Below are 72089 nucleotides of genomic sequence, written 5' to 3' on the forward strand. Positions count from 1 at the left end.
CAGGGGTTTTTTATTATATTTTGTTTTTTACTGTGCAGGGATAAATAACGGAATGGATGCAATGGAAGTGTGAAGATATGAAACAAGGTGATGTATGGTGATGGACATAAACAGGGGTGGTTGCAGGCTTAATAAGTAGATTCCAACCTTCGGATTCCCTCCCATGATCAATTTTTCCTGTCTGGAGTTTCTACAGGATCTTCCTGTAGAAGGTTAATCTTAGCCTTAATGCGATCAAATCCTAAGAAAGGGGAGTGATCATGGAGGAGGTGTGTGTGAGGGATGTTTGTAGTCTGGTGTCGACCTCTGTCCTTGTTTTTTCGCGGGCGCCCCCCCCCCCCCCCCCCCCCCAAAATGTCTTCCCTGCAACCTGCAATTATTCAACAAAAATTAGGCCTATTTCTTCTTTTTTTTTGTGAGACAGCTGGGGTGCCTCCAGGAGTTTTTCACCCTCACTGTCTACCCCGGGCGCCTCTAAGAGGTTTTCAGCCAAGGATATTTTTATTCTTTTATTTTTTCTTCTTCTTTTTTTCTCTTCCTTCTTTTTTTTTTATCACGGTGTGGGTGGAGTAGAGACAAGGCCCTGCTCCACTACCAGCACTGACTTATCCAGAGTTTCAATGAACTCCTGCTTGGAAAGGGGCTTCTTGTACATTTTCAATCGGTACCCGTTGACAAGCATGGGGGTGGCTTCTTCATCAATGGTCCTAATAAGGGCTGAACCATTGTCGTTGCATTTCTCCACTGCATATGGTCCCAACCACCTTTTCCTTATCTTCCCCTTGAAATCCTTGTATCTTGAGTCATATAATAGCGCCCAATCTCCTGGCTGAAATTGCTTTTCGTTAAGGTGTCGGTCATTCCATATCTTTCTCTGGAGTTGAACTACTTCTGAGTGGAGGAGGGCCTGCATTCTCTGTTCATCTAATCCGTTCAGTTGTAGAAACCTTTCCTGTTGCGCATGGCTGAGATCCAGGTCCAGTTGAGCTGCCAACCTTAATGTGTTGTACTTGAACTCTATGGATAGTAGAGCCTTCTTCCCGTAGACTAGCTCATAAGGTGTGAAAGCTGTTGTGGTTTTCCAAGTGGTGTTGTAGGCCCAGGTGGCCTCAACCAAGCGGTCTGCCCAATCCTTTCTGCTGCTGCTTACCACCTTAGTCAAAATTTCTTCTAGAGCCCTATTAGTGACTTCCACCTGCCCATTTGCTTGCGGATGATAAGGGGTGGAAGTTCTGTGCTTGATCTTGTGATGAGCGAGCAGATCTTCAATCAGGTTAGAGGTGAACTGACTTCCTTGATCTGTGAGTAATTCTCTTGGGTAGCCAAATTTGTAGAAGATATTTTCCCTTAAAAACTAAGCCACTTTTTCTTCTGTCACTGCCTTGATTGCATTTGTTTCTGCCCACTTTGTCAGGTAGTCTATACACACAATGATGTAAGACTTTTTCTTTGAAGGAGGGTTGAGACGACCCACAAAATCTATGCCCCACTTCTCAAATGGCTCGAAAGTCACTTGAGGTTGGAGGGGAATTTCATCCCTCAAAGTCGATTTCCCCATCCTTTGACATCGGTCACATTGGCTGATGTATCTTCTGACATCTTGATGAAGAGTAGGCCAATAGTAGCCTACCTGTAGAATTTTGAAGGCAGTCCTTTTTGCTGTGACGTGGCCTCCACAGGGTCCATCGTGACAGGTTAGGAGAATGTCAAAAACTTCCTCCTCCCTAACACAATGCCTCAGGATCTGATCTAGACTGAGTTTGAACAAGTTGCCCCCAATCTAAGTAAAGGGGGTGCTTTTCCTCACAATTCTGCTCTCTTCTTTCGAGGATAGGTGTGGAGGGAACTGTGATGAGACCAAGTAGTTCGCTATATCAGCAAACCATGGAGAGAGTACTAAAATAACAAATAGGTTTTCATCTGGCATCTGGTCATCCACCGTCCCTTCTTCATCTGTATGCAAATCTAATCTAGACAAAAAATCAGCAATGACATTTTCCTTTCCTGGCTTGTCAACAATGGTTAAGTCAATTCGCATCAGGTTTATTCATCAAGTACCTTATCGTAGCATGATCAGTGTGTAAAAATGTTTGATAACCAGTGATGTAGTGTCTGAACTTATTTAGGGAATGGACTATAGCTAGGAGCTCTTTCTCGGTCACTGTATAGTTTAACTCTGCCTTGGAAAGGTTTTTGCTAACAAAGTATATGGCATATGGTAGCTTCTCTTCAATTTGTCCTAAGGCTACCCCTATGGCTTTGTTTGAGGCATCCGCGTGGATGTGGAAAGGTAGGGCCCAGTTTGGACCTCTTAGGATTGGGGCAGTTACCAGTTTATCTTTTAACTCATCTAGAGCCTCTTAGCAGTTGTCAGTCCATTTAAATTCAACATCTTTCCCCAAAAGACCAAACAATGGCGAGGCTAGCTTACTAAAGTCTTTGATGAATCTTCTATAGTATCCTGCTAAGCCTAGAAAACTCCGAACATCTCTTACCTTCTGAGGAGGTGGAACCTTTTGGATAATAGCAATTTTGTTAGGATCCACCTGTAATCCTTGCTGAGAGATTGTATGGCCTAGCATGGTCCCTTCAGTCATCAGGAATTCACATTTTTCAGGACTGAGGGACAGGTTCATCTCAATACACTTGGTTAAAACTTTTCCTAGGTTAGTCAATGCTTCTTGGAAGCTGGACCCATAAGGAGTAAAGTCATCCATGTAGATTTCTACCGAATCATGAACCATCTCAGCATATATGCTCAGTACTGCTCTCTGGAAAGTGGCGGGAGCGTTGCATAACCCAAAGGGAAGGACGGTAGGCAAAGGTTCCCCATGGACAAGTGAAGGTGGTCTTATCTTGGTCTTCCAGGCTAATTTGGATCTAATTATACCCGTTGAACCCATATAGGAAAGAAAAGAACTTATTCCCTGCCAGCCCATCTAGCACTTGATCTATGAAAGGCAAAGGGAAATGCTCCTTCTTGGTGGCTTTGTTAAGTTCTCGATAATCTACACAGATTCTCCACTTCCCATTTTTCTTGGGCACAAGCACCAGAGGAGAAACCCATTCGTTGTCCGAGATGGGGTAGATGAATCCTGCGTCCAACAACTTTTGCAATTCTTCTTTAACGATGTCCTTAAGGGCTGGATTCATTCTCCTCTGAGGCTGCCTGACTGGTTTACAATCCTCTTTAATGTAAATGTGATGGGTACAGACTGATGGATGGACTCCTTTCATTTCCTTATAGCTCCAAGTGAAAACCTCCAAATGGTGGTTCAATAAGCTACATAGCTCCTTCTCCTGTGAGGGAGATAAGGATGAGCTGGTCTTCATGGTTCTTTCAGGGCCAAATTCCACATTCTTAACTCTGGGAGAGGTCGGATCAGCCATACAGAGGTCCACTAAAGTGCAGGATTGGGTACTTTCCACCAACTTCTCTAATGGTAGCACACCGAGAGGTGGATTTTGAATCAACTTCTCAATTAGGTCGTCCTCGGTTTGAGGACCTCCCGGGTGGCTTCCATTGTGCACACTGGTGCAGAGTAGACTTCATCCTCATCTTCCTCCTCCAACTAGAGAGGTAAGTCATGTTCTAACAGAGGTTGGGCAGGAGGGTATAGGACTAGCTGTTTGGACATAGGCCCATTCTTGGTGGTCATGCTCCCAGCTCCACAACTGATGTAAGCATCCGTAGTAGCTAACCAAGGCCTTCCCAAAATGAGGGGGTATCCAGTGAGTTTTGCCTTTGGCTGAAGGACCAAAAAGTCTGCAGGGTACTCCCAAGAATCAATAGAGACTAGGACATCCTCCACAATCCCTTCGGGAGTCACGGTGGAGCGGTCTGCTAATTGTAGTACTGTCGAGGTCTTTCTTAAGGAACTCCAGAGGTTGAGTTTGAGCATAGTGTCCCTGGTCATCACATTGATGGCAGCCCCTAGATCGATCAGGGTGTGGGGGATTATGGTGCCATTGATGTGGACATCTACTACTGGACTCCTAGGATCCAAATATTTTGGACAGATTATTTGCCCTATCATCAGATCGGACAGTTGTCCTATGACATTGATAGTCGAGGCATATCTCTTGCACCTGCTTGGGTGCCTGAAACACTTCTCCTTTATCAATTTGTTGTAGATTGGTACATCTTTTATGGCATGGAGAAGTGGAATTTTCACACACAACTGTTTAAGTTCTCCCAGAATTTCAGTCTCCTCTGGGTTTGGTTGCGTGGCTACCGTTAGTCTCTCAGGAAATGGTGGAATGGCTTTGGGTTCACTTTCCTGTTTCCATTCCTCATCCTCCAGGGGAGGAGGGTGGCGATCTAGAAGGACCTTTCCAGATCGTAGGTTGATTTCCTAAATCTCCACAGCATAGGTAGGGCATGTTGTCTCTCCAGTGTATACCTGTTGGGCCTGTCTATTGTTGGGGTTCAGGTTTGGTTGAGAAGGCATCTAGAGTTGTCTTGGAGGAGTAGGAGGTAATGATTATGGTTGAGCAGGAGGTGGAGGAAAAATAGCGGGAGGAGAGTTGTATTAGGGCCTCTACGCCAATTCAGGTGCATTCCACTGAAGTTGTGGCTGAACATGAGAGTGAAACGAATGAGAAGTAGGTCGAGTATGGTATTGAGATGGATAAGACCAAGGAGGAGGTGCGGACCAGGAAGGATGAGCAGGGGGGGGGCCCAAGAAGGCATGTGAGCGGATTGGTTGGGGTGGTAATAAGTTTGGGATGTTCCTTGCATCCCCTACTGGTAATGTCTGGATCCATGCAGCCCCCTTTGGTTAAGGAAGTAGAGTGGATCAGTGGCCCCTTCAGTCCCTTGGTACATGGATTTAAGTCCACGTAAGGTTGGGCACTGGCTTGTGGGGTGGTCTTCCTCACAAACGAAACATACCTCCACTGAGTGCAATGGACACTCATTCTTAGGATGCTCCCTTGTACACTTGGGACAAAAGATGGCCAAAGCCTTCTCAGCTTCCTCCTTCTTCTGTTAGATTCGGAAGGTATCCAGTTGCATGGAAATGGTCTATCTCATCTCACTTTTGAGGTCTTCCATCTGATTTGCAAACTCATGCTTGGAGAAGGTGGCACTAGCTGAAAGTGGATTCCCCCTACCTCTTTTCCGGGTTGCCCTAGAGTGGTTTCTAAACACAGTCTTTATGTCCTCATAAGGTAGTTGGTAGATGTCTCCTCCAGCTAGCAGATGGAGGGTATCTAGAAGGTCTTCAGGGACTCCTCGGAGCAGGACCAACTTCAAAGATTCGGGGTCCAGTGTGCACCTGGCCCTTTTATAACTAAGTTGGAACCTTTCTTCATAGTCTTCTAAAGACTCATCACTTCCCATGGTCATCCGAAAGATCTCTCCCTTCGTTTCCTTTGACCTACAGTAGTCTCGGTATTTGTTCTTAAAGGCTTACTGCATCTGAGCCCAAGTTGTGATATTGTTTCTAGGTAACCCCATGAACCAACGTAGTGCCACATCCTTGAGGGTAGAGGGAAAGAGTGTTAACTTTTGCTCGTCTTCTGCATAGTCATAAGTTTGACAAAGGACAACAAAATCAAACAAGAAGGTATCAAGGTCTTCAGTGGTCAATCCATGGAAACGAGGTAAAGCTAAGGGACTTATGTTTTTCATTTTCATGTCCCCGTTGGTCTTTCGAATGGGAAAGGCACCTTCTATTCTTTCCTCATCTTCTCTACTGTTTCTGTTTTCAGCCATGGTCTCAAGAGGAATGTTTTCTTGCTCTTCTTCTGTTATAGGATCTTCGTATACCTCTGGAGGTTCACCTATAGGTTCTTCTGGATCACTTCCACCAAAGAAGAGAGAAGTGTGACTCAGCGATGTGGTGGGGGTGTTGGGTAAGAATTTCCCTGTATTGTCTCTGTTCCTACGAGGCATGAAATGGAATATTTTTGGTGGAGTTTTGGCGTTTTTTTCAGCTTGTACCTGCAAAACTGAAAGCGGTTGAACTGCAACTAACTAAAATCTATCTTGATGAAATGAAAATGCAGAATTGAAATGAAAGTAGGAAAGGACTAATCTATTTTGTTGAAATGAAATTGCAGGAAAGAAATGCTAGGCTACGCTTGCAAAATTGAAATTGCGGAATTGAAATGCTAATCTATGCTTGCAAAATTGAAATGCTAATTTATGAAGGCAGGAAATATCTAATCTATGCTTGCTGAAATGAAATGAAAGCAAGAAATGTCTAATCTACTTTTTCGGAAATGAAATTGCAGAAAGGAAATGAAACAACTATTCTACTCTTGCTGAAATAACTACTTAGCAGAAGATTGAAGCAGAAAGTAGAAGAAAAGCAGCAATCGCAAATACTCTGATGCTTCCCCAGCAATAGTGCCAAAGAGATGGTGGGCTCCAGTATTGCAGCAATAATGATGCAACTCCTGGGGCACCCTTCTTTACTTTTATCAACCCGATAGTTTGTAACAAACTTGGAAGCGATGGTGCTATATGCACAAGTGCTAGCTCTTGCCGCAGCTATCACTGGATCAGCTGGCACAAGTCCACTATGAGCTTAAGCCAACTTCTATGAGCTCTGAGAAGAAGATTTTAATGCTGATGGATGAAATCTAACTCAAAGGAAGCTAGTCTACTTGCAGAAAGAAGCTGAAAGTGAAAAAGGAATGCAAACCCTAGCAAACCCTAGTTCTACAGACTAACTCTACCGGTGCATGGAAAAAGATGAAAACAACAGAACTAGATGCCATTGACTTCTATAAATGTAGAATTCTTGTGACTAAGCTACTCTTGCAGTGAAATCTGAAAAGGAATGTCTTTTTGTATTTTTGAGTAATCTTGTAGAATTATTATGCATGTGCTTAACTGTTTTGGCTGTGCAGAGGTTGATTGATGGAAGGAAATGGTGAGGGCACTTGCAGGAGGTTGGGAAGGTGAGAAGAGGGCCTAAGGGGTCCTTAACACCCTTACAGAGAGTTTCACAATGATTGGATCTCGAAAAATTGCTCTCGTGATCTTCTACAGGAAGTCTGCAGGGGTTCTACAGGATGTTCCGAAAGGAGATTTTGGAGAGTTGATGGTGGAAGAAAGGTGGAGAAGTGGAAATGGAGGTTGGATGAGGGTGTGAAGAGGTTTAGAACCAGGCAGGTGAAGCTGAGAAGTGATAAGGATGGTTGGATTTGTTCAAGGAGGGGTAGAGAAATGTTGCACAAAAATATGGAAATTAGGTCAAAGTGAGAAAGTGTGGCAACAAACAGCAAGAATCTGAGTTAGAGGGTGGAACAGGTTGCGCTGATGGAGGAAGGGTAAGCAGGGAGTTTTCTTAGGTGTTCTGCACACTACTTCTTGAAACTGACCAAACAAAGATCATGCAAACCAAGTATCTAGCTATTCTAACCTAATTTGACCTAGGAACTAGCAACCATGATGAACAGAAATCCCTTGGTAGAAAATCATGTGAAATAACTTATGAAAACCAAGCAAGAATGAATTTAAGCATGTAATCACATCTGGTATCAACTTTTACAAATGAGAAACTAACACTAGCAATTGCATGAAGAAGCAAGAACAATGTTTTTGTGGCAGCAAGGACACTGTGGTCTCAGCTCATGGTCCCGAGGAGGGAGAGGTGAGATCCAAGGTTGCTTGATGGCCTTTTTCGAAGATCTTTTCTGCTATCAACCTATCACATCACTCTGAAACATGAAAGCTTTTTCAATCATCAAAACTGACCTAGATAACCAAGCAAGATTTTAATCTACTAACAGAAACTATTTTATGAAGACAATAAAGAAAAACATATAACAGTACATGGAGGAGGTCCTGGCACTTGGGTTGGGCCCAACCCCAAGAGCTACAGGTTCCTAAAAGAATCTCAGAACTGATGCAACATAAAACTGGTTTCCATTACTCAAAAAACAACCATGTCCAAAATGTGTTACAGCAGAAGCTCCAAAATGGGCTCAGAAATAAAGCAGCACTATAGTGCAAAATACAAATGTTCAAAAAGTAACCTACGAAGGCTGGAAGCCTTCCTACTTATGCACTACGAGGACCTCCAGTAGTCCTCCTTAATTCAAGGGACTTGGCTGCTCAAAACTGCAGTACTCAACCACTCCATAAAAGCTGCTCGGCTTCCTTTCGAAATCGACTTTAGTGGGTTGCTGAACTCCGAGTTGATGGTGGAGAACTCAAGGAAGGGGTCATTTAGTGTAGGAGACACCCTTCCTACAAATCCTCATCCTTGTCCCCTCGTATTTGGCTGTCAAATGGTCCATAAATGCTTGACCTTGGTCCAAAAGTTATCCAAAAATCTGCAGCAAACACGTATTAGCCTTCATGGTCAGATGACTATTTTGATTCATTCAATTAACATAAACATACTTCAAAAGCATACATAAACTATGAAGAATGGTGGATAAATGGAGAAAAATAGGCAAAATGAGCCCAATAAGTTGCCCATTTTTGGGGCTCATCATGTATCATCCAAGAATTGTTCATTTGTGTAATGTAAAGGAAATTTTCCTCTCGAAGAGGCTGATTTTGAAGTCATTGTTCTATCTTTTCTTCTATTTTGTAAGCTGGTTACATAACAATTGGTATGAGAGCTTTGGATTCTAGGGTTTCACTGCTTCAAACATGTCATCGTGGCATTTTCGCTGTAACTTTTTTCTACGATGGTGCAGAAGCTAAAACTAAAATCCATTTGATCTAAAATATTGATGACCCTCTGGTATGAATTTAGGATCTTGTGTCGCTATATTTTCAGAGATACGATCCAAGGAAGTTAGGATTTTTATAGGCTCCCGAATTATATCTCAAACAAGTGACCTGGGGAAAATCGTCATAACTCTCTCTCTCTCTGAGCATCAGATTGAAATTTCGTAGAATAGGTATAGAAAGAGGACGGACTGTAGTTTTCTGTGTATCGGTTTCAGGTCTAAAGGTCAAAACAGTGACACATGGAAATTCATACAAGTTCACTCTATTGAACTAGTATATAATCAGAACATCATGGGAGATTTGGAATAAATCTTTCTTGGTGAATCCAATCTTGACCATACTTGCAGGGTTTGAACGAGGACTTAGAGGGCTACCATAGGACAAAATTTCAGATCTTGGAGATCCAAATTTACAGAGATATAACAGATTCAATATCGAGCTCCTACAAGGCCAAAAAATGTGTGGTCTTTTTAAAATTTGCATAAGTTTGGTTTGAAAAATTAGTTTGAAGGAATTCAAAGGAAAACATAAAGCATATTGATAATTTTGATTCCCCAAAGAAATAAAATGGAAACACCCAGAAAGCAACCTGTAAGCTCTAGCATGACTCATGAAAAAGAGGAAGAAACACAACATGATATATCAAAATTACGAGACCAAGTGCAACAAATTTCATTCTCACAAAAAGTAACAGAAGCTAAGACGGATGGTTTAAAGAAAGGCGTGGTTTAAAGAATGACGTGGAAGCTAAGATGAATGACGTGGAAACTAAGATGGATGGCGTGGAAGCTAATATTGATGGTTTAGAAGTAAATATTGAATATTTGAAGAAAGACATGGAAGGTTTCAAAGGAGGTTTGGCAAAGTTGCTGCAAGAAATTCTTCCTAATGGAAAACATGTAATAGAGAAAAATCATGATGAGAACAAAAGAAATGTTAGTCATGATTTCTTAGACTCTAACGTTGGATTGAATACCCACTATGTTCAAAAGATCGATATGAGGAAGTTTGATGGCAAGGATCCCGTAACATGGATACTATAGATGGAGCAATATTTTGATCTCCATAATGTGCAAAACACACAAAAAGTATGCATTTCCACTTTATATTTGGAACCCAATCAATTTGTATGACATCGATGGCTTCTCTCTTGTAAATAAATTGTCACTTGGGCAATTTTTAGGAAAGAAATGATATCACATTATGAGGATACAAAAAGAAACATCGTTTTTAGCCAATTGGTAAATCTCAAACAAAAAGGTTCAATGGTGGAGCACATTGAGGACTTCCAAAATAAGAATATAAGGGTAAAAGATATTCCAGAGGAGCATAGGATTGATGTGTTCATAGGGACATTAAAGGAAAACATCCAACATGAGGTTTTCCTTTGGGAACCTGATTCATTGGAGAAGGGATTGAGGTTGGCAAGAAAAATTGAAAGAAAATGTATGGCAACAAGGAATCCTACAAACCACAACTATAAAAATGGAAGTTTTGTTTCCCCTAGCCTTCCACAACCTACAAAGTTGACACCACGGAAATTGGAATAAAAAATAGCAAAAGGGCTTTGTTACAGTTGTGATAGAAAATACACTAAAGGTCATAAGTGTGCTGAGAAGAAATTTTTTTACATAGATTTTGAAGAGGAAGAAGAAAAGGAACAAGAAACATCAAAAGAAGAGGATACACACGAGGAACAAAGACTAGAGAAAGAAGAAATGAATCTGACCATATCATGTAATGCATTGGCCAGAATAACCACTCCTCAAACTATCAAGATAGAAGGACATATCAAGAAGAAAAAGGTAATAGTGTTGATTGACTCGGGCAATATCCATAATTTTATTCATTGTAAGATAGCGAAGGAATTAAATTGCTTCCAATATCCAGCACCAGAGTGTCAAGGGATGGTTGAAAATGGAAGAACCATAAATTTCTCTGGAAAGTGCCATAAGATTAAGCTATCCAATGGGTGGTGTTGATGTTGTAGTAGGAGTCCAATGGCTACAATATTTGGGTATGATAGCTTTTAATTTTAAAGAACTTTTCTTGAATTTTTTCAGAAGGAAAGGAGTTCGACTTAAAGGGTATTGCAGGGAAACTGGGAAAGATAATCAAATCTAATGGCATGACAAAGCTTCTAAGGAAAGAACAGTGTGGCATAATTGCACATTTATGTTCATTAGAGGTTCCCACATCCAAATCATCTATTTCACCAGATCTCCAAAAAGTCTTGGACAATCATTCCAAGGTATTTGAGACTCCCAAAGGACTCCCACCTATTCATGATCATGATCATGCTATTCATTTGAGTCTAGGAAGTGTTCCTTCAAACATCAGGCCTTACAGATATCCCTATGCCCAAAAGAGTGAAATTGAATGTATGGTTGCAAAAATGCTAGAGGCTGGTATAATTCAACCTAGTCAAGGTTCTTTCTCTGCTCCAGTAGTATTGGTGCACAAGAAGGATGGATCATGGCACATGTGTCCAGATTATAGGGAGCTCAACAAGATCACTATTAAAGATAAATTTCCCATTCCTGTCATTGATGAATTATTGGATGAATTGCATGGAGAAATTTACTTCACCAAGTTGGACCTTCATTTAGGATATCATCAAATCAAAATGAAGATTGAAGACATTCTGAAAACATCATTTAGAACTCATGAGGGTCATTATGAATTTTTGGTCATGCCTTTTGGACTTACCAATGCACCTTCTACATTTCAAGGTTTGATGAATTCCATTTTCAAACCCTTCCTTAGAAAATTTAGTATTTTTTGATGATATACTAATATGCAACAAGTCTTGGAAGGATCATGGTCAACATGTTGATAGAGTGCTCAAACTATTGGAGGAGAAACAATTATATGAAAAAACCTCCAAATGTTTCTTTGGAGTATAAGAGGTGGAATATTTGGGTCATATTGTATCTCATGAAGGTGTTAAGGTAAACCCTAGGAATGGAAAATCCCGACATCCATAAATCATGTGCGAGGATTTCTTGGGTTGACAGGTTATTATCGCAAGTTTGTTAAGAATTATGGGAGAATAACAACACCTCTGACAACATTACTGAAGAAAAATGCATTTTCTTGGACTCCAAAAGCAACAAAATCCTTTGAACGTCTTAGAGAGGCAATGTGCCAAGCAGCGGTCTTAGCTAAGCCAGACTTCACAAAAACCTTTATTGTGGAATTTTATGCCTCAGGAAATGGAATTGGTGTTGTTTTAATGTAAGAAGAAAGACCCATTACTTTCGAAATTCATCCAATAAAAGGAAAGTATTTACACAAAGTTATTTATGACAAGGAAATGTTGGGGATGCTCCAGAGAAAATATTTACAGCCAGTCAAATTCTGTGGAGTCATTTTGAAATGATGGTTTTTATTGGTTCATATTAGAAATGAGTTTCGTTGTTTGTGAAAGTTTGAAAATGTGACTACAAGTAGTTTGGGCATTTTATTTTGGGGCTATGATTTACTTTACTTTCACTAGGGTTTCGCTAGGATTATTTGTTTTGTAGGTGGATGTTGGAGAAGTTCTGAATTTCTAGTATAGATTCTACATAAAGAAAATTCCTTAGCTTAAGATTCTCAGGCTTTTATTTCTTAAAGGGTTTTTTGCTGGGCATCAAAGCTCTTTAAGACCCAAATTTTCTTAGACTCAGTTGTGATCTTTGTAGCTCGCATTTGTGTGTGGCTCAAACCTTGTATATCTAATACTATTATAACATCCTCACATTTTATTTTCTCGCACCCTACATTTCTGTGGTAAAATGTGAGAAAAGAGATCAAATTTGGAGCCAAAATTAGAGTGAAAATAGTGAGAAGACTAGGGTTCGAGTCTCTTCCATGAGGGTTGAAAATATGAGCCAACTTGGATCTATGAAGCAAAAAACCTTGGAAGCTCATATCTACACTCATTTCAGGGTCTATAAAGAATTGGAAATTAAGCTTCATGCTTGTGACATATCCTCTAACTTGAGGATATATCCCATGTTTGATTGATACATAATTGTATGATGTACCATCCAAATTCACTGAGAATTATTTTTCAGTAATTTCAAAGAAACCCTAACCATAAGAAAATATGTTTCATCCACAATAATGACAATGGTGTATGATCTTGTAATTTGAAAACCACAATGATGCATGTAACCTTACTACTTTTAACCCTCAATATCATTCACCTTTTGGAAGAAAAAGGAGAAAATTTATGGTATATTCAGACCTTCAATATGAAAAAAATCAAGCCTTGAACACAAGGAAACTTCCACCTACAAGACCATGGACTTTTGTAAATAGATTGACCTTGCTCTGAGATCTATGCTAAAGATCCCTTTGGACTGATCTTTTTGAGATCAAATAATGAACGCTTACTACAAATATTCCTATGGACAACACAAATATCTCTATGACATGCAAAACCTAAAAATAGATTCATTAGTGAAGCCTTGAAGTGGAAACATGATATTTGGGTTACATATTTGAGTAAGGAGTGTCTCATTTTCTGGATCTTGAAGTTTGGAATTACATTAATCCTATAAATTTAATTGAAGTTTTGATTGATCTTGGTGAGATTAAATAATGAACACTTACTACAACTATTCCTATGGACAACACGATATCTCTAGGACATGGAAAACCTAAAAATAGTGAGTCATTGTTGAAGCCTTGAAGTGGCAACATGATATTTGGGTTACATATTTGAGTAAGAAAGGAGTGTCTCATTTTCTGGATCTTGAAGTTTGGAATTACATTAATCCTATAAATTTAATTAATTAGTTCCTATAGCAGTATTGTTCATTAAGGAAGTCTAGAGTATTGTAGCCCCAGTAGCATTATGAGGAAGTCTGTATTATTACAGCAAGGTCTTCCTAACATGAATTAATGATATATTATTGCAACGCTCAATATCATCGCCTGTGATTCCATAACCATGGAGTAAATGATTTGACTTATGACAGCATAATCTACTATAACCAAATATGATTTAAGCAAGGAATGATGGCAATGATTACAGTACAGAGATTCAACAGAGAGCTATGTTGCAGTAGCAGAACTTCAGTTGTAACAACTAGAGTTTAAGAAGTCATATTTGTTGTAGTCTTTCTCTTGAGGTTCATAGGTTCTATATCATTCTTGGATCATTGTCTAGTCTTTGGCAGCAAGACTCATCATGTAGCTATAAGAGATTTGGTGTTGGGAATCATTAATATTATTTGTAGTATTAAGAAAGTGACGAGAATGACAATAGGGTTTCGAAAATATTCTATGGAAAAATAACCTTTAGAAAAGATATAAACCTTGCACGAAGCAGTGACCTTGACCTTGATAGTAACAATGATGTGACATGACAACAATCTACATAACTTGGTTGTATTTGCAGCAATCTTATCAATCATAACAGCGGGAGGAGTGACGAATGGCAATAGTGTTGTTGACATTAACATGTTGGAGCAAATGTTATAGTGGTGACAGAAGTATACTTGGTGCAATATTTGATGTGGAATTGGAGGAATAGAAGAAATGGAATTGGTGCAACAATAAAAAAAAAATGAAGTAGTAGATAGTAGAAGAAACAACAAAAACATCAATGGTTGTAGTAGTAGAGAAACAAAATTAGTAGTGGGAGTGACTTGAGTTTAACACATTATAACTGGGCCATTATTCCTAGTACAGGAGCCTAACCTTTAAGGAGTATTTTCCTCCTTCCATACTTTTATAAAAACTGCATGGCAGTACTGTACTACATTCTAGAATTGTCTAGTAAATTGTTGTATGTATATCATACATAAATGAGTTTTTATTAAGCCAATCTTTTGTGTACTTGTGATGATGATTGATGTTTTGTTTATGATTTAAATTCTTTGAGTAATTTGAATTAGCCAATTAATTAAAAAGAGATAAATATTGACTATCCTTCCTCTCAGTATTTCCAACAATTGGTATCAAGGCAGGTCCTTCTTAAAGGCTTAACTGCTTGAAGGGAGATCCACAACATTGAGAGAAGTTTGCAAGATGACTACTGATTTGAAATATGATTTTGATTCCCTCAAGGGATAGCTTCGAGTAATGAAATTGGACAGGTATAGAACCATGAGAATGTACAACAAAATTTACAGAGAACATCAATACCTGAAGGCTGAAAAGAAGAGTATGGAATATATGCTAGTGGTGACGTTTTCTTAAGAGATAACATAAAATATAAAATAATAAGATAAGGAAAGTTTAATTTCAATTTCATGGGTGGAAGGATTAGAACACGCCCTATTGTCTTGCACATCCCAAAATTGGCTACAAATTTGATTTTTTAAGGAAGATGGTGATGGAGATGTATAATAATGTTTGAAAATGATGGCTACAAGATGGTTCAAGGAGAAAAATTAGTGTTAAGGAGATTTATGATTGGAAATCAATATAATAGTTTGGGAAGAATTGCTCGTGATGGGTGGAATTGTTATATTGTTCCTAACAGTGGAGAAAAAGAAGGAATAACTCCTACAACCTCTTGGGAAAACACTACGTTGTGGAATCAAAGCCTAGGACATCTCGAAGAGAAAGACCATTGACCACTACACAGTAATAGTATGGTATAAATTATGTCTAATTGCTCTTCATAGTTTGATTTCTGTGAACTTTGTTTATATGGGAAGTAAAACTGGGTAAGATTCTTGTCTGGTTCTACAAGGTCAAAGGGAATATTAGAGTTAGTGCATAATTATGTGTTTGGATCTATGTTGGTCACATCATTGGATAAATCTATGTATTATGTCTCATTTATAGATGAATTCTCTAAGAATACATAGATTTATTTCCCCAGGAAAAAATATGAAGTCTTTGAAAAATTCAATGAATTTAAGGCTCTTATGGAAAATAAAAATGTTGAGGACAGATAATGGTGGATACTTTTGTACAAATTATTTCAAATAATTATGCTAGAAATGAAATATATAAAGGAAGAATACTACTCCATACGCGGCTTTGAAAAATGGAGTTAGAAATGATGAATAGGATGTTGATGGAGAAAGTAAGGAGTGTAGGTGGTGATAGGTTATGACAAATATTTTAGGTAGAGGCAATCGATATTAAAACTTACATGGTAAATAGATCACCCTCGTCAATGTTGGATGACAAGACTCCACATGAGGTATGGACTAGTAAGAAACCCTCTCTTAAATTTCTTACGGTATTATGTTGTGATGTTTATGTATGCATTCTAAAGGAGAATATGAGTAAGTTGGATAAGAAATCATAAAAGTGTATCTTTATTAAATATAAATATGGTATGAAAGCTTATGAGAATTGGAATATGAAATCCAAGGTTGTATATTGTAGAGATGCGGTATTCATAAAAATCAAAGATGTTGTCAAAGTGGAAGTCCTACAAAAGGAAAAAGAACCAAACGATATAGAACTTGAATTGCAAGATGATGAACCAAACTCTATAGAAGAACAAGAATCAAAAGAAGAAAATCCACATTCTTTGGTATTGAGGAGATTGGATTAGGAATGAAAGAATCCAAAAAGTTATACTCCACTTGATTTCCATTTTACTTTTGCATTGTTTAGTATTAGTGATGATCCTAGAACTATTAGGGAAGTATTATATTTAGAGTATGGAAAACAATAGAAAAGGATCATGCTTGAAGAAATTGCATCCTTGAAAAAGAATGAGGCTTGGGATCTGCTGTAGTTTTCGATTGGAAGAAATCCCAATGGCAACAAATGAATATTTAAGAAGGAGTTGAACATGGAAGGAAGAGTGGAGAAATGTAAGGCTCGTTTAGTAGCAGAATATTATTCATAGATAGAGGGAATCAAATTTGGTGATTTTTTTTTCTCCTCTTGCCAAGTTGAATTCCACTATATTTCTTTTATTTGTTTCTACTACTTTTGCTTTTGAGGTAAAACATGTGGATGTGAATACAATATTCATACCTGTCGATCTAGAATAAGAAATATACATGAAGCGGTCAGAAGATTTTACTACTAAAGGAAATAAATATCCAATATCCAATATGAAAAATGTCCCTTTATGGGTTAAACCTATCATTAAGGATGTGGTATAAAACTTTTTATACTTGTGTATTGGGACATGGATTCACAAGGAGGAGATCAAATCACTATGTGTATTTCAAATTAGTTCGAGACCATGTTATTTATTTGTTGTTGTATGTGGATGATAAGTTGTGGATTAGAATGGTATGGAAATCATCCAAGAAGTGAAAATCCAATTGTCGTTTAAATTTTACATAAAAGATATTGGTTTTACAAATTTCGATTTGGGCATGGAAATTAAAGGAGATTAGGAAAACAAGAAACTCTATTTAAATCAGAAAAAATATGTTGAGACAATTTTGCAAAAGTTTAATATGAAGGGATGTAAATTAATAAATGTGCCTATTCTTGTAGGTGTAAAGTCATCTATATAACAATGCCCCAAGACATAGGAAGATGAAGCTACCTGACATGTCCCATGTTCCATATGTTAGTGTGGTTGCAAGTTTGATTTGTGCAATGGTTTGGGATAGACTACACATCACACATGTAGTGGCAAGATTGAATAGGTATATGCCAATACCAAGGAAGGAGCACTAGAAAATTGTAAGATGGAATTTTGGTATTAGCACAACAATAGTACTTACGGATTGTGCTACCAAGGAAGACTAGGATTGGATAGAGTTTTGGACATATATGGCCCTACTGATGTAGATTAGGGTTGAGATCTAGATCGTAGAAGATCTAAAAGTGGGTGTGTGTTTAACTTATTTGGAAGATCAATGAGTTGGATGAGAAAGTGACAATATGTAGTGGTACTCTCAACTACATAAGTTGTATATATGGAAACCACTGATGTAAGCAATGAGGCAATATGGTCTCAATAATTGCGTTCAGATATTGGGTTGGTATAGTGAGATGTTAAGACAAATCATGACAATCAAAGTGCAATATTTCTAATGAACAACATAACATATAATTCTAAGATAAAGCATATTTATGTCTAATATGAATTTGTGAGAGATATGATTGAAGAAAAGAAGGATCTATTGGTGAAGATGGATATTGTGAATAATGTTGGCAATTCATTAACAAAATATGTCAGTATTGATAAGTTCACTTGATGTAGAGAGAAAACGCGGGGGCTTCACTAGGGGAACAATGTTACACCATGTGTATTCATATGGGGGGATATATATTGAGGAAAAAATGAAATCATATATTGAGCATATAATAGGGGGTAAATGGTTTTTATATTGGCAGGTATTAAAAATGGAGCTCAAAGTTAATGAAAAATATAAAGGGGCATAAAAAATGTTAATGAGAAAGTGGATACCTACAATATGTAGTGAAAGTAAGACTTAATGAGAAAGTGGATACCTACAATATGTAGTGAAAGTAAGTCTTTTAGAATGGGTTCAAGTCAAATAGCAATGATTTGAAACACATGTTTATACACTCAGCAGCCAAAGAAATCAAGTAGTTCATCCCCCCACAGAACCTTTCTTTCAATGATCTCCTCACCTTCCTTATGTCAAGTGAATAGTTCTGCCTCACCAAAGATGGCACCTTTCTGTCTATGGGGCACCACTTATTTAGAAGCCTTTTGATCATATTGGGAAGATGTATTGGGTTCGTATTGGTAGCGGGTTAAATAATGTGATTTTTAGAGATATTTTCCAATATGTAGTGAAATTAAGGGTATTTTTTTAGTATGCCACAAATGCACCTGATTTGCTAGAGGTTCATTGAGTGAATACCCAGTGAGAAAAAAATAGAATTATTTTCATGAATTGTTGATCATGTATTCTTGTACCCAGTGTGTGCAAAGAAAACATTTAGTAGGAGAACGTTGCATATATGTTATAATCTTTGCAAAACTATGTCCATGCATTGTACATTGCATCAGGTGTAACATTCACAAGGGAAAAAATCCCCATGTTTATGGTGTTAGCAAGGGGGTAGAAGCTCGCCTATATGGGGATTCAAGAATAACCCAACACTAGACACCCCTACCCCTTACTTTTGTGATACATAGTATTTTAGCCCATAATTTTACAGTTTCAATTAAAGAACTAAAAATATATTCTGATATATTTTAATATATAATATAAGGTAAACAATTAGTAGTTAATGGATGCCATATTTCTACACTTTAAATCTTTATATACTAAAATTTTTAAAAAGTTTATAAAAGGATAGATAAATCATAAATTGTTACTATTCTTGATCTATGCCTTTGTGCGTCGGGCCCATGTTTCACCAAATCTAATGAGATTATGCCAAGTCTGTGTACGTTGACTTGTTTCACCAATTAAAAACTCGGAATGGCAATGAGATGGTCTCAACGTTGACTTTGCTTCTATAGGTATATAGTTAATGAGGTAAAATATATGATGTTAATGAAATTATCTTTTATATCCCGTATATTTTTCCAAGTTATTTTTCTCAAGAGGAGAAAACTTGAAGTCGTTTTATGGGAATCCACTCGTCTCCCCTGGCCTGTTGGGCTAGGCCCACTCAGAAACATCATATTCGTAGTAGTATCAAAACATTTTTACTTCGCAGATTTGCTCCTAATTTAAGAGTAATCTATGACTAGATTCCCTTTCGTGCAAGGCTCTGATGGCGACCTCACAGAGTACTTGGAAATATTTGCGATGATTCCTTTGGGGTGGGCGTGCCTTGCTGGAAAAACCTGTGGGAAATCGTTTAGTTTTATAGTTTTGGGGAAAAGAGAAATTCTGCAATGATGAGCCAGTGAAATCTTGAATGGAGTGGCCTCTTGCGGATATGTTTGGTCAGTATTGTGGTGGATTGGGTTATTTTGGCCTTTCAGAAAAGAATCTTGCCCTTCCCCTTGCCATTGCGCTTTATATGATGGTATCTTGCATAGATTTTAGCTTTGCAAAGTCCAATAGAGTGCCTAGCTTTGCGCTAAGTGTTGGAATTTAATTCCAACTGCAACAATGAACAACTGCACAGGAATCTGATTTGCAGTAAATGTTACAGGCCGTTCGGTGCAGCCAAGTCGCCTTTGATATTTCTGCACATTAATATGCATTAAAGTTTCAGTTGATTTCCCCTGCAGACAGCCGACTTGTTTTTGATAAAGGCATCACCACCTTGCTGCAATAAATTCTGAGATAAACATTAGAAGATATTTTGTAATATTTTATTGTTTTAATCAAATATCTTTCAGCATATAAATACCGCACAGCAGTTCTGTTTTAGAGTTAGCAGCTGTAGCAGCAGAGTGATACACAACAGAGAAGAGCATGCAGCAGCGTGAAGATAAATTCTTCCAGAAAGGCACGGTAGTGCACAACAGTGTAAACGCAACAGTGTAGCAGAGAGCGGAAAGGCAAAAATGCACAGCAGTGCAGATTTGTCTGTAATTTGTTTTATGTTTGTTTACTAAGAAAGAACACAGATCTTATTTGTGTAAAACAGCAGCGTTTTTTTTCAAGCACAATCTCTTATGAAATTCCTGTAACAGTTAGTTTACTTTTATTAAATGCAAGTTATTTTCTTGTTGCTGTTACACCGTAACTTAAAAAATACTTGACGTAAAAAATTTACGTTGCTGAAACACCACGTTCAGCGTTGCTGAAACACCTGTTTCAGCAACTGAAAAAAAACTGTGTTGCTGAAACACCGTTTCCAGCAAGCGATTTTTCTGTTTTTTCTGTGTAAAAACAGAGTGCGATTTTTGTCTGTCTGTTATGGAATTTATCAGAAAATTCCAACATGGTATCGGAGCTAGTCTAGGCACTTAGTGAGTCAAAAACAGAGATTGTTTTTCACTGTAGGAGCTGTAAGAAGTTTGTTAAGCAGATTTTTCTAGCAGAGAAAGTTTTTGCTTGTTTTTCAAAATACAGTCAGTACTTTTTCTTTACCAGTACAGGTTAAGATGGCAGATGCTGGAACAGGTTTGACAAATCCCCAACTGCCTCAGTTTAATGGGAAAAATTACAGTTATTGGTCCATAACAATGAAAGCATTGTTTGCTTCTCAAGGAATATGGGAGCTGGTTGAAACAGGTTATGCTGAACCTGCAGATGCAACAGCACTGGCTGCTTTGACAGCAGCAGAAAGAGACCAGTTGAAGAGTGACAAGAAGAAGGATGCCAAAGCCCTCTTTTTCCTCTTCCAATCAGTACATGAAAGTGTTTTTCCGCGGATTGCAGCAGCAACAAAATCTAAGGAGGCATGGGATATTCTCCAAACTGCCTACCAAGGTATGGAGAAGGTGAAGACTGCAAAGTTGCAGATGTTGAGGAGAGACTTTGAAAATCTCAGCATGAAGGAATCTGATACAATAGATTCATTCTTCACCCAGGTTATTGGCTTGATAACCCAGATAAGATCTCATGGAGAGATTCTTGAAGATAGAAGGGTTGTAGAGAAAATCTTGAGATGTTTACCCTCAAGGTTTGAATCTATTGTAGTGGCAATAGAAGAAACAAAAGATCTCTCACAGTTCACGGTACATGAGCTGAGTGCTTCTCTGTTGTCTCATGAACACAGACTGAGTAGAGGAACAGATTCCTCTTTTGAGCAAGCATTCAAGACTCAGATGTCTTTTGGCCAAAGAAGAGGTGGAAGCAGAGCAAATTACAGAGGTCGTGGAAGAAGCCAAAACAGAGGCAGAAATTATCCAGCTAGCACAAGCGGAAGGAGCTGCAATCAGAACCAAGCTGAAGGTTCAAGCAAACAGCAAGCTCATGGACAAAGGTATGACAAATCCCAAGTCCAATGTCATTATTGTAAAAAATTTGGGCACTATGCAAATGAATGCAAGAAAAAACAAAATGACATGAACAATAGGCAGAATGTTAATTTTGCAAATGAAGAAGATAAGAACCCAAAGAATGTGCTGTTAACATGTAACATAGCACAAGACAAACAAGATGATTTTTGGTTCTTAGACTCAGGTTGTAGTAATCACATGACTGGAAATATTGCAATGTTTGCCAATCTGGATGAAAATGTGAAATCTGAGGTAACAACAGGGACTGATGATAAGATAACTGTCAAGGGTAAGGGCAGTGTCAATATCCGAGCAAAAAATGGAGAACAGATGACTGTGCAAGCTGTATACTATGTACCTGGTCTGAAATGTAATCTTTTGAGCATTGGACAGCTCATGAACAAAGGTTACAACGTGTTCTTCAAAGATGATTTGTGTACTATCAGAGACATACCTCCAAGTAAGAAGATCATTGCACAGGTGCAGATGACCAGCAATAGAATGTTTCCTCTCAAACTCAGGGCAGATTTGAAGGAAGGCAGAACTATTGCGGCTGTAACACAAGAAGTCTTTCAAGAACAGGTGAAAGATGTGAATTGGTTGTGGCATTTGAGATTTGGACATCTCAATTTCGGAGGCCTGAATCTGTTGCACAGAAAGGGCATGGTAAAGGGATTGCCGTTGATTGAGAAACCGAACAGCCTTTGTGAAGGCTGCATCTTGGGCAAGCAACATAAAGAAAGCTTTCCAGCAGGAAAGAGTATAAGGGCAAAAGCACCCTTGGAAATTGTTCACTCTGATGTGTGTGGACCGATGCAAATACCATCATTTGCTGGAAATAGATATGTTTTAACTTTTATTGATGATTACACCAGAAAGACATGGGTGTATATGCTGAAACAGAAGAGTGAAGTGTTTGAGAAATTCCGCCACTTCAAAACTCATGTTGAAAAGCAGAGTGGGCATTATATCAAAGTGCTCAGAACAGATAGAGGAGGAGAGTACATCTCCCAAGAATTTCTGCGTTTTTGCAGAGAGAATGGCATACAAAAGCAGTTCACAGCAAGGTATACACCTCAGCAAAACGGTGTTGCTGAAAGAAAGAATAGGACCATTCTTGACATGGTCAGAAGTATGCTGAAGGCAAAACACTTGCCATATGAGTATTGGGCAGAAGCTGTTACTTGCGCAGTTTACATCTTGAATAGATGCCCAACTAAAGCTGTCATGAACAGAATACCAGAAGAGGCATGGAGTGGTCAAAAGCAAACTGTCACTCACATGAGAGTATTCGGTTGTGTGGCATATGCACATGTACCAGATCAGCTAAGAAAAAAGCTTGATAGTAAGGGGGAGAAGTGTGTCTTTATTGGCTATTGTGATGAGTCAAAAGCATACAAACTCTATAATCCATCCACCAAGAAGTTAATAGTAAGCAGAGATGTGCAGTTCATTGAAGATGAAGCTTGGGATGGAAGCTTGGAAAAAACAGTGAATGTGAAGACAATAGTGTCTCATGAAGAAGAAGAGGAAGGGACAGCAGCAAATAATCCTTCCTTGGTGGCTCCTCCTACACCACAGCAAGTACAACAAACCACGCCACAAGCTGGAATCCGAACAGCCTTGAGAAGTCAAGGAAGAACAGATGTTGTTACACCACAAACAGCTACTGCTGAAACACCACAGGGATCAAATACACCCTCAAGTTCGGATGGAACTCCAAGCACACCAAGAAGACCAAGATTCAGAAATCTGAATGAGATTTATGAACAAGGAGAGATAAGTAACAATACCGGTCTGAATTCATTATTTGCTTTGTATTGTCATATTGATGACCCAATCCATTTTGAAGATGCTGTAAATGAAGATAAATGGATTGAAGCAATGAATGAAGAAATTGGTGCAATTGAGAAGAGTAAAACATGGGAGTTAGTGGATCTCCCTAAAGGCAAAGATGCCATTGGAGTTAAGTGGGTTTATAAGACCAAGAGCAATGTTGAAGGTAAGATTGACAGGCACAAAGCAAGACTTGTTGTAAAAGGCTACAAGCAGCAACAAGGCAGAGACTATGATGAAACCTTTGCACCAGTAGCAAGGATGGAAACAGTCAGAACAGTGTTGTCTATTGCAGCACAACACAAATGGAAGATTTATCAGATGGATGTTAAATCTGCATTCCTGAATGGAGTGTTAAAAGAAGAGGTTTATGTTGATCAACCTCCGGGCTATGAAGTTGAAGGACAAGAGCATAAAGTTTGTAAACTGAAGAAGGCTCTTTATGGGCTGAAGCAAGCTCCAAGAGCATGGTACAGCAGAATTGATGCTTATCTGATTGAGAATGGGTTTGATAAGTGTGATGGTGAACCCACACTCTACATAAAGCATAATGACGGTAAGATTATTATTGTTGTTTTATATGTAGATGATCTGATTTTTACTAGCAATGATGCTTCTCTCATTGCTGATTTTAAAGCAGTCATGAAGAGTGAATTTGAAATGACTGACTTAGGCTTCTTAAGATATTTTCTTGGAATTGAAGTAGACCAAAGTGAAAATGATGTTTTCATTTCTCAAGATAAATATGTAGAAGTTGTTTTGAAGAGATTTAACATGCAGAACAGTAAGGCTGCTGTGACTCCAACAGTAGTGGGGCTGAAATTAACCAAAGAAGACAGCAGCAAATATTTTGATCCAAAATTGTACAAGAGCATAGTTGGCAGCCTTATGTACTTGACTGCAACTAGGCCGGACATTATGCACGCTGTGAGTTTAATCTCCAGATTTATGGAAAGACCGAAAGAGATTCATTCGCAAGCAGCCAAGAGAATTCTAAGGTATGTGAATGGAACGAAGGGGTTTGGTATTTTATACTCCTCTTCTGAAAGTTTCATGTTGACAGGTTACACTGACAGTGATTGGGCTGGAAGTGTTGATGATAGGAAAAGCACATCGGGATATGTGTTTCATATGGGATCGGGAGCCATCTCATGGGCTTCCAAGAAGCAACTAGTTGTGGCTTTGTCAACAGCAGAGGCAGAGTATGTGGCAGCAACAGCAGCAGCATGCCAAGCAGTATGGCTGAGAAGAGTTCTCAAAGATTTGTGTCATGAACAAGAAAATGGCACAACCATTTACTGTGACAATAGCTCAGCAATAGCATTGTCTAAAAACTCTGTTTTTCATAAAAGAACAAAGCACATAGACACCAAATTTCACTTTATACGTGAATTAGTTAACAATGGTGAGATTGTTTTGCAGCACTGCAGAACAGAGGATCAGCTTGCAGACATCTTGACAAAACCATTAGCAAAGAAAGGTTTTGATCATTTCAGAAAATGTCTGGGTATGCAGCAGTTGAAATTAAGGGGGAGTGTTGGAATTTAATTCCAACTGCAACAATGAACAGCTGCACAGGAATCTGATTTGCAGTAAATGTTACAGGCTGTTCGGTGCAGCCAAGTCGCCTTTGATATTTCTGCACATTAATATGCATTAAAGTTTCAGTTGATTTCCCCTGCAGACAGCCGACTTGTTTTTGATAAAGGCATCACCGCCTTGCTGCAATAAATTCTGAGATAAACATTAGAAGATATTTTGTAATATTTTATTGTTTTAATCAAATATCTTTCAGCATATAAATACCGCACAGCAGTTCTGTTTTAGAGTTAGCAGCTGTAGCAGCAGAGTGATACACAGCAGAGAAGAGCACGCAACAGCGTGAAGATAAATTCTTCCAGAAAGGCACGGCAGTGCACAACAGTGTAAACGCCACAGTGTAGCAAAGAGCGGAAAGGCAAAAATGCACAGCAGTGCAGATTTGTTTGTAATTTGTTTTATGTTTGTTTACTAAGAAAGAACACAGATCTTATTTGTGTAAAACAGCAGCGTTTTTTTCAAGCACAATCTCTTATGAAATTCCTGTAACAATTAGTTTACTTTTATTAAACGCAAGTTATTTTCCTGTTGCTGTTACACCGTAACTTAAAAAATACTTGACGTCAAAAATTTACGTTGCTGAAACACCACGTTCAGCGTTGCTGAAACAACTGAAAAAAAAACTGTGTTGCTGAAACACCGTTTCCAGCAAGCGATTTTTCTGTTTTTTCTGTGTAAAAACAGAGTGCGATTTTTGTCTGTCTGTTATGGAATTTATCAGAAAATTCCAACACTAAGAGCATTCTATGTCGTCATCGTACCGTTCAACATTGCCATTGGTAGGTCAACTGTTCGATTCAAGGAATTTATCAGAAAATTCCAACACTAAGAGCATTCTATGTCGTCATCGTACCGTTCAACATTGCCATTGGTAGGTCAACTGTTCGATTCAAGTCCAGGCCCAAGATATTGTGCTTTCTGGTAAAGTGGCTTTCTTGCTGAAGGGCAGGCAGATAACAGATCCGGTGTTATAAATTGTAGCTGGATTGACATGGAAGTTGCAGCAGAAAGAAAGAAGTCCTTTGAGGATTTCTACGTTTGACCCGTCGACGCTGCAATGTCAGTTTCATCTGCTGTGGTCAGAATGGGAGGCAAAGCCTGTGAAGCGGGGGAGCTCGCCGGTTGCGAAACTCACGTTTTGGCTGTCGATGATTGTGTTATCGACCGGAAGATAATCGAGCGGCTGCTGGAGACAGATACTGTGAAAGGTGTCAACCCTATTTTCTTGTTATTTACATGCAAGTCTGTTAAAAATTAAAACCAGTGAGTGGATAATGCTAGTGGATAATGTTACTGTGATTAGTATCGGTATTAAACCCTAGTTATCTTTCTCTACCGTATACTGATTACTATTATTCTTATATTCTGTTTACGGCATATTGAATGTCACAGTTACCACGGTAGACAGCCCCACGAGAGCGCTGGAGATGCTAGGATTAAGCCAAGAGCCGACGATGACACCACCTTGCAAAAATGTAAGCGTTAACTATGGCGGTATTTATAGAAACGTTACAGAAGAAAAAGCAGTCACGAGAATGACCGGAACCAGAGAAAGCAGGTGGCAGAGATTTATATTTTGATGTTTAATGTGGGAAAGCTTTATTCATGTATAATGTGAAAACGAAAGCACATTGGTTTAGAGTCAATGTCAACCCCGTAGATGAACTTATTAATCACCAACTATATTTTTTTTAAGAAAACATAATGACTTATTTTAATTTATAAAGATTAAGATATTTTTGTAATTTTCGAATAATTTTTGAACTTATTTGAAATCATTTTTAATCTAAAACAACTAGTCTGAAGTTTTTCTATTCTAGATCTCGTGAGTACAAAAGATAAACCATATTTATAGTTTCGTTGTGTGAAGTTTTTCATTTCTAAATCTCGTAAGTACAAAAAAATCAACATCTTTTTATGGTTGGTATGTCCAAAACTGAATGATTTTCATGATCAAAATAAATTTAAAATACTATTTTAAATATTTAAATTTGATTTTTTTTACCTTCACCAATCTATATACACGTCACACTTATCTTATAAAATGCATTTCTCTGCATAATATGGCTATGGTGCAGAATGAAAGACATAACTCTGACATACAAAAATCTTCTTCATTATCCAGGTGTTCAAGTTCAGCATGATCATCACCGATTACTGTATGCCGGAAATGACAGGCTACGATCTTCTTAAGAAACTCAAGGTATGGCGCTAAATGCTTCCACATTTGAATGTTCAAAATATGTTTAAAAATAATATGTCATCGATAAAATGTTCCACAACCCATAACAATGTTCTCGCCAAAGTTTACGCTATAACTTAGCTCTGCTGTCAACTTTTGGCAGGAAACGAAGGGCTTGAAGGAAATACCGGTGGTGATAATGTCATCAGAAAATGTGCCACAGATCATTCAGAAGTATACATTTCTGATACAGAAGCGCTATAGCAATAACAATAACTCATGCCATAATCCCCCTAGAGTAGTTAATTTAGCCTTAGCGCCTCCTAAAATTTATACCCATTCTGCACTTTCTGGTATATAAAGACTACACTTGTGCACAGAAGCCTGCCTGTCCTGTGTGGTTCTACACAGTAATATCTATCTTTTGACATCGTAAATTTTGAGCCATATATCTTAACATTTTATAATGCAGGGCATTTTTAGATCAACTGTAGATTCAGCGCATCCATTTCAGGTTCATAGAAGCCTGGGTTCTTGTTTTTGAAATCGTAAATTTTAGATAATATAATTCATTTTTGAAATCGTAAATTTTAAATAATATATTTGAAAGTTTTATAATATGAGATATTTTTATATCAATGGTAGATTCGATACATTTATAAAAATATGAAATAAAATCAAAATCTAAAAATATTTATTTATATTTCAATTCCAATTTTATTTTTAAATACTAAAATCTAAATTAACTCACTCCATTATACACTTCTAAATTAACTCAATACATTATACACTTCTAAATTAAATGATATTGATCACCCCATCCAAACCTATGCTTCAAATATAATTTAAATTAACAAAAACCTAAAACTATTTACTTTACTCTTAAATACCAAAATCTAAAATCAATACATTATACACTTCCACGTAGATGATATCGGTCACCCCATCCCCAGCCATGCTGTAAATATAGCTTCTTTCGGTACATTAGAGTATGTCAGAAGCATTCTTATCAGTATAGCTTTCCTTCCTCAAATAAGAATTTTGTCACAGCGTAAGTGTAGCCAAAGAGCCTAAATGCCTTGCTATCTCGGAGGAAGAGGGATGTAAGATATGTGTAATCATCTGTGGATATTTATATATATATATATATATATATATATATTTTGGTTTGGTTTATTAATTAATTTGTTATAATTTAGGAAGGCAAACTTTTTGCCAAAAGAAATTAAACACATAAATTAATTTACAATAAATAAAATAACAAAATTTACAATAAACATAATAACAAAATTTACAATAAACATAGCAAATATTGAATTATTTAAGATTTTTTATTATTAATTTTAATCATTTATTTTTATTTTTTTATATGTCAATTGAAGAGAAATTATAATTGTATTTATTAGATATTAAATTAAATATAAAAATAATATATATTTTTTAATAAATTCTCATTCACCTGTATTTATATTAATATTAGTTTTTTATTGTTATTATTTAATGCGACATTTCTAAGTTAGAGATTGGCTTCTATTATTTTATCAGAAATATTAAAATGATAATTTTTTAATTTTTTTATATGTAATACTAAAAAATTTGTATTTTTTATTTGAAATTTCACAAAGATATAATGAATCTGTTACATAATCTTTAAAGTTCAGAAAAAATGTTACTTAATCTTTAATGTTCAGAAAAATTAGTGGAGAAAAAATAATCGAAATAAAATAATGAATCGATAGATTGTGTATTAACACTTTTACAGATTTAAAAAACTAAAGAGAGAATCTATCACTTCATTGTTGGTAACAAAGTTTAGGACGCTGCTTCATGCTAGCCGAATAAAAAAGTATAGACCAGCATAAATGCATCTGATTTATTAATTGTGCCTTGTGATTTAATATATTAATTTATACATTGATTATTTATATAAACTGTCTTGGAGTTGTTAAGCATATATTCATGGTTCTAGCGTTTATGCAGATGTTTGGACGAAGGAGCCATGGACTTCATCATCAAACCTGTGCAGCCGGAGGACCTTAATAAGATAAGGAGGCACATTGTACAATTTCAGGCAATGCATGCACCAGTTACTACCGTTTCCAGTAAAAGAAAGGCTTCACCGACAAATTTAGCGGGAGAAGCCTCAGGCAGACGACCTCGTATGGGAAGGGTTAGAAATCCCTAATTTAGACCTCTTCCCCATTTTAAAATAGCATCCGACTTCCTTGGGCAGTGGCCTGTTCAAAACAAGAAGTATTATTTTATACATATGAGTGGTTGAGATTGTAAATTTCAGGCTAAGAATTATTTTTACCTAGTTTAAATATTGATATTTAAAATTGCAATTTTAGTGATGTAAAATTATAATTCTACTTTTACCAACAATTTTATAATTAAGTTAAATTATAATTATATATTTATATATATATAGATAATAATTAATTAAATATTAAATTATATTTATTAATTAAATTAATTTATAATATTTTGGAGAATTATAAATCATGAATCCAAAAATTTATAAAACATTTTTCTTTTATAAATTAATTTTATAATAATTTAATATGTATTATTTCATATTTTTGTATTATGCCTGATGTAAGATTAATGCGATTTTTAAGATCTCAAGAAAAGGAAAAGAATTTATCTCAAAATAGGAAAAAGAATTTAAGTCTGATTTTTCAAAATCTTGTTTCTATGATAAAATAGAAATTGATGTATACCTTCTGTTTTTATTGGAAATACAAATATTTATTGCATAATATTCTGCCCACTAAGCATTGAGCTACTGTAGGAAATACATGCTTCTTCTCCACATACTGCCCATTCTTGATTAGAACCCCACTGTGACAACTTCCAAAATCCAAGGGATCTCTACCACTACAAGTACCTCCCAACTCCAAGCTAGAATTGTTGTCATAAAGTGTACCATGAAGGCCAACCACTGGGCGACTAGTACCTCCATGCACTAGTATGTCCACAAAGCTAGCGACGTGGTGTAAATATCCCACCCATGGTTAGTAAACACCACTGAAGTTGTAGAAGAACATGGAGCCATGACAAAAGGGTCAAGAGCTCACAATTTGAATGAGAGATGTCATCTTAATGCAAAGGGACGTGAATACAATTTACATGTGCGAGTGCATGTGGTGAGATAGCCATGTCATTTATCTCCTAAATGCGATGGGAAGTAACAAGGTGGTGGACTTTTCTATGCATTAACATTGTTTACAACAAACCGATTAAAAGAGATAAAATAAATATATTATTTTTGTTCAAAGGCATCCTATATCAAGGTGGAAGGAGGTTTGTTGACATTTTTTTATAAAAAAAAATTGGATGAGCGAGATTAAATATAGGGTGAATATGCCCCAAATATATTTCATCTGAGAAGCATATTTACATCTCTACTGCATCCAAAGCATGAGGAGATGGTAGAAAATGTTACATATTATTTTCTTAATTGAATTTTAGTGGGGTCGATCCCTCTCACCATCGGTAATGTGGCAGAAGAGGAAATAGAAAGGACATAAACGCACTTGGTTTATGGCAGACATGTAATCTGAAATGCCAAAGCTGCATTCTATAGGTATCCTTTGGTATCTGATGTCTGAGAGAAAGCAATGATAAGGCATCTCATAGATGAGGCCAATATTGAAAGATTAACATGTCTTGCAACACAGATTAGGTTTGTGCTTCTGTTGTTACTATTTAACTACTCACATTTATTGGTCTATTGTCTAAACCTACAACTGCCTCGCTTCTGTATGTATGATTATTGGGGTATATTCTATCTTGTAATTTTGTGTTTTGAGGCATTTTTGGCTTTCAATGTTTTTGTTCAGGTCTATATTTCTATTATCGTGGTGCAGCTGAAGATGAAGAAAACATGCTAGTCCATGATCGAATATGATTATTTCAATTAATCACCATCTTTCGGCTGAAGCTCCACAGGTATTCGTTTGTACTATATGTGGAATGTGATGATGGATTAATAGTTTCCCAAGTATAAGTAGCGCTTATTTTGTGATGTGTGGTGATTAACAATTTTACATTTTGATTCTAGATTTTTCTACAAATCATGTTATTATACCATGTAGATTTTCTTGTAGATTCATATCACATGTAATTTCGTAAAAAACAAGACAATAATCTACTCTACTCTCAAACAACAGAAACCAATGATCGATGAAAACAATAACCAACAAGAGGAAGAACATCAATGGCACATAACACAATTGTTTCTCAGGGGAAATCCACTGCTCAAAATCCTACTATCTATTGCATTAATCAGAAATGATAATACAAAACTTGTTCTCACAAGAACAATTCCACGCAAGTATGATCAACTCTCTACCTCACAATCCCGCACTTACCAACACTTAGCCAATTTATGTTGCTTGCAGAGACCCTATTTCCTTGCGCAATTCCCAAGAGGAACAACCCATGTTTAATTGGGAAATAATGCTTCCAAAATTGCACAATGAACTTAGGCCCATAACTAATTGCATTCATGATTTGTACAACTCAAAAAATCATATAACTGATAGTACACTATCCTTGCACTCTAGTCTCAACTGGGTCTTTCTCTTAACTGACATGCATGAGTTTCTCAAAAGGGAATATTCGGTTAACTAGAGTAGCACCTGAGGATGCATCAGTGCACCAACTCACTACTAATCCTCTATTAGTTCCACAAATAGTTAGAACTAGTTTAACTGACCATCACTAAGTCAAACTGAGCTATCTAATTAAAACTCAAATAAACTCATCCTGGACCCCTAAAATTTAGGGAGAACATATCCATGACTACCAAAATACTTCCAACTCAAAATTCCTTTAGCTAATTAAATCAATTAAATTTAATTAACTATTTATAAGTCGATATGAGAATAGAATTCAATTTTAATTCATAGTTTAACTCATAGTTTAATTCAAGGCAAAATTGAACTAGAATTTCTTTTTTCCATTTCTCAACACTCCCTCTCAACGAGAAAGGGATTATCAGTTACCCTAATCCTATCTCTGTGAAACTCAAATTTACATCCTGATAATTCCTTTGTCTAAATTTTAGTAACTTTCTCCTCCGTGGGAACGTACTCAAACAACATAATACGCCTCAATACACAATATCAAATATGATGATATCAGATATCAATATGCTTGACCGATCACGAAAAAATGGATTTTCAGAGAGTTTGATACAACTCTCATTATCGCAGTAAATCACAATTGGATCCATCTATTGACCAAAAAAACCAACTCGAATCTTCCTCATCTAGATGGCCTCACATACTGCCTCACTTACAACCATGTACTTTGCCTCAACCAAACTAAATGTGACCAATCTCTATTTTTTGTTGTACCAAGAAATTGTCGTTGACCCAATACTGAATATCCCTCTTGATGTTCTCTTACTATCAGATGGACTCCCTGCCTATTCTGCATCATTGAATCCTTGAAGCTTCACTCCCTCTATCTATCTATACCACAATCCATACTGATTAGTGCCCCTGAGGTATCTCAACACGTTCTTTTTTGCCTTCCAATACAAATTGGTAGGCCTAACAATCACTTGACTAAGTTGGTTAACTGCATAGCACATATTTAGTTGTGTGTTCACCAAATACATGAGTGAACCCACAAGCTGCCTATAAACAACAACTTCCACTTCTTCCCCACAAGTAGCATCCTCCTTCCTCTAATTACTTGCTAGAGAAGTCTCCATGGGTTTGTTTCTCTCCAGGTAGTACCTCTTTAGTATATCATTGGCATACTTTCCCTAAGACACAAATAATTCCCCATCACCCTGCCATACTTCCATGTCAAGAAATTAATGCATGAGCTCCATGTCCTTCATCTCAAAATCTCTTGCAAGGTCCTCCTTGCAAGATTTGATCAGTTGATCATCAATTTTGAAAATCAAATCAATGACATATAACACAATGATCAACAATTTACCTTCCCCCACTATGTGGTATTGGTTCACATCCGCTTCACTCTTAGTGAAGCCCAACTCCATGAAGTAGATATCGATCCTCGTGTACCAAGAATGGGGTGCTTGCTTCGGCCCATACATTGCCCTCCTGAGTCAGCACACATGCGACTCACGGTCGAAGGTCTCAAAACCTTCAGGCTACTCTATGTACACCTCTTCCTCAATTGTGTCATTAAGGAAGGTTGTCTTTACCTCCGTATGTTGTATCTTCCAACCCATCTACATTGATAGTGTTAATATAGATTTGATCGATAAGTACCTTGCAACAGGAGAAAATATCTCATCGTAGTCAATCCCCTCTACCTATGAAAAGCCACAGACCACAAACCTGGCCTTGTGCTTCTCCACACTGTCATCTGCAACTTTCTTTACCTTGTAAATCCATTGGGAGGTCACCACTGACTTGTCCTTCAATCTTGGGACCACATCCCAAACACTGTTACAAACTATGGAGGCATACTCCTCCACCATGGCATCAACCCAAACCAGTTGTTGCACTGCCTCCTTAAAGGAATATGGCTTTGTCTCAACACATCTGCTCATAAGAGCCATGTATCTAGTGTACCTCTCAGGTGACCTCCTCTTCCTGCGCTAAGATGTGGGTGCTCCTACATTCTCCTGTGTATCATGCAATAACCTATCAGCCTCTTTGGTGCACCTTCTCCCATCTCTAGAAGACTCTGCCTTTGTGGTTTCCTCCACTCTTGGATTCTCTATATGTGTCTCCTCCACATCAATCTGAAGCTTCTCAACCTTAGAATATAAGAGCTCCTCAACTTCATGTAGCTCAAGTTCCAATCTTAAGGGAAACTCGGATGGCCTTCTCCTCATCGAATCTAACATCCCTGAGAACCACTGTCATCCTACTGGTCGACAAGTACACCTAATAGTTGTGAGGTGTATCAGTGTACCCCACAAATACCCCCAACTCTCTTTTTGGCTCAAGCTTCTTTCATGCATCTTTGGTCACATGGAAATATACCAATGACCCAAAAATATTGAAGTGACCAACATGTGGCCTCTTACTGAAATAAGCCTCCTTTGGTGTCTTCGTACCAAGTATCCGATGTGGGCTACGATTCTATAAATAAACTAATGTGTTGCATGCCTCGGCCCACAAGTGTAGTGGTAGGCCCTGATCATGCAACATCACCTATGCTACCCCTACCATGCATATGTTCTTCCTCTCAGCCACCCCTTTTTGTTGTGGGTTATGTGGTGTCGTCAACTCCCATTTAATCCCTTCTGCTGCACAGAAGTTCTTAAACTCATTTGAGACATAATCACCACTGTTACGACTACTCAGTGCTTTAACCTTCTTTCCAAACTCTTTATCGGCCAATGCTTTAAATTCACAAAACTTTGTGAAAGTTTGATCCTTCTGCATGAAAAATATCTAGCATTTATGCGAAAGTCATCAAAAAATATAACATAATACCTATGTTTGGTCATCGATGCTATTGAGAATGATCCACACACATATAAATGGACTCTCCCTAAAATCACCTTTGCTCGACTGTCTCTGCCATGAAAGGAAGCCTTGGTGTATTTTCCCAAAGTACACCCCTTGCACGTATCAACTTGCTCTAGCATACCTTTTGGAAGACCAATAGAGATCTGTTGCATGATTCTAAAAGCCCCATGATGCGAGTGGCCCAATCGTCTGTGCCAAAACTCACCAATGTCTCGACTCTACAAATTCTTTGCTTTTGTTCTCAAAGTAGCACAATCCTCTACCTCCAGCTTATAGAGATTCTTGACTCAAATCTCTATCTTCATTACTTGACACCGTTATGTGTTGAAGGAATGCCTTTCCTTTCGAGAAAATCACATCATAGCCTCTATCATCAACCATGGAAACCAATACTAAGTTCTTCTTCAACTCGGGGACATACATAACATCCCTCAAAGTGAGAAGAACACCATTCTTAATCATGTCGAATCCAGTAGAAATATACCTCCCATCATCACCCATCTCGATATGCATCTGGAGATCTTTCTCCTCTAGGTCACTAAACAACTCCTTGTCACCAGTCATGTGGAATGAAGCTCCACTGTCAAGATACCATACACTACCCATCATTGATGACACCATGCATGCAATGAGAGTAAAGTCCAATTCGAATTGAGAGGCCAAAGCCTCACCCACCACTCCTCCTAAGGACTTCTTCTTGGACTTCTTGAGTGGACAATTTGTAGCAAAATGGCCCAGCTCATGACAATGAAATCACTTAACTTTTTTCTTGTATTTCTTCTTACCTCCATGGAAATAATATGATTTGGAATGGGACTCCTTCCATTTCCCTTTCCTTGCCTTACTCGCAAAGGTACAATTTTCCTCATCATTGGTCTTTGATGAGGAACCATCTCTAGTGTTCCTTCTGATCTCCTCCTGCCTCAAATATGACCACAATCATTCCCAATCTGGCAACTTGTCCCTCCCATTGACAGAGTCCTGATAGCTATTCCAACTCTTGGGAAGGCCTAAGAGATTTAGGCTCACCATATCATCCCCGAAAACTGTTATTCCAACACTTCCAATCTCATCATGACAGTGAGTGAACTTCGTTAAGTATTTTGGAATTGTCTCGCCTTTCTCCATCTTGAGTTTTCAAAGTTTGTCTTTCAATGCCAACTTCCTATGGTCATTTCTATTCTGGAATAGGCCTTTCAATGCTTTCCACATAGCATATGGATTTTCCTTCCCATGGAGACTCGAGATAGTTTGGTCTCGAACTCCCTCAAGGATTATCTGCCTCGCCTTCACCACACACTTCTTCGATTCAGCTAGATTTTGTGCATTTAATGTTGTTGGCATAGGAATGCATTTATCAACTAATTCCTTCAAGCCATTATCCTCTACCACAACCCACATTTTTTCCTTCCAGCCTTTATAATTCGAACTACCTTCTAAGGCATACTCGAGACGCAAAGCTTAGAATCCCATCTTTCTATCTTGAAGTACATATTGGAAATCGAATTTCACCAGTAACCCAAAACTCAAAACTTTGAAATCTCCTCTAGTATACTATCTTCAGCTCCGATACCATGTATATTTTTATACAAATCATGCTATGATACCATGTATATTTTCCTATATATTCACATCTCATGTAATTTCCTATAACACAAGACAAGAATCTACTATACTCTTAAACAGTGGAAACCAATGATCGATGAAAATAATAATCAGCCAGAGGAAGAACATCAATGACACATAACATAATTGTTTCTCTGGGGAAAGCCACTCCTCAAAACCCTGACTATCTATTGCATTAATTAGAAACATGAGTGATAATACAAATCATTTTCTCACAATAACAATTCAGCACAAGTATGATCAACTCTCTACCTCAGAAGCCCACACTTACCAACACTTAGCCAATCCCGCTACATACTAAGCCCCTATTTCCTTGCATAATTCCCAAGAGGATCAACCCATATTCAGTTGGGAAATCATGCTTCCAAAGCTTCACAATCAAAAGTTACGTCCATAATTGATTGCATTCATGATTTGTACAACTCAGAAAATCATACAACTCATAGTACAATGTTCCTGCACTTTAGCCTCAAGTAGGTCTTTCTCTGAGCTAGCATGCATGAGTTTATCATGAGGGAATCTTCAGTCAGACGGAGTAGCACCTGAGGATGCACCAGTCCACCAACTCACTACTAATCCTCTACTAGTTCCACAAATAGTTAGAATTAGTTTAATTGACCATAAGTCAGTCAAACTGAGTTATCTAATTACAACTCAAATAAGCTATCTTTGACCCCTAAAATTTAGGGAGAACATATACATGCCTATAGAAAGACTTACAACTCGAAATTCCTAATCTAATTAAGTCAATTAAACTTAATTAACTATTTACAAGTTTCTATGAGAATAGAATTCGATTTTAATTCTCAGTTTAATTCAAGGACAAACTACACTGGAATTTCTTGTTTTCATTTCTCAACATTGATGCTTTGTATATATCAACCGTCTTAGAGAACTTTGAATTTATGTTAGTTTTGGTGATCCTTTATCTAATTAGATGCTTATATTTTTTTAGGTCGGTGATGATAACAATTTCATGCACCAATATGAGGTTTTCTAGGCTAAAAATATCCACCACAAATATCTATTGGAGGTTGTGCCACAGCTCACGACTTCTACCCTTCTGTTACGAAATTGATCCTTTTGGTTTAGATGTGAATTATTATAGCTCAAACATTGTTAGAAAGAGGTTTTTAGCGACTAATCGTGTGTTGATGCTAGGCCATTGCAGTTATAAAGAGGGAATGGGTTCACTTGTTGCTTCATATTATTTTTGCATTAATAAACGTTTTTCCAGGAATATATTCTGTTGGAAAATGTAACTAGGTTCGTTCTTCATTAATTGTATTTGAGTCATCTTTTAATGTGTTTGTCAAAAGAAAGAAAAAAAAAAATTTATTATTGATTTAATTGACTTATTAAAGCATGGGTTTCATGCTTGGGTCAATTTTTATAGGTGAATCCTCTATTGAAGGTTTTAGGATTATTTATATGGTTCAAAGTCAATTTATTTATTGGTCAAAGACTCCTCCATCAAGTCTCCTTCTTTTGACCTCAATAAGATCATCACCAAGTCAGCTACATCTAACTGAACTCAAGTCGGCCTCATCATAAATGTAAACACATATGTTCATGAAGTAATGTTAGCTCTTATATTATGGAAAAACTACTATATATACTAGCATATACCTCGCTCCACAGCCCAGAAAAGAAGATCAAATATATCTCAAAAAAAGGTTCATATTATCTCTGAAATTTCAGTTTGGATATCACAGTATGGTAGTGTGGACTTTGGTGCAAATACAATGAGAAGGATTTGATGTGACAATAGTGAGAAAGCTTATACTTTTTACAATTTTAGTGACATAACAGTGAGCAATTCGAATTACAAAAGGGATGTTTCAGTGTCACAACAGAGCTCAGATTAGGCACAAGGATGGTATTCGTAACCATAGTTTTGTGCTATCACTAGATGGTCTTGGTGTTGCCACAATGATAAGGTTTAGATGTAGCAAAGAAGGTTTCAATGCTACCAAAGTGATAAGGTCTCACAGTGAGATGATTTTGTTGTTATCACAGTGATAAGGAATCGGTACTCTCACAGTTACAAGGATGACTTGATGGATGATTTCTTGGGTCTATATTGTAAGGGCATTGGTCGTCTCATCTTGAATCTACTGAAGGAAGAATTTTTATCGAGTTTTCCCAAAAGAGTGGGGTTTTTCCCTGCCAATGTGCCTATATCTTGTGTACTCTTTTATTCATTGCTTGGAATTATTCTTGATGCTAAGAAACGATAAATTGAAAGAACTAATAATAATAACAAAAAATTCACAAGATAATGTCATTAATAAGGGAAATAATTTAACTGCCAACTACTTGGATTTTCCAACATGGTATCAGAGATATGGTCACATTCAAAGGCAATTTGAAGACCACTTATACAATATTTGAGGAAGGTTTTTTTTTCAAGCTCAAGCCAACTTAAGAATGAGGGTATACCTCACTCCACAGTAAATCTAGGGTCATTTTGGTAAATTCTTATTGAGGTGCAATCATTGTTTCCATACCACCATAGAGAGAAGATTTCAATGATCTAAGTAACATAACCTAAGTGATATAATAAGTTCAGATCTTTTCTAGGATGGGTTAGTAGCATTTTCAGTGATGGCATAGTATGAACATTTCGGTAAAGCTACAACAAAGATATAACTTCGCTATATATTTCAAAGATGAATTTTGGTGGAATTAAGCGACCTCAGTTTGATGCCATAGTAGATGCATTTCAGTGAAGTTTCAGTGTAATATAACAAGTGGAAGATGAAATGTTTTAGGGATGCCTCCACAGAACCAAAACCTTGGTCTAATACCTACATAACCAAGACACACCTATGCTGCAATCATAGGACTAAATGAAGTCAATACATAAATGTAATAAAAGAGAAGTTTTGATTAAAGTCTGACACAAGTAAGGATGGCACAATGAAAGAAACAAGTAATGAACTAAAGGAAATCAAATAATTACTCATTACTCAACAAAATACACTTGCAACAAGTCTAATGAAATCATAGGTATCAAATTCACAAGGTACGTATGTTCATAAGCATTTAAATTTCTATTATCTTTAATGCTTAATATGGTCATTGTTTATAACTATACTAGGATAAATATAGTACTCCTTAGATTAGAACCTTAATATCTTTTTTCTAGAGTTTATAAATAATCTAGGATGTCAAAAGAAAGGTTCTACTCTTGATTGAAAGAATGAACAACTTATTATAGGATTACATCCTACATGATTATGTAAAATATCTAAGATCAGAAATTAAATCATGTCCTTGGTATTACATGTTGTTCTTGTAAGTATGTACTACAAGCATAAAAGATGATGGCTTAATACAAAGAGAACACTTCAAGAAATCCTTATCAAGTTTGCTAAGGAACATCTCTAGGTATGCCTCAAACTGTACTCCTTACAAGATTATGTTAAAGGTATGATCATCCTATTTTTGAAGTTTGCATTACATTACTAACATCACTATGTCTAGCTAACTTGAATCATAAAGACTCTTGTTCAGAGTGATTCATCTTTTGATAAATCTACCCTTGTTACATCCTTGATTATTACTATAGAACCCTAGACTGGTTCTCTAGAAAACCCTAACCTAAGGATATGTTGAAAATGAATGAAACCCTAATCTACTTAGGGTTATTGATGGAAGTCTAAATTTCTATCATGTTTATTGATGATGTCATGTTGGGGTTTTGCTGTGAGCATGAAAAAGCCTAACTTGTTAGGGTTGAAATGGTGGTGTCTGAAATCCCAAACCTATGATGTTATGGTAAAGTAGGGTTTGATGTATTATGAATTTAAACCCTAGATCCTTAGGGTTTGCTAGGGTCTATAAGCAAAACCCTTGTTATATATTTAAAATCCTAGGAATGAAACCTTAGTTATGTGTTCATTTGGTTAAAACCCTAGCTTGGTCTAGATAGGTATATGTCTAATATGTTGATATTTCCTTACATGTCTTATGCTTATGATTGATAATGAATTCCTAGACATATGTGTTGACCTAATTATTTATCGTCACGAGTCCTAGGGTTTGAAAACAAGCCCTAGTGAAGGTTTGATGTTCTAGGATGATGATGTTTGATAAATCTAGGGTTTTGTAGCTAAACCCTAGTAGTAGTTATATTCTCTAGTATGTGTGATATGACAATCTGGAATCTATGGATTTATATAGTGATTTATGAGGATTTGTAAATGGAAATATAGGGTTTACATCAAACCATAGTAAATGCTAGTCATGATGCTGATTAAGCTATGATTGATTTCTAATTGTTGAAACTAATGTATAAAATCTAGGGTTTACATGAATTCCTATTAGAAAGTCTAACATATGAATCCTGAAAGTTGTTAGATTCATTGATTTGATTTGTTTCTAGGGATTTCTATTTGAAGGAACTTGTCATTGAAAGAATATTGAAAGCCTAGATATAATGAGTTCGATATCTTGATTTAGGGTTTGTAACTAAACCTAGACAAGTAGCTGAAGTATTGAAGTATAGTATCTTGTTGATTATTTTTGTAAATTCTAAATGATTCCATTGTTATAAGATTTTGATATGGCTAACTTCATGCTTCTAAAATTTTGGTTCTACTTTGTATCTATTTTTTGCAGGTACATCATCTTCAAGTTGGTGAAGATGATCATAAGTAAAATTGATGTGATAAGCATGATATATGGATGACTCTTATAAGAAGGATGGAAGGCATGAAATATTCTCTGATGTCGTAGAACTTCCTAAGTTAAGAGGGAGTCTAAATGAAATCTCCCTAGGTTAAGTAGGAAATTGAATGAAAGGAATCTCTCAAGGATAAGAGGATGATTGATAATATTCCTTATATAGGAATATTTAGATCCTCTCTATTTAAGAGGGAGTGAAATATATGATTCTCTACTTCATGTGTCATGCACTAGACCGGGACTAACAATCGTAAGTTTTAGTAAAAGCCTTGAGTGAGAGATGGAAATTGGAGAATGCATTTTGGGGTGCTGCTGAAAGAAGGAAAGAAAGATCTAATTGAAGAATATGTTGCTACATATGAAGTAGGAAAGAAAAAGTGTATGATTGAGGAATCTTTTGTCAAAGATTTGGTTGATAGTCCTACTATGAAAAGTTGAGAAGCAACATCAAGTTGTCTAGAAGACCTTGGAGGTTTGTATTTGATTATGTACATGTGAAAGTATATTATTGATTTGGGATGTGTTTGAACAGGTAAATCTCTCAGAGGTTTTGTTAGCATGTTGGTCACTGATCAGTTTGATCAGGAGAGATTTGTTATTTTGATCTGCATGATCAAGGGGTGGTGAGGCTTTGTGAGTGAAGCATTTCTCGGGAGGACATCTAACCGACACTTTGTATTGATATCTATGTCCCGAAGATGGAAAGGTGGCATTGTTCATTGCGATTTCACACACACCTGGATCTTTGGGTTGGTTAGCAAGTAAGCTTGATGGTACCTAGAGAGGCTAAAAGCTTGAGTCCATTTTAGTCCCACCTTAATAGATTTCCTTGGTCAAGAATCTATTCCATGGCATTGCAGTGCCTAAATTGTTGAGAGACTAATGGATAGATTGCCATGGACAGGGATCTAGTCCACGTCATTATCATACCTAAACTTCTTCATAGATGATTTGTTTTGAGATCTTCCATGTACCTCTTTGATTATATGTAAATATGAATACATCCTTAGTTAATAGGGAGTGTTGGAAAATGTAACTAGGTTCAGCCTTCATTAATTGTATTTGAGTCATATTTTAAGGTACTTGTCAAAATAAAGCAAAAATAATTTTTATTATTAACTCAATTGACTTATTAAAGCATGGGTTTAATGCTTTGGTCAATTGTTATAGGTCAAGCCTCCATTGTAGGCTTTAATATTATTTATATGGGTTAAATTCAATTTGTTTATTGGTCAAAGACGCATCCATAAAGTCTCATTCTATTGAATTCAATAAGATCATCATCAAATTGGATATATCTAACTGAACTCAAGTCTGACTCATCATAAATGTAGACACTGATGTTCATGAAGTAATGTCATCTCTTTTATTATGGACAAACTACACTATATACTAGCCTATAGCTTGCTCCACAACCGATAAAAGAATCTCTCATATATCTCAAAAAAAGGTTTGGATTATCTCTAAAATTGCAGTTCGGATATCACAGTATAGTAGTGTGGATTTTGGTGCAAATACAATAAGGATTCGATGTGACAACACTGAGAAAGCTTGTTCTTTTGACAGTTTCTGTGACATCATAGTGAGCAATTCATATTATAGAGAGGATGTTCGGTGTCACAATAGAGCTTGGATTAGGCACAGGGATGCTCTCGGTAACCACAGTTCGGTGCTATTACTAGATGGTTTTCGTGTTGCCACAATGACAAGGTTTAGATGAAGTAAAGGAGGTTTCGGTGTTGCCAAAGTGACAAGGTCTCACAATGAGATGATTTTGTTGTTATCATAGCGATAAGGACTCGGTGCTATCACAGTTACAAGGATGACTTGATGGAGGATGTCTTGGGTCCAGATTGTAAGGGTCTTAGTCGTCTCATCTTGAATCTATTGAAGGAAGAATTTTGACTGAGTTTTCTCCAAAGGGTGGGGTTTTTCCCTAGCATTGTGCCTACATCTTGTGTACTCTCTTATTTGTTGCTTGGCATTAGTCTTGATGATAAGAAACGATAAATTGAAAGAACTAATAATAATAATGAAAACATCACAACATAATGTCATTAATAAGGGAAATCATTTAAGTGCCAACTCCTTGGATTTTCCAACATATTATGCACCTGCTATTTTTAGGTTGTCAAAATCTTATTTATTTTCTTATTTTCTCTTTTGATGTCTTGAGTTCACTTGTCCGTTGGGGCCGTGTTCAATTATTCCTAATTTTAGTTGAAACTATATTCAATCTTATTAGTTAAATTTCATATGTTTATGGGGATTGAGAATATAATTTTATTGTTTTGAAATTGGGTTGTATTTCATTATTCCTCATTAGTTCAAACCCTGCTTACCACGACTAGTTTTCTTTGGTAAAGAGAACTTTTGGATTAAGCTGTTGTGTGCAATATGCCCATCAATACCTGACAAATTAATATTTGATGGACATGCATGATGGCCATGATGAGAATGTTGAGTTATATTTTTAATAATGGCCATTTTCGAGTATGCCAAGTTTTAGTTTCAATCATGGTGATTGAAAATCCCACGATTTCTTTTTTGTATTTGAAAACCCATATGACACGAGTTTTTCCAAAGTGAGATTTTGACATTTGGTAAATACAAAATCGTCAAAATCCCTTAATTGATATGTGGATTCAAAGCTCATGTAATCCATATTATATATTCAAATTCCATTTATTCAAAGTTCTTGCTTTACTTTAGTTAGTTCGTAGTTTGCACTTTACGAGTATATATCAAAACAGTTAATTTAGTTAGTTATACATGCTTGTATAAAAATAACAAAGCGATTTTATTCTCAGTGAATTTTTAAATCTATTTACTTTTGTACTCTAAAGGAATTTAGTCAATTTAGTTGAGAGAACTGCAATTCTATCGTATATTGTTGTGCACTTTTACTATAAGTATCTAGCAGTATTATTTCCTTCTCTTTTTTTTCAGAGGAAAAAAAACATAATGGATTTATATTAAGAAAATATAAAGATTTGCAATACATAACAATTTTTAGGGGCCAATGAGGTGCCCAAAAACAGATACTATATAAAGGGACAGATTTTTACAGTTCATCAAAACCTAAAGCAGAAACATAACCATATCTACTTATCAGATTTGATACAGAAACATTCAGCCGCAGAAGTAACAAAACAACTAAGGATTGCAAGATAATACACATTCATAAAGAACAGAAGCTCAGTGAGCTCGCAGGCCCTGCCAAGGAAAAGAGTCACATTCCATTGATACTGACATCCTAAATGAGGAAAGAGATTCCTTCATGCATGACTGATAATGAGCACATACCTGGCGGCATGCCAAGACCATCCTTTGAGAGGATATCAGCCTGGGCGTTCCTGGAACGGGGAATATGCTGAAACAAAATCTGGTTTATCGAGTTCTGAAGGAACTTGATACGGCTTAGCCATCCAAGGAGGTGTGGACTGTTTATGATGCCCAATCCATTTACATGATCAATGAGCGATTTCGAGTCACCGAATATTGAAATAGACTGGATGCCTAAGAAGACACAAAAGGCGAGCAGCCCTGTGAGAGCCCTAGCCTCCGCCAAAGAGTTTGAGCCAAAACCGCCATGCCAAGATATTGAATAGTGAAGGCTGTCATTTATAACGACGAAGACCCCACAACCATAGCTATTGTTGCGCTCAGCTCCATCAAAGAACGCAACAGGAGTCTGAAAGGAAAAGATATCCAGCATCTTTTTGCATACTTTTTTTGATTGTATATCACCCCGATGAAAAGATTCATAGCATGCCATAATGCGTTGTAGAATTGAATTAAGAGGCTCCTTTGATTCTTGAAATATTTGTGCATTTCTCCATTTCCACAAGAACCAAAAGTCAATAATAAACAAAGATCTCCAGGATAGACATTTCTCGCTCCACCACTTAAAACCATCCTGTACAGAAGGAAAGATAAGGTAAGGAAAACCAAAAGACAAAGATAGATCATACCAGATATGGAGAGACGAGGCACATTGAAAAAACATATGCAGGTTTGATTCCTCTGCGTTGTGGCACATGGCACATCTACTTGGGCCCTGCCAGTTTTTCCTTTGAAGGACCTCCCAAGTAAGATTCCTGTTCCCAAAAACCAACCAAGAAAATATAATCATTTTAAGAGGACATGCTGCCTCCTAGAGGCAAGGAGGGAAAAGAAGACCATGACTTCGAGCGTGGACAGAGATCATTTTTGCGTAGATATCCTTTACATGCACTGGCAGTTTTGCTTTTGGAAGAGACCAGACCAAACAATCCTTGGATCCCGATCGAAAAATCCCCAGGCTATTAAGTCTCTCTTTTACAGAGATCCAGAGAGGGAGCAGCGTTTGTGGTAGGTGCAGGTCCTCCCCATCCTTCCAGACAGGGATAGAATCTGACCAAGTTTTGATCAATTTGTCCCACGAGAAGCATCCCAATCTATGAAGGAAGCGTACCAACGGAGAAGGGAAAGAGAAATCCTGACCATTTAAAATAGAATCAAAGCCAATTAGCATGCTAGATCCCGAGAAAAGGTTCCATCTTAGATTTTCCAAGAAGAAAGGGTGAACTTTCCTGAGACTTTGCCAAATTGTCGAACCCTTCCTTATGCCAATGGATTTCCTTCTGTACCAGTATTCTAAGCTCCTGCCTTTTAAGTATTTCGCCCTTATAACCTTGCTCCATGGCCCATCTCCAAAAATACCTCTGTAAAGAGACTTGCAAAGGAGTGCTTTTCCGAAAGAGCGCATGTCTAAAAGACCCCAACCACCAGCCTTCTTTGGTTTTGATATAGAAGCCATCTTAACTAAGTGAAACTTGCTCTGATTTACTTGCCCTCCCCAGAGGAAATTGGCTGCCAAGCTGTTCATTCTGTTAATGATACTTGCAGGGAGAAAGAAGATATGTGCCCAACAGACTGCCAGTTGAGATAGAACTGCTTGCACTAAAATGAACCTGCCAGCTAAAGAAAGAAATTTTAACTCCCAACCTGAAATATTTTTATAGAATCAGTCCAATAACCATTGCCAGTCTCTTTTGGAATTTCCCTTTTCCTTTAAGTTGAAACCCAAATATTTAATCCCTTCCTTGATCGAAAACGGAGCAATGCCCATCAACTCAGAAATCCAGAGAATGATTTCCATGTTTGAATCATTGTGAAACAGAGAAGATTTTGCCTTATTAATAATCAGACCAGTTGCTTTCTGAAATTTTCCAAGGATTTTGTTTAGGCAAGTCCAGGAAGCCCTACAAAGCATAGCAAAAATGAGGACATCATCAACAAAGAGATTGTGGGAGAGGGAAATGTCCTTGCATATCTTGACCGGGCGGCATCTCTTTTCCTCTACTGCTTTGTTTATCTGTAGACTGAGAGAGTTCATTACCAGGATAAAAAGCAGAGGGGAGAGGGGACAACCTTGTCGGAGACCTCTCTCCGCTAAGAAGAAAGATGAAGGAATTCCATTTATAATAACTGAATATCTGACATTCTCGACACATGACATAACCCAGTTGATGCCCTGAGTTTTCAGTCCTATTTTTGCCAACAGAATTCTTAAGAAACCCCAATCTACGCAATCATAGGCTTTTTGCAGATCAATCTTAAGAATAGCCGCATCCATTTTGTTTGACAACATTGAGAACAAACTTTCCTGGGTCATGGCAACAACATCCAAAATGATACGGCCTTTTAAGAAAGCATGTTGGTCCCTAGAGATGAAGGAATTTAGAATTGGCTTCATCCTTTCAGCAATGATTTTTGAAATAATTTTGAACATGATATTGCAGAGCGAAATAGGCCTATAATCATGGAAGGAGTCTGACCTTTCCTTTTTAGGAATTAGAGCTATCAGAGTAGAGGAAATAGCACTATGAATACTTCCTGACATCCGGGAAGCCTCCACCATCCACAACAAATCTGCTTTAAAAAGGTCATAGAAGTGAGCGAAAAATTCGATTGGCCATCTGTCCGGCCCAGGGCTTTTATCCTTTTTGAAGACTTTGATAACTCTTAGGAGTTCCTCTTCAGAAATCGGCTTAAGGAAGCTTTCATTTTCAGCCTCATCAAACATTTCCGGAACCAGTTCGATTCCCCAGAGAGCATCTTTGATGTTTACCTCCCTTCTTCTGTATTGATTCTGAAAAAATCTCATTGCTTCCGTCGAGATTTCATGTTGAGAGAAGAGAAAGGCTCCCTTGTCATCTCTAATCCTCCAAATAGAGTTTTTCTCTCTTCGAGCATTAGCATAATTGTGGAAAAACCTTGTATTCCTATCCCCTTCTTTGAGCCGGATGGCTCTGCTCTTAAGTCTCCATGTAGCCTCCTCCTTTAGCAAAATCAATTGTTTCATTTTCTCCAATTTTCTTATTAGACCTTTAAGGTCTAGAGACAGCCTATTTGGATCTGCTGTATTTAATAGGGAGTCCAATTCCTTTTAGATGTCCTTCAACTCTTGTTTATCCTTCCTTTTCTTTCGAATTTGCCAATCCTTTGCCACAGACCTCAGGCTTTCAATATTTTCCCGAAATGTCATAAAGGGAGCCATTTCAGATTCCAGTAGTTCCTTCCATTTGTTTGAGATGATTTCATTAAATGATGGATCTTCTAAATGGATCCCGTTGAATTTAAATGAGTAATCGAGCCTGAAATCCTTACCACGCCATTCGAGGAAAATGGGTCTATGGTCAGAAGTGAAGTCATTTCCTATAGACGATACTGGCATTCCCAATTTTCCAATGATGCTTGCATGTATGATGAATCTGTCAATTCTCTTTGTGATATAGGCCTGCCCAGTCCTGCTGTTGTCCCAGGTAGGCTTCATTTTATTGGGCACAATATCCACCAGATTCCTGTTCAAAAATTCCTTCCTGAGTCTGTCGGCCAGAGGGTCTATTTTCCTGCATTTACCCCAGCATTCATCAGAGCTGAGAGTCACATTTAAATCACCTGCTATCATCAACGAGTCAATCTCAAGAATTTCTGAGGCAAACAACCTTTCCCAAAAAGAGAGTCTATTCTTATAAGGAGCGTAGACATTTAGCATGTTGAGGACTAAAGCATGACCCCTGATAGAGGCCGAAATTAAAATTCCTGCACAGCATTTAAAAGCTTTTGCCTTAATCCAAGCGGGGTCCCACAGAACCGCTAGACCTCCTGACTGGCCATTTGCCTCAGTGGCAACCATAAACCACGAAGGGAACATTCTCCTAAAGAAAGCTATAGATACTTTGCTGGGGTGCATGGTTTCCTATATAAAGATGATTTTAGGATGAGCCGAGTAGAAAATTTCTTTAAGCGCAATGAATTTAGGGGATGCGCCCAAACCCCTGATATTCATTGAGGCAATAAAAGTCATTTGGATGACTCGCCAGCCATACTTGCTCTAAGAGGCTGAAACTCTGACGAATCCAGAATTGGAACTTCCACAAGAGATAAGTTTCTCACTCCATGCTCAGAAGCTATCGATCTTCCTCTAAAGTGGCGACTACCTCCGTTGTGTTTCTTCCTGACCGTTATATTCTTTGCTGAATTAGGACTAATGAAAGGATAGGTCGGGCTAGAAGGTTTATGAATGGTCATTGGCTCTAGTTCCAATGATTTTCTATGGAGAAAAAGGTCGATATCACTGTCGAATTTATTGACCGGGGACTCAGAAGGCGAGTTGAAGGGAGTAGGCATAAGAAGAGGTTCTTTTCCTTTTGGATCAAAAGAAAGGGATTTGACAGGAGTCGGAGATGAAGAGGAAATCTGTATGGGATGAGAGCCGACCACAAAATCCCTTTGGTTCATAGCGGGAGGAGAGGGAACAGATTTTTCCTCCAAGGGCTCAGGAATAGGAGGCGAGTTGAAAGCATCAGGTCGGCCATGAGAATCTTGAAGAGAGCAGCGAAGGTCCGGCTCGAGATGGGGATCATGGAGAGAAAGATTATGAGACAACTTTAAGTCGGGAGCCACTGGATCCAGATTTATCTTATGAGGTTTCTCCAGAAGACTAAAAGTATCAGAGGAGCGATCTGACTCAGACCTCCTATCCTGTTTAAAAAAATTTCTCTTGTTCCTGCGGGTGAAACGATGACTGCAGTTTTTAATCAGGTGTCCAGTTTTATGGCACAAGGAACACCTAAATGGAATACCCCAGAAATCTAATCTTTGATTGATTTTGAAACTATCCCATGCTATCTCGATATGATCTGGATAACCTCCTTTGTAAGGCTTCTCTATAAGGATCCACACAATTCTCTTATCTTTCTCCCCTCTACACCAGGGGTCTACATAAATAAACTTACCAATAGAGTTCCCTATCTCTGTGAGAGATTCAGTCGACCACATTTCCAAAGGCAAATTCGGAAGTTTCACCCAGATCAGGCTGTTCGACGGAGTATTCTTTAATGGATCAAAACCAATATACCATCGAAAGAGGGACAAGAAACTTCTGCCAAAGACCCAAGGTTTATGAAGAATAGTCTCTAAGTCAGAAACTTTTAGGAAATGGAAAGAGTACCATTCCTTCATTAGGCGGGAGATGACAGGAGTATATCCAATCAGGGGGGTCCATTTGTCTGTCAACCATTGCCTCAATCCGCTTCACCCATTTCAGGGAATTGCCATTTCCCAACCAAAGCTAGTTTTTGCAGACTGTCTATGCGTTCCGTTAGAACGACGCTGTCCAAAGAAATTGCCTTTGGGGGAGGTACAGTTTTCACCGGGTTCCTAGATTTGTTGAAGTGCAAAGCTTGGTCGAGAGGCCGGCCTTCTCTAGAACAGTCCTTTCCTTTTATCAAGACATCCGAAGCATGCATCGCGGAAAGAGGATTATTCTTTTCTTGCCAGGCAGGTTTGAGTATCATATCTTCCACCGTAGCTTGCCAACCTGTACACTTCCTTGATTTCATTTGAGCTTCCTCAACCTCGATAGTGGCTTGAATGAGTGCTTGCGTGGCAGATGAGTCAGACCCATCTGCCATTTAGATGGAATATAGGTCGCTATAAAGCCAGAAGACACCTAGAGACCATAAAAATATGCAGAGACTGTACGGGAGATATCCGGTCCGTAGATCCCTTCTGAACAAAATCCCCAGATGGAATAACTGCTTGAGGAGAAGAATTAAGAAGACAGAACAGGAAGGATCCGATCCGTAGATCCTATCCTGACTAAAGGACTCTACTAGATAAGGATAATTAAGAGTTATCAGCAGATAGAGCTCTCGAAATCCGAGAAATGGAATGCTCCAGAAAGGGAAATTGAAGGCGATAAGACCCGGGCTCTAAAACTCACCTATTGAGGAGACAGATAAGGACAATTCCCCACCATCATTTTGACTAGAAATGAATGACAAAGATTTGTAAAGCTGTAACGGATGAAAATGAGTACTTTTTAGTACAGAAGACACGATGGATTAGGATAGAGCCATATTACTCCCGGAAATTTTTGAAAATCCCCTTTGACGGATCGTCGGAAAAAACGATCCCGGAAATTGACTGGTTATTCCGACTACACCCTTACAGGAGCCAAGAGAGTGCCAATACAGGTTAGAGGAGAAAACTAAGCAGAAGAATGGTCCTGACAGTCAATGCAACAACAGTATAGCTGAAAAATGCACCACCATTTACCCATTCTAATGCGAAAATCTTAACACGAACTGTAAATGACTATAGAATTCTTTAACTTAATTAATAAAGACTTCAGCATTTTTAGAAGCAAAAGATTTCAGGCCAGTATTCAGATAACATAGCGTTTTTAAGCCATATTTCTAAGCCATATTGTCTTCTTACAATGGAGAATTTATAACTTTCTACAGCTTTAACAGAAACCTTAAAAAGCTTCCTCGAAACACCAGACAACAGCACAGAGATAGGATAAAAAAAATCTGACCTTTGAGAGCTTCACCGAGAGCAGCAGGAGAGAGCGTCCATGAGCGCTATCGACAACACCACAGAGTTTCAAGGAAAATATTAAGATACAGGAAGTCTTCACGATGAAAACCAGGAAAACCAGAAGGTCTCCAAGGCCGCGAGGCCAGAGGCCGGGAAACCTGTCGAAGACTGCTGGGAGAACCTTAAAAAGGAGAAAGGGAAGCTTCGATGTGTCGAGATTTACCCTCCAGGCGTCCCCATGCATGCTAGAGAGAAATCAGGACTGCCACACCGACTGATCCATGCAGGAAGGGAGAACATGGCAAAGAAAAAGAAACGAAGGCCATGCAGAGTGGAAAGAAGCTGGCACGACCCCGGTTGTCTGTTGGAGTGGCACAACTTTCCTAGCGAAAAGGTTGGCTCCGACCAAAAACGCATGAACCAATGACCAAAGATTACTCCTGTCAGTTAATTGGCTCCTGTGATAAAGCCTGAATGCTAGGAGGCTAGAAACTTCGTGTGACGCATGGCTCTCCCACGCTCCGGCTCCGCTCCTTCCTTCCTGATAAAAACACCACTTTGTATTCCGTATTATTCCCTTCTCTATTTCCCAAAAACTCAAGATTATAACTTCAGAAAACAAAACTGTAATCTCTTAATCCATTTGTAAATCGAAATCTGTCATTATAACCCGCACTAAAATCGAATTTCGTCATTACAACCCACAGTATAATCGAAATTCGTCATTACACTAGAAATTGAAAATTTTCATAATAATCCAACATTACAGCCTCAAAAGAGGACTAATTTGAGTGACCTGTATCCTGTTCTTTTACAGGGATGATTTATAATTAACGGTATCTACGACTTTATAACAAGATACGTCCGTTTATTTCTCGTTCGACTACTATCTAAATAAAAGAATTTCTGTAACAATGATTACTTTAAAAAGATGTAATTTCAGAATAACAACAATTATTTTTTGTGTTTACTTTTATTCTCATAGGAAATAACACACGTAAAAAACAACAAACAACATGAGTATGAAGGATTAAGAAGGGAAGGGAAATAAGTGAAAGGGTGCGAACATATTTTTAAGTATTAATAATTTATTTATATAATAATTTATAAACGTAAAAATGTTACAAAGAAATTAAAAAAATAAATAAAACAATATTTTTAAAGGATTAATAATTTATCTCTAAAAAAAATTATGAAATTAATAGTACTAGTAAAAAAATTAAAATAGATATCTTTTGGGTTTTAATTTAAGGATTCATATTCTTAAGTTAAATATTATTTATAGGGTTTATAATATTATACGTAATGTTTAATATAGATCTTTTAGGGTTGAAATCATGGTCAAATATGGTCAACCATGGTCCAATGTGACATTGTGACAAATATTGTCTGAATATAGAAATCGACCATGGTCAACTATTGTCAACCATGGTCAATCATGGTCAACCATGGTCTAATGTCACATTGTGACAAAGATTGTCTTAATATGAAAATCAACGATGGTTGAGCATGGTCAACCATAGTCCAACGTCACATTGTGATGAAGATTGTCTCAATATGAAAACTAGTCATGGCAAAGCATGGCCAAACGTCACATTGTGACAAAGATTGTCTCAATATGAAAATCAACCATGGTCAACCATATTTATTTAACAATTTATAATATTTATCATAGTTTTTATATACCTTGGTCTATAATATTTATCTTAGGGTTTATCATGGGATTTTCTCAATAGTAAAATCAATAATGGTCAACCATAATCAGCACTGTAACAATGTGACAATCAATTTGACAATAATTATCGCAATATTACATTACAATGTAATCTATGCTACGTCACATTTTGGCATTACAAAATTAGTATTTAATATATTAATCTTAGGGTTTATAATCTAAGTGTTTATAATATCAATTTTAGGGTTCATAGGATTTACAATATCAAAAATGGATGGTCAACCACATTTATTTTAGGGTTTACAATATTTATCTTATGGTTTATATAGCTTGGGTTTATAATATTAATCCCTTTGGTTTAATATTATTTCCTTGGTTTTATAACCCTTTTGGTTTTTTAGTATTCGGATACCTTGGTTTATAATATTGATCTTAGGGTTTATCATAAGATTTTCTCAACATGAAAAGAATTATGGTCAACCATGGTCAACATTATAGCAATGTGACAATCAATTTGATAATAATTATCACAATGTTACAATACAAGGCAATTTATGCTACATCAAATTGTGACTTTACAAAACTAGTATTTAATATATTAATATTAGAGTTTATAATATTAATCTTACAGTGTATAGGGTTTACAATATCAACCATGGATGGTCAACAATGTTTATTTTAGGGTTTATAATATTTATCGTAGAGTTTATATATCTTGGGTTTATAATATTAATCCCTTGGGTTTAAAATCCCTTGGGTTGTTAGTATCTATCCCTTGGGTTTATAATATCAATCCCTTTAGGTTTATTAATCTAAGGGTTCATATTCCTAGACTATAATAGTATTCATAGGGTTTATTATATTAATCCTAGGGTTTAATATAAATCTTTTTAGTTAATAATCATGGTCAACAATGGTCCAATGGCTCATTTGAAAAAGAATGTCTCAATATGAAAATAAACCATGGTCATAGATCGTTAACCATCGTCAACCATGGTCAATCATGGTCCAATGTCACATTGTGATAAAGATTATCTCAATATGAAAATTAATCATGATCGACTATAGTTAGTTATAATTTTTATTATGTTTTAATATAAATAAATACATGAATTATTATTAATATTTAACTAAATTATTAATTAATATTTATTATTATTTAATTTACATTTTATGGTTATTATTTAATTATTTAATAATAATATTAATTGATAATGGTAGGCATATTAATTAATAAAAATATCTTAAATAATAATAATAACATTTAATATTAAATAATAATTCTTATAAATTGAAAATTATTATTACAATAGTTTATTATAATTATCATTATTATAATAATAACAATAATAATCTTTTTATTATAATTTTTTTATTTATTTCCATTATTATATATTTATTAATAATAAATACAAATGAAAATAAAACTTCTATATCAATTACATTAATATTTTTAATATAATTATACTAATAATATATTTAATTTATATTTTTTTAATTAAAAAACATTTTACCCCAACATCTTTATTGTCATCCAATCTGATCCTAAACACTAAATATTGTTGTAAACATTGCGTCTCCATACACTTAAGACATTTCCAAAGCATAATTGTTTATGCTAAATGTTGTTGAAAACATTGCGTCTCTCCATACAATAAGACATTTTCAAAGCATAATTGTTTGTTGATAGTATTAATTGTTTTATATGTGAGGAACTAATGAACAACAAGACATTTTCAAAGCATAATTGTTTGTTGATAGTATTAATTGTTTTATATGTGAGGAACTAATGAACAACACTTGTGAAGAGGGGTAAGTTGGTGCATGGGCATGTGTGTTATTGTATCATTTTTTTTTAAAGAAATATACTTGTATAAAATTATGGTGTAGTTTAATTTAGAGACTAAATGAATTTTTTACGATTATTTTTCTGGTTAATTTTAATCAAAATTGGGCATAGATTTTAAAAACTTAAATTTAAATTGTTTAATAAGTACTCTCGATTTTTCAGAGCGCTAAATTTATTCATACATTCACAAATATATTTTGAATAAAAATAAAATGTTGAAATTTTATTACTAGTAATTTCCGAAAAAAAATATTTTATCTATAAATTAAAATAAACCTAAAATTATTATAATTCAGGCCTATTTTTGAAAAAGAAAGAATAATAAGCTTTTTAATAAATTTCACGAATCTATATTTATGTGATTTGTTTTTACTTTATCACACATTAAAAAAACGCTGTTTTACTTTATTTTAGTTAATGTGCCACTTGGAACGTGAAAGGGAGATGTCTCGCACTTTACGTGACAAAATCACTTGCTTGTGTGCAATTAAAATGCTGAGTAGCATCACGTAAATACCTTCATATTAATTACTGTAAAGTTGAAAGCGGGGCCAGATTTTGAAGACAAAACATGTCAGTAAAATATTTTGGACCAGATTCCTAAAATACGTAATACTACTGCCCAAATTTATTTAATTGTTTCAAAATTCTACCACAATTTCAGAGTTAGAAATAAAATGAATGTATTCTTAAAGTTCAAACCTGTATTCGTTCCTACTTCTCCTCCTTTAATTTCACGTTCACCGTTTTAAATCTCAAAAGCTATAGCGCGCCTCTGCTGAGCATTTTGGTGAACAATTGAAGAATTGGATATGAATTTCACCTGCCTTTTACGGGACGTCACTTGTAAGTTACAGCAACTTGGATATGAATCTCAGGTTATATTATTTTTTTATCTGAGTTAAAACAAATGAAAACCATTTAATTTGTTTTGAATTATTTAACTAATTTTTTTTAACCTTAATTTGAATTTTTTTTTTCTAAATTATTTTATATGTCAATGGAAGAGAGATTACAATTTTATTTATTAGATATTAAATTAAATATAAAAATAATATAAAAGTTTTAATAAATTCTGATTTATTTGTATTTATATTAGTTTTTTAATGTTATTATTTAATGTGAGATCTCTAAATTAGAAACTATTTTTATGGAGAAAAATAATAGTTATCAATATAAAATTTAAGAATATTTCAAACATAGTGTTAGAAATATTGAAATGGTAGATTTATTTATGTTTTATTTTTTATTTTTTTAATTAATAGTTTAGTAGATTGATTCTCAAGGGAACATACTAGGCATATGTTTAGTCCAAATGTTTGTCAACTGTTATAGTGTATTACTGAGTTTGTTAGGTTGCATTAGCTTTTAATAAATTAAAAAAAATTGTATTCATACCACATGGCTCTTTGCTCACCAAATTCCTAGGGATTTGAGATTATTCTAATTCTAATAAGTTCATATTCTAATTAGAAGGAGAAATTAATATATAACCATTCCTAGGATTTGAGATTATTCCAATTCTAATAAGTTCATATTCTAATTAGATGGAGAATTAATATATAGCCATTCCAAGGGATTTGATATTATTCCAATTCTAATAAGTTCATATTCTAATTAGATCGAGAAATTAATAGATAAACAAAGTTTTATTTAGCAAATTGTCTATTTTAATAAGATGTATAATTTTTTTTATTTTTTGTTTTTATTTTTTTTTCTGAAGTTAAATTAGATTAGTGCCACCAATTTTCTATGGATTTGAGATGTGGAAATTAATATATAAGCAAATTTTATTTAGCAAAATAGTCCATTTTACAATAAGATGTGTAATTTTATTTTTTTTCTCAAGTTAAAGTTGACCAATTTTTTTTATAGATGGTTAATGAGATAAATATGTGCATTAGTAAAACATTCTTTCTATTGCAATAGATTTTTTTTGTTATATTTATAAAAATTTAGGTTATATCAACCATATTAATATTTTTAATGTGGTTGTACTAATTTATATGATGATGATAATGATAATGGTGATTAGTCCACTAAAACCAAACATTGATCTATATAATACTATAAAAAAATTTATATATTTTATTTGAAATTTCACAAAAATATAATGAATCAATTATTTAATCCTTAAAATCCAAAAAAATTACTAGAAATATAATAATCGCTTAAAAAAAATGTAAATAAAATAATGAATTGACACCTTTTGTATCAACACTTCTACATATTTAAAAAATTAAAGAGAGAATCTATCACTTCATTGTTGGTAAGAAAGTTTACCACGCTGCTTCAGGCTAGCCGAATAAAAATAAAGGCCAGCATTTAGCATTTGATTTATTAATTGTGCCTTTTGGTTTACTAAATTAATTTATACATTGATTTTATATATAAACTCTATTGGAGTTGTTAAGTGTATATTTACGGTTTTAGTGTTCATGCAGATGTTTGGACGAAGGAGGCATGGACAAAATGTGCAGAGGAAGGACTTTAATGCATTATACAATTGCAATCAATGCATGCACCACTTGCTACGGTTTCTAGGGGAAAAAAAGTCTTCACCAACAAATTTAGTGGGAGAAGCCTCAGGGAGACGACCGCGTATCAAAGGCGTTAGAGTTCCCTAATTTAGGCCTCTTCCCCATTTGAAAATGGCATCTGACTTCCATAAGCAATGGCCTCTTCAAAACAACAAGTATTATTTCATACATATGAGTGGTAGAGATCGTAAATTTCAGAATAAGGATTTCTTTAATAATTTAAAAACTTGCAATTTTAGTTAGGTAAAAATTATACTTCTAGTTTTATCAATAATTTTTTAATCAAATTAAGTTAATGATAATAAAAAATATATATATTTAAATTAATTAAATTAATTTATAATATTTTAAACTATTATAAACCATGAATCCAAAATTTTATAAACATTTTTTCATATATAAGTATGTTCTCTTTACTTTCATTTTTTAAGTATCACATTTTAGGTTATTTATTCAAAATGATATTCATTTTTAATAATATTAATAATAAAAATAAATTTTATAATAAATATTTATCAAATTGAAATTAATTATTTTTAATTAAGTATTTTTTATTTTAGTTAAAAAAATAAGTGTCATAATTTATGTTTATTATTTTATAAACATTTTTTTAGGATGTGGAAAATTTGTGAATAGTATTTTTTTTTGAAAAACACAATGTTTGAGACTTCAAAGTGAGTCTATTTTCATGGAATTGCAATTTACAACGAGGAGTAGCAACACAAGTATTGCTTAGTTTAAGGCCACCATTTCTATTCATAGCACTTGTTCTTTCTCAATCTTTATAGCTTCTTTAACCATTCTATTTAAATAATCTTCTTCTCTTTGGATGAGTTTAGCCTTTTCCATGCATATGTAATGAGAGGAGGAACATGCATGTTCTGCCAAGGAAAATTTTGATGTTCTATTCCTTGATATGTTTGTTGCATGCTCTTTGAGCCTTGTTGTAGCGTCCATTGTCATTTTAATTTTATTTTCAGTTTTATCGCTAAAAAAAAAAAAAATCAAATATTATGTTATAATGGAAATAAGAAAATACGGAAATCCGAAAGAAATGAGTTGTTTTATATTATTGACAGCTTTTGAACGCGAGAAACCTAGGAGAAGATCTGAGTCATCCGATCAACAAGCAATAGATGTAATGGTAGTTGCGTAGTTAACAAGGGCGAGCTTTACTCCAAAATCGGACGCGAGAAGTTATAAAATCGAGTTAAAACCTCAGTTGATCAGGGTTGTTTTCTTGAAAAATGCAGATCTGACTGTAATCGCATGGTTAACAAGGACGATGTTTAATCCAAAAAATGGACGCGATGGTTTATGAAATGTGATTTAATCCGTTGAAGTCTGGAACAATCACAACCACTCATCAAAAAGGGACGAGATCTGACAGATATCGTGTAAAAAAGTGCACAGGTTCTATTATAAATTTCGGACCCGAGAAGTCTTTTAACTGCAGTTTTGTTTCATATCGGGTTTGTGGGGAAGGCAAAGGTTTGTGGAAAAGTCGGACACAATAATATTATGAACCGGAGTCTAAATTCCTTTCAGTTCCATGGTAGTTGAAGGTTTGCCATATTCCGCGTAAATCAACCAATTCTGATGTTTTAACAGAATAACTAAAATTAGAGGTAGATAATCGAAACTCTAAAGGAACGTTGATTGGTTGGGTTTCTTTGTGTTTCCACCAATTAGAACACTTCCGATATATATGTGGGCCATAAGGGTTTCTTTGTGTTTCCGCCAATCAGAACATTTCTGATATACACGTGGGTCCATAACCCATAAGTCCATGCACGAAGTTTGGTAAAGATGCAGTTTGTTGTGTTAAAATAGTCTGGCTATCATCAGAACATCTACAGAGAAACTTCATCAACAGTCAAGCCACAGATTCGAACAACGAGCAGCCATCACCTTCTAATTTATGTTATTTCTTGTTATTTTGTTTTCTTGAGAAGAATGAGGTGTCTTTTACCCTCCAATGTAATATTCTATAATGACTTTTACCTTAGACAGTTAGGAGATAGTTAAGCAGTTTGATAGTTTTGGTGATTACCAACTGTCCCATGATGTATAAAAAGAGGGAAAATTATAGAAAATGGTTCGAATTTTGAAGAACCTGGAGACTAGGCTACTGTATTTTTGATAAACTATTGATTAATGAAAGAATCAGAAGTTTTCCAAACATTTTTGGGTATGATTTTGTAACTTCCCTGTTATGTGTCATCATATATATTATTTTCTCTAAGTATAGCGATGAAGTTGCACGTCTTTGTTTACTTATGTGAATGAAATTAAAATTCCTTAAAAGAGCGCTCCTATACTTAAAACCCCTACTTCAACATTTCTTCTAAGTTACCGATAATAGTTTCTGTGAAAACAACATATTGTCTCTAACTTCTCAAAGTGTTACAGATAATAGTTTCTATGAAAAACAACATATTGTCTCTAACCTTTCAAAGCATTCTTCATTCAACATTTATATCCAGCATCATATGGCATTCTGAGACTTTCATATCACCTAAGTATTAAGGGTTAAGAACCAGGTCTTTCAGGTCCTTCATTTGAGGATATATCATACAAATAAGTGACAAGAATAATAAACATTAATGTCTTAAGCACAATTTCTACACAGCCAAGAAATTGGTTTCTTAAGGGACAACATTAATTGGCGTCGTTGCTAGGGAGAGAAGTCAAAAATACTTTTCTCTGGGTTTTTAATATTTTCCTTTGTTTGTTTAGTGAGGAGGAAATATTTGGCTGTATTGAATAGAAATAAATAAGTCTGGCTTCAAAGTGACCTCACATGAGGTTAGATACCTCATAGCAGAGTTTCAAGCCTTTCAGACCCTGAGAGACTAGTTTCCAAGAGGGTTGGAAGGCCAAAAACTCTAGTTACACCAAGTCCTACATTGTCTACACCTGGCAGCAGTTTAACACATCTTTCATCCAAACATTCATCTTTTGTTCACCAAGAGTCACCTTTTACATCCACTTCATTTCAAGAACCCAACTATCAAGAACAATCTTTAGAGTCGGTTTCTTTCTCAGTATCTTCTATAGTTATTCAACCTAAAGCTATAACCACATTGCCACCTTTTCAAACTTCATGTATTCCTCAAATAGGTTATACACCCGCTAGTACTCAAGGTTCAATAAGTTCAGGAGAAAACATGGTAGCACCTGCATTTTTGTTGAATAGGTGTGCACCTATTCAATTTCCACAACAGTTGAATCAAATGCCTCAAGAATACTTGAAAATTCTTCCTCGTTTCTCAGGGGAGGATGAACAAACAACAAAGAAGCATATAGCAGTGTTTCATAATTTTCCAAAAAATCTCAATGTTGAATACTTGGATGTTGTTTTAAGACTTTTTGTGCAATCCTAAGTTGGAGAAGCAAGAGAATGGTTTAAAGGGCTTCCTAATAATTCTATTCCTACATGGGAAGAGATGGAGCATCTGTTCACCTAGAGATGGGAAGAGAAAAGAGACCATGGGTATTTACTCACAGAGTTTAATGCTATTAAGAAGAAATCTGATGAAAGTGTTGTGGAGTTCATTAGAAGTTTCAATAAACTGTACAATAGTCTTCCAGTGGAAATTAAACCCCCTCCTGCTGGTGCAAAAATAACTTTTGTAGGGGCTTTTGGATTAGATTTTAGATTCGCATTGAGGGAGAGAAGATCCACAATCCTTGATCATATCCAAACTAATGCCTTAGAAATAGAAGAAAATCTGATGGCTGCAGGTAAAGCACCAGAGACACAACCTATCCAAGATAAGGTAAAGGCTAAAGTGGAATCCTCTCAAAGTCAAACATTGGAGGATATGAATAATGTAATTAAAAATTTATCTAATAAATTGATTAAATTAGAATTGGAGAGTAAGAATTCTTAGAGGCAAGCACAACAGAACATAAACTTTAATCCTTAGTATAGAAGACAACCTCTGCAAATTTTGCAGAAGGAGATAAGAGATCAAGATCAGGTTCAAGCACCACTTTACTTAGAGGCAAATCCTGATTAAGTACCAGAGCATTCCAGGGACCATGATGATCATATTTCTACATTGTATGAAATAGATGAAGATGAACTAGGTGTTGAGGGAGAAGAATATGAATATACTGAAATAGATGCCATTTATGATGAGAATGAAATTGATGAATATTGGAAGCAATTTTCTGATTTTATGCAGGCAGAATTACATAAGAAGTATGACTTGAGATCAACAAAAGATCTAGAATTCAAGAAAATGAAGGTGAGTAGGAAGTTCCAGCTCCCATACAGAATGTGACTCCACAAGAACCACATCCTGCAAAACAATGGAATAAAGGAAAGAAACATCAGAATACAAATAGCAAGACTCCAATACTTCAAGGTGAGTCTTCTCAAGATAGAAGTGAAAAAATTCCTTTAGAAAAACTTGTTTCCATTCCACAAGAGGTCTCAGTGATGAAGAGAAGTGAAGATGAAAATGAAAGGACTACTAAACAAGTTCATGTGTTTAGTCTCACTAAAGAATTAGAAAAAATCAGAATTCAGGTGCCCCTCATAGAGTTGGTCAAAACACCATTTTATCAAAGAGAAATTGTTGAGTTTATCAATCTATCTCAGAATGTGAATATAAATAACACTGTGAATCTGCAAGAAGATAAACCAATAGTGGTTTTTGGTCCACATGTGGAGGAGGTAGATTCTTCAACGCCTCCTTTCTACATTTCTTTATTGGTTCATGATTTCCTCTTACATAATTGCATGTTTGATTCAGGGGCGTCACATAGCCTTATGCCATTATCAGTGATGAAATAACTAAACCTACAAGTTACCAAACCTTACAGAGACCTGTATTCTTTTGATTCAAATAAAGTCAAGTGTTTGGGAATCATTAAAGATATGGTGGTGTCACTAGCCCATATCCTAGCTAGAAGCTTGGTAATGGATGTAGTGGTAGCAGATATCCCTGCTAGGTTTGGAATGTTGCTATCTAGGTCATGGGGGGCTAAATTGGGTGGTGTTTTGAAACTAGATTTTACTTATGTTGTCATACCAATTTTTGGTGGAGAAGAAAGAATATTGTACAGAGAAACAAGATTTGTAAAAACAATCACAAAGACTAGAGAAAGTAATTCACTTGTATATAGCCAAGAGAAAGATGAATTTTCTTGCTTCATGCTGCATGACTATGCAGAGTTGACTGAAGATAACCAAAGACAACTTACTTCAGCCAATGTAAATATAAAGCTGCAAACAGAAGGGGTGTGGAAGTGCTTCTTTGATGGAGCCTATTTTAAAGAAGGAACAAGTGTTGGTTTCCTTTTAATTACACCTTGAGGTAATATGATCCATTTTTATTTTAAATTGGAGTTCGAGGCAATAAATAATGTGGCAGAATATGAATCCTTGATCATTGCTTTCCAAACAACAAAACAAATTGGAATCCAATCAATTTTTGTTTTATGAGATTCGGAGCTGATTATAAAGCAAATAAAGAACCATTGTCAAACAAAACACCCTAGGCTTAAGGCATATAGAAATGAAGTGTGGGATTTGTTTGAGAACTTCTTTGAGGCTTTCAACATACAGTTCATTCCAAGAGATGGAAACAGATTAGCAAACTCCTTGACTGTGGCTGCCAATAATTTTAGGCCTCCTATGAATCCAAAGCTAAGATATGAGGTTGAAATGAGGCATAGGCCTTCTGTTCCGGATAATATAAAACACTAACATATTTTTGAGGATGATCAGTAGATTAAAGAATTTCTGTCTATGATTGAAGATTTTCAGGGCACATAGATTGATCAAGATGAGATGAAGCAACAAAAGGTGCAGAAGTAAGTGGTTTGAAAATTTCTATAGTTAATCAAAAAATTATTCAATTGAATGATAATATTCTGCCAAGGGGGCTTGTCCCTCTTGAAATACTTTTTAACTCTAATGATGTGGCTATTAGTTTAGAGAAAATTCCATAGGATGAGCATATTCAAGATCACAATATTGGAACCCAGAAGAAGGCCAGGTTAGTCAAATTATTTAATGGAGTTCCACTTAATTATAAGGAGAGATATCTTAAGATTTTCAGGGATTATATTGATGTTTTTGCTTGGTCCTATGAGAATCTCAAAACATATGATGTAAGTATTATTCAGCACAAGATTCCCTTGAAAGAAGGGATTAAACCATTTAAGTAGAAACTCAGGAAGATAAACCCTTTGCTTTTACCATTGATTGAGAAAGAAGTCAAAAGGGTGCTTGACGCTAAGATAATAGTTCCACTCAGGTAGTTTGATTGGGTGGCCAATTTCATGTTGTAAGGAAGAAAAATGGAGAAATAAAATTATGTGTGGACTTTAGAAATCTGAATAGGGCTTCCTTAAAAGATAACTATCTGTTACCTAAAATGGATCATGTGCTAGAGAAGGTAACTAGATCATTTAGAAGGTCCATGCCGGATGGCTTTTCTGGGTATAACCAGGTGGTTGTTGACAAATAAGATTAGAAAAAGACAGCATTCACAACTCCTTGGGGAACCTTTATGTATGCTTGAATGCCTTTTGGGTTGATGAATGCAGGTGCAACATTTCAGAGGGCAATGGACATTTCATTTTAGGGAGATAAGTTTGTAGTGATATACTTGGATGACATCACTATTATATATCTAAGTCTGATGAGGAGCATCTGGACCATCTTAAAAAGAATTTCGAGAAATGTAGGAAATTTGGGCTTTCCTTGAATCCTAAGAACCATATTTTTTCTCTAGAAGAGGGGAAACTGTTGGGGCACATTTTTTATAGAGATGGAGTGAAGATAGATCCAACAAGGGTGCAAGCTATGTAGAAAATACCCCTACCTAGGAGTAAGAAAGGCATTTAAAAATTTCTGGCAATAAACTTTTTAAGGAGGTTTGTGTCCAATATTGTTGAAAGTGCAAAAGAAATTACCAATATGTTGAAGAAGGAAAATGAAGTGCCTTGGACCAAGGAAGTGAGAGAGTCATTCTCCAGGATTAAAGAATCATTACAAGTAGCTCCAGTTTTAATTAGCCCTAATTATCAAAAGCCTTTTCAAGTTTTTTCATTTGCATCACCTAATTCCATAGCTATTGTTTTGTTACAGAAAAATGACGAAGAAAAGGAGCAGCCAGTTTCTTTCTTTAGCAATATTCTTAGAGATGTTGAACTAAAGTACAATATTCTAAGAAAATAGGTATATGCTTTGGTAAAAGCCCTAAAGGCCTTCAGGACTTATTTGCTGCAGTCATAAATCATTGCTTATGTGCGAAATTTTGCAGTAAAAGATGTCTTAGTCTAGAGTGATGTGGAAGGCAAAAGAGGAAACTGGATAGCCAAAATTCAACAGTATGAGCTGGACATAAAGCCCACAAAGTTGGTGAAAGGGCAGTGATTGGCAAAGATGTTGACAGAGTCAAATTTTCAGGCATTAGGAATCAACATGTTAAGACCTGCAAATGAGGAAATAATTGAAGAAGGTGAAGAAAAGTCAAATCCAGGTATGAAGATCAAATATAAGTTTTTATGTTCAAGATGGTACAAGCACATAGTCTATTATTTATGTTTTCTCTCTTGTCCTCAATCTTTGGATAGAACAAAATATAGAGCATTAAATATCAAATCGCAGCCATATGGGATTGTTGAGGGCAAATTGTATTGGAAGGATCCTACGGGAATTTTATTGTTATGTTTAACAAAGGATGAATTTACAGAGACCATTAAAGATTATCATGAGAAGTTATGTGGTGGACTTTATAGTTGGAAGGCTACTACACATAAAATCCTCCAGGCAGGGTTTTATTAGCCCACCCTTTTTGGTGATACATATAAGTTTGTCAGAAGATGTCAGAATTGTCATCTTCTACTGAAAAGAAGAAGCTAGCTCCCTTTCTTTTGATCCCAGTCTTCATAGAAGAACCGTTCAGACAATGGGGACTAGATTTTGTTGGAGAAATTAACCCACTTTCAAGTGGACAGCACAAGTGGGTTCTCATAGCTACTGATTATTTCACCAAGTGGGTAGAAGCTATACCCACTAAAAGGGCAAATGACTAGGTGGTGATGATGTTCTTAGAGGAAAATATTTTCAGCAGATTTGGATGCCCAGTCAAAATCATAACAGACAATGCTCAAGTGTTCAGTTCAAGTAAGTTTATTACTTTTTGTTAGAAGTATAAAGTTATTTTATCTCATTCAATAGCTTATCATCCATAGGGAAATGGATTGGCTAAATCCACTAACAAAACATTGATGAAGGTCCTTAAGAAAACTATTGCAAAGAATCAGAAAGAATGGGATTCAAAGTTAAAGTTTTCTCTATGGGTTGTTCGAGTGACTACAATAAGGTCTATAGGCAAATCACCTTTTGAGTTAGTGTATGGAACTAAAGCTCTATTCCCGAGTCAGCATGTGAAGCCTGTAATTGCAATGATTCAGGAGGCAAAAGAAGATCCAAATGCTCTGATAAGAAGAATGCATAAGGTAGTGGAGTTGAGTGAAAGCAGGGATAAGGTAAGAGATAATTTGATTATGTATCAATCAAATATGAAGGGTATTTTTGACAAAAAGGCCAAGGAAATTGATTTTAAAGTTGGAGGCCTAGTATTAAGGTGGGATACTAGAAGAGAAGATAAGGGAAAACAAGGAAGTTTGATCCTCTCTAGTATGGCCCATTCAAAATTATAGAAGCAAGAGAAAATAATACATTCTTCCTGGAGAATCTTGATGGTGAATCTTTACAGCTGCCTGTCAATGGGCAGTACCTCAAAAATTATTTCCAGTTCTGAAGCATAAGCATCGTATCATTCTAGATACTGGAGTGAATTCATTGTACAAATTCCATAGAATTTAAATTGGCTAATAAATATATGACTCAATGCCTGAGGTGAAGGCACTGATTTGCGGTTCTTAGTGTTTCTGTGTCAAAAGCACTATCCCCAGGTGGAGCCAGATGTTGTAGCATCCATTTTCATTTTCATTTTATTTTCAGTTTTGTCGCAAAAAAAATAAAATTCAAATATTATGTTATAATGGAAATAAAATAAAATGAGGAAATATGAAAGAAATGAGTTGTTTTATATTATTGATGGATTTTGAATGGGAGAAACCCGGGAGAATATCTGAGCCGTCCAATCGACAGGAAGCAGATCTAATGGTAGTGCATGGTTAACAAGGGTGAGGTTTACTCCAAAATCAGATGTGAGAAGTTATAAAATAGAGTTAAAACCTCAGTTGATCAAGGTCGTCTGCTTGAAGAATGTAGATCCGACGGTAATCGTGTGGTTAACAAGGACGATGTTTAATTCAGAAAACGAATGTGATGGTTTATGAAATGTGATTTAATCCATTGAAGTATGGATCCATAACAACTTCTCATAAAAAAGGGACGAGATCTGACAGATATCGCGTCAAACAGTGCACAAGTTTTATTATAAGTTTATGACCCGAGAAGTCTTTTAACTACAGTTTTGTTTCCTATCAGGTCCATGGGGAAGGAAAAGGTTTATGGAAAAGGCATACGCGATAATATTATGAACCAGAGTCTAAATTCTTTTCGATTTTGTGGTAGCTGAAGGTTTTCCATATTCTACGTAAATCAACCAATTCTTCTATTTTAACAGAATAACTAAAATTAGAGGCAGATGATCGAAACTCTAAAGGAACATTGATTGGTCAGGTTTCTTTGTGTTTCCGCCAATCAGAACACTTCTGATATATATGTGGGCCATAAGGGTTTATTTGTGTTTTCGCCAATCAGAAAAGTTCTGATATACACGTGGGTCCATAACCCACAAGTCCACGCACAGAGTTTGGTAAAGATTCAGTTTGTTGTGTTAAAACAGTCTGGATATCGTCAGAACATCTACAGATAAAATTTATCAATAGTCAAGCCACAAATTTGAACAATGAGCATCCATCACCTTCTAATTTCTATTATTTCTTGTTGTTTTGTTTTCTTGAGAAGAATGAGGTGTCTTTTACCCTCCAATGTAATATTCTATAATGACTTTTACCTTAGATAGTTAGAGATAGTTAAGAAGTTTGACATTTTTGGTGATTACCAACTGTCCCATGATGTATAAAAAGAGGGAAAATTATAGAAAAAGGGTCTGAATTTAGAAGAACTTGGAGACTATGCTATTGTATTTTTGATAAAATATTGATTAATGAAAGGATCAGAAGTTTTCCACACATTGTTGGGTATGATTTTGTAACTTCCCTGTTATGTGTCATCATATATCTTATTTTCTTTAAGTATAGTAATGAAGTTTTAGGTCTTTTTTCACTTATGTGAATGAAGCTAAAATTCCTTAAAAGAGCGCTCCTATACTTAAAACCCCTACTTCAACGTTTCTTCTAAGTTACCAATAATAGTTTCTAACTTCTCAAAGTGTTAAAGACAAGGAAGAAGAGGAGAATCCCCGATCTGGGTGTAGCAATGTGGAGGAGGTGGGCCAACAGAGATGGGACCATCCACATGAGTGCAAGGACAGGAATAAATTTGGGAAGTGGAGGGAGAGGACAGTGGGAAGGGCAGGTGGACGGATAGGGTAGGGAAGGAGCAAGCCCTGAGAGAAGATCGATGGAGTCGGGAAAGGAAGACAATGAGGATGAAAGGGGGGCAGCGGGAGAGTGGGTAGAAGGATGCCATCAAGTGGCAGGACAATGAAGGAGGACATGCCGTAAGAGCAGCCGAAAGCAAGGTAGAGTTAATGAGAGTTAGAGCGAGAAGGGATGGAAAGTCATCATCTTGAGGTGATGGCTTAGGGAAAAGAGTGGTGAGTAATTGCAAAGGACAGGTGGTAGAGACATGTAAGGATAGAATGGGAAGGGGGATAAAACATAAGGGGAGATAGTTAGTCATTAGTTACATGCAAAAGGCGAGAACGAGAGCACAAGAGGAGAAAGGAGGTAGAGGAATGATGATGCAGTCGAGGGATTGAAGTGGCATCATATCTGATCATCGGTATATTGTTCTACTGCCCCTAAACCTTAGAAGGATAGGGATGCCAAACTATATAGGACTAAGGAAGGTGCCCAGGTTAGGTAGGGACTTTGTAAGAGTCAATTCCAAGAACTCCTGGAACCCTGGCTGGGTGAAGAGTATAGATATCTTAAGGAGTGAAGAAAGAATTAAAACCTTGGCACTGAAGAAGGTGCACAGAGAGAAAGGAGCAAGCTAAGGAAAGAAGAGTGAACCTGGTAAGGTTGCTACTTTGAGGAATCTTGCTCCGGCCAGGTGGCGCCTAAGGCTTGGAGGAGATGTTGCAGGCATATTGAGTAGGGAGGAATCCACCATGGAGACCTCAAGGGATGAAACATGAGATATCATGACCCTTGCGAATCCTACTGGGAATTCCTCAGGTAAAACTGAGAGGAAAAATAGAGAGTCAATTAGAATAAAGAAGATAGAGAAAAGTGAGAAAGGAAGGAAATTACCGGGTGCAATGCAAAACAGGGCCATGGTCCTGCTGTCTAGCCCTCCGGATAGGCTCTCTCTGGTCAAACTTCCCTACAAGGTACAAAATAACAATACAAACTACCCTAATGGTGGTTCCGTGAGGATGTCTCTATCGAACTATCTAGGCGATGGACGACAGAGCGAGACTAACCCAAGGAAAGAAGTAGAGAGGGTCAGCAAAAATCAAAATCATGAGACGACATGTGGAAAGCTGAAAGGAACCTCAAGAAATCTCGGGCCGTCTAGTCTTGAGTAGGATACCAAACATGGCTTAGTTAATTGGATAATTGATTGGGTGTTACACCAACAGAATACTGATACTTTTATGGTTATGTGATAGGTTTCACCATAAACTCCATCTAGTACAGAGTGGAGGCTAGAAAAAGGAAAGAGGGAAACAATAAGAGCGATGAAGAAAACATGGGAAGAGATGGAAAAGAAGTGACCAGGAAGGGCGAGAGAGACACAGGCAAAAAGAATAAAGTGGGGGTGAGAATATCCAACAGAGAGAAAAGTAAGAGCACATGAAGACTCTCATTGACACGTACATGGCAGGGAACCCACCTGAGGTCGGATCCCAACTAGCTGGTTGGCAGAGAGAATTAAATGAAAACATAAAAAACCAAGAAATTCACATGGAAGAATGGGAGGACATGGTTCATGACCTAAGCAACTCCTACGAATGGCACACACTCTTTAGAAAAATGATCCAGCAATACTGGGTCATGAAGAATGTGGTGGCCCGGGCCACGACTCTCAACAAAGAACAGGCAACAAGTAGAGGCTCGGAGGCACAGGAGGACACCAAGGAGAAAGATCCCATTAGAGCAGAGTTACTCAGGGAGATAGCAGCAGTCCAGATCTAGACTTATCGAAATAAATTAGCACTAGGGAGAATTGAACAAACTCTGTAGGATATGAAGAGGAACGAGATGTTGGGTTCCAGTGCCAAGCCCCAACCCCCATGATATCCTCAGACAAGGAGTAAAACAATGATCCATATACATTTTATTGATGTTCCATGATGAATAGCTTTTACTTGTTAAAGTTGAATTGTAGTATAGATAGTATAAACAATGTTGTTAAGCTGATAGAGAAAGACATATACAAATTTTGGACAGCTTTTAATGCTGACAGGTGGCCACCGGGTTTCCTTCGGGAAAGTTGAGGCCACCTAGAACAAATGGAAAACTTGATTTTGGCCAATTAATATAAATAGAAAAAGTACTACCAAGCTTACAAAAAAAAAAGGATAAAAAATTCTAGATCCTCTTGTAGTTAGGGTTTTGATGACACCAATTGTTTGTTTCAAATAGTGATGAAAGGTAGCATGCATATATTTTTTTCATGACCTGGTACCCTATTTTACCATTTGTTTGGTGAGAAGGATGTAATGAAAGGTAATCGGTTATTTTTTTCAATTTATAAAGTGAATTTGATGTGATCTATCAAGTTTTTCTCTTCCATGGCTCCATTTTGTAAATAAATTATATACAAATATTTTCCATTCTTATGAGGTGTAAGGAAATGATATAAACGCTCTTTGTTCAAAATGTTCCATGTAGATATTGGCTACTATTGGAGATAATGGTGATCCCATGTCCCATGGGTATGCCATGTGTTTTCTTATAGATTATTCCTTTAAAAGTGAAGTATGATTATTTAAGACAAATTTTTAATTATTCCATAGTTTCATTGTCAATACTGGTACTCATAACATGGATCATTTCATCTACGGGGATAATTGTGTAGAGTGATACTATGATCATTGTGTAGAGTGATACTATTTCAAAACTGACAAGGAGATTCCATAATTTACATTTAAATTTTTTATCCATTTGACAAAAGATGCAGAGTCAGGAGGAGTTGCCAAATAATTGGCGTAGTTTCTTGGCAAGGTATTGTGAAAGAAAGTAAGTGGGTGACCCTATGTTATTTAGGGTGGGCCTTAAGGGAATACCAATTTTATGTATATTCTAAGCTCTATATATTCTAGGTATAAGTGAGTTGGATGGTGTGATTCTCCTTTTTGTTGCAACGTCCATAGATGATTCTTTTATTTTGGTGGTGACTTCTAGTATGGTTTTCTTGTTGGGGTCTTTGTCCATAATTCTGTAGCATCCACTTTAGTTGAAATGATCATATATATTTTCATCATAATCATGTATGTTTATTACTATAGTGGCATTTCCCTTGTCGGCTTTTAGAATCATGATGTCCTTGTTACACTTATTGTTTTTTAGTGCAATTATTTCTTCCTTGGATATATTTCTTGCAGAACATTTAGCGATTCTGAGAATTTTGGCTACATCTTGTCTTATTTCTTATGTTTTGAAAGAGACGTTGTCTTTGATAACTACTTGAACGTTACTTATTATTTCTTCAACCGGTATTTTGTTATGAAACCAGCTCAAGAAAAGATAGAAAAGATAGATCAACGCCTTAGAATTCAGCCTCTTTGAGGGGGAAACCTCCTTTACATTACATAAATGAACAATTCTTGGATGATTCAAATGACAAAACCTCCTTTCTATATATAGGAGTCTAAGGAGTCACAATATAATCCAGCCGACCTAACAATAATAATATCAAGCCACAAAAATAACAATAGAGGGATTCTATGGGGCACAGTAATAACAATATGGGGGCAATAGGTGCACAACAATATTAATAAGGGGTATAACTACAATAGTAATGGGGTAATCACTAGTATTATAGGGACCCAACATGCCCCTCTCCTTCAAAAAAGTGTTGTCCTCAATGCTTGAGTAGTTCTGGATACTTCTGCATAAAATTCTCATCCTCCCATGTGGAATATTCAGCGGATAAGTTCTTCCACTTGATAAGATACTCTGAAATTGAAAAAATTCGTAGCTGTCGAGTTCTTGTTTCTGTGACTGCTTCCGGTTCCAATATAATTTTTCCTTCCTCGTCAAGTTCTGGCAATATTGTTTGAACTGGGAGCTTGTCGCCTATAACCTTCTTTAAACATGAAACATGGAAAACTGGGTGTAATCAAGAAGCTACAGGAAGCTCCAATTTGTATGCCATAGTACCAATCTTTTGCAACACCTTGTACAGACCATAATACTTTGGTGATAATTTATTATCCTTCTTAGCTTGCTTGAGGGACATTTGCTTATATGGTTGTAGCCATAGGAATACCCAATCACCTACATCAAAACTTCTTTCACTGTGATGTTGATCTGCCTGCTGTTTCATTCTATTCTGTGCCAACACGAGTTTATCCTTTAAGAATTGGAGGACTTGTTGTTGATGTTCGATGTGATGTTCCATTGCCTGAACCTTAGAATTTTCTCTTAAATATGATGTGATGGATGGTGGTTGATACCCATAAAGTGCCATAAATGGGGTCATTTTTGTTGTTGTGAAGGAAGTGTTATACCACCATTCAGCCAGAGGCAACCATTTGACCCATTGTGTTTGTTTATCAGATACAAAGCAACGAAGATATCCTTCCAAAAATTTGTTTACTATCTCAGTTTTCCCATCAAATTCAGGATGATAAGATGAGCTATGAGCTAATTGAGTACCAAGACAAGAAAATAATTCTGTCCAAAAATTTCCAGTGAAAATGGGATCTCTATCACTTACAATAATCTTTGGGTTTCCATGTAGCTTTTGAATTGTTTCCATAAATGCAATAGAAACTGTACTGGCTTTAAATGGATGCGATAATGCACAAAAGTGTGCATACTTTGTATGTATGTCAACTACCACCATGATGACACTCTTTCCCTCAGACTTGGGTAAACCAGTGATAAAATCCATTGAAACCTCCTCCCAACGTTGGCTTGGA

General features: G+C 36.3%; 2 protein-coding genes and 2 non-coding genes across 4 annotated transcripts; 3 read left to right on the plus strand and 1 right to left on the minus strand.

Moving 5' to 3' along the window:
- The first annotated feature begins 25950 nt into the window (after nucleotides 1–25950).
- Nucleotides 25951–29260, plus strand: LOC149264275 (two-component response regulator ORR3-like). The gene is made up of 5 exons (XM_089397900.1): nucleotides 25951–26101; nucleotides 26286–26368; nucleotides 27019–27096; nucleotides 27239–27309; nucleotides 29056–29260. The coding sequence occupies exons 1-5, from the start codon at nucleotides 25951–25953 to the stop codon at nucleotides 29258–29260; spliced, it is 588 nt and encodes a 195-aa protein (XP_089254026.1).
- Nucleotides 29261–30942: 1682 nt separating this feature from the next.
- LOC149264276 (small nucleolar RNA Z196/R39/R59 family) lies at nucleotides 30943–31026 on the plus strand. The gene has a single exon (XR_016261422.1). It is a non-coding gene; the product is annotated as a small nucleolar RNA Z196/R39/R59 family (small nucleolar RNA).
- A 25-nt stretch (nucleotides 31027–31051) lies between these two features.
- On the plus strand, nucleotides 31052–31138 carry LOC149264277 (small nucleolar RNA U31b). The gene has a single exon (XR_016261429.1). It is a non-coding gene; the product is annotated as a small nucleolar RNA U31b (small nucleolar RNA).
- A 12908-nt stretch (nucleotides 31139–44046) lies between these two features.
- On the minus strand, nucleotides 44047–44583 carry LOC149264278 (uncharacterized). The gene is made up of 2 exons (XM_089397907.1): nucleotides 44172–44583; nucleotides 44047–44081 (listed from the first exon to the last, which is right to left on the minus strand). The coding sequence occupies exons 1-2, from the start codon at nucleotides 44581–44583 to the stop codon at nucleotides 44047–44049; spliced, it is 447 nt and encodes a 148-aa protein (XP_089254033.1).
- Between the last annotated feature and the right edge of the window lie 27506 nt (nucleotides 44584–72089).

Source organism: Pinus tabuliformis, chromosome 6, assembly GCF_031772625.1.
Source record: "Pinus tabuliformis cultivar Carrire ecotype Pingquan chromosome 6, CPIR1, whole genome shotgun sequence".
NCBI classification, from domain to species: Eukaryota; Viridiplantae; Streptophyta; class Pinopsida; order Pinales; family Pinaceae; genus Pinus; species Pinus tabuliformis.

What these genes read in the sequence shown, in the direction of transcription:
- LOC149264275 (XM_089397900.1), top strand. Translation starts at nt 25,951, where the DNA reads ATGTCAGTTTCATCTGCTGTGGTCAGAATGGGAGGCAAAGCCTGTGAA. An exon ending in GGAGACAGATACTGTGAAAG is followed by an intron (nt 26,102 to 26,285) that starts GTGTCAACCCTA and finishes TGAATGTCACAG; the next exon opens with TTACCACGGTAGACAGCCCC. An exon ending in GTGCCACAGATCATTCAGAA is followed by an intron (nt 27,310 to 29,055) that starts GTATACATTTCT and finishes GCGTTTATGCAG; the next exon opens with ATGTTTGGACGAAGGAGCCA.
- LOC149264278 (XM_089397907.1), bottom strand. Translation starts at nt 44,583, where the DNA reads ATGCTGGATATCTTTTCCTTTCAGACTCCTGTTGCGTTCTTTGATGGA. An exon ending in TGGTCTTGGCATGCCGCCAG is followed by an intron (nt 44,082 to 44,171) that starts GTATGTGCTCAT and finishes TTTCCTTGGCAG; the next exon opens with GGCCTGCGAGCTCACTGAGC.